Below are 72089 nucleotides of genomic sequence, written 5' to 3'. Positions count from 1 at the left end.
AAATGCTTATGTACTGCTGAGCGACACTGGAGGAAATCACGCTCTAAGGCAGACTTCCTCCATTTCAAACTTATGCTCTCATCCTTCAGTGCTGCCCTTTCTCTTGCTAAACAGTCATACTTCAAGAACCTCATCTCCTCCCAGTCTTCCAACCCCCGGCGCCTCTTTGCCACTCTCAACTCACTCCTCTGCCCACCTCCACCTCGTCTCCCTTCCTCACTCTCTGCTCTTGACTTTGCCACTTACTTCACATCCAAAATTGACTCCATACGTCAGGACATCACATCACACCAGACTATCAGTAACCAGCCTTCTCCCATCCCTTACCAACCCTCCCCATCCCTCGTACCAACTCTGTCATCTTTCTCCCATGCATCTGGAGAGGAAGTCATGGCCCTCATTCGTTCCTTTCCGCCCACAACCACCTCCCCACTTGACCCTATCCCCTCCCGCCTCCTTTGCCACCTCTCTTCTTCTGCTTGTTCCCATCTTTCCCACCTTCTCAATCTCTCCCTCTCATCAGGCACTGTCCCCTCTGCCTTCAAGCACGCTCTCATCTCTCCTATTCTTAAAAAACCTACCCTTGATCCAAACACTCTCTCCAACTACCGACCCATCTCTCTCCTCCCTTTTGCCTCCAAACTCCTTGAGCGTATTGTCTACAACCGCCTTACTTCCTTTCTTTCCTCACACTCACTGCTTGACCCATTCCAGTCTGGCTTCCGTCCTCTCCACTCCACTGAAACTGCCCTTACAAAAGTATGCAATGACCTCCATGCTGCTAAATCTAAGGGACATTACTCTCTACTTATTCTACTTGATCTCTCTGCTGCTTTTGACACTGTGGACCATCCTCTCCTACTGCAAATCCTTCACTCCATTGGTCTGCGTAACACTGCCCTCTCTTGGTTGTCGTCCTACCTTTCTGACCGTTCATTCTCTGTCTCCTCTCATGACTCCACCTCCCCCTCACTTCCACTAACTGTAGGGGTACCCCAAGGTTCTGTCCTTGGTCCTCTTCTCTTCTCTCTCTATACGTCCTCACTAGGTAAGCTCATTAGTTCTTTAGGTTTCCAATATCATCTCTATGCTGATGACACTCAAATCTATCTTTCCTCTCCAGACCTCTCCCCTACTCTCCTCACTCGTATCTCCAACTGTCTCTCTGCTATCTCTTCCTGGATGTCCCAGCGCTTTCTTAAACTTAACATGTCTAAGACCGAGCTGATCATCTTCCCTCCCTCCCGCATAATCTCACCTCCTACAATCTCATTATCTATTGATGGCACTACTATCTCCTCTACCCCCCAAGCGCGCTGTCTTGGAGTAATCCTTGACTCCTCCCTCTCCTTCAAACCACACATTCAGCACCTCTCACAAACCTGCCGTTTTCATCTAAAAAATATTTCCAGGATCAGACTTTTTCTGACCCAGGATGCTACTAAGACTCTTATCCACTCACTGGTCATCTCCAGACTGGACTGCTGTAATCTCTTCCTGACTGGCATTCCTGACAAATACCTCTCTCCACTCCAATCTATCCTCAATGCTGCTGCCCGGCTCATTTTCCTCACCAAACGCACTACGTCCACCTCTCCTCTCTTACTAGTCCTTCACTGGCTCCCCTTCCCTTTCAGAATCCATTTCAAGCTTCTCACACTTGCTTACAAAGCCCTCACCCACTCCTCTCCCATCTACATCTCTGATCTTATCTCGCTTTACACTCCCACCCGTCCTCTTCGCTCTGCTAATGCACACCGACTCTCCTGCCTACGGATTACTTCCTCCCACTCCTACCTCCAAGATTTTTCACGTGCTGCACCACTTCTCTGGAATTCCCTACCTCTCCCCCTCAGACTCTCCACCTCTCTACAAAACTTCAAACGGGCTCTCAAGACCCACTTCTTCACCAAACCCAGCCAAATCTCATCCTAAACCTCTGTTCCATGCTCTCTATGTACCCCATCTGTCTCACCCCTGTCTGTCTACCCCTCCCTTTTAGAATGTAAGCTCTCACGAGCAGGTCCCTCTTCCCTCATGTGCTTACTCTTTTCTTACTTTAATAATCTTCAGCTGCACCAAATCCAGCAGTCTTCTGCCACCTGATACTTATTCCAGTGTCATCTGCTGATGTAGCTATGTTTATTTACCCTGTACTTGTCCTATATTGTCGTCAACTGTAAGTTGCTGTTTTCCTGTTTGATTATTTGTTTATGTACTCTGTAATTGGGCACTGCGGAACCCTTGTGGCGCCATATAAAATAAGAATTTACTTACCGATAATTCTATTTCTCGTAGTCCGTAGTGGATGCTGGGGACTCCGTCAGGACCATGGGGATTAGCGGCTCCGCAGGAGACAGGGCATAAAAGTAAAAGCTTTAGGATCAGGTGGTGTGCACTGGCTCCTCCCCCTATGACCCTCCTCCAAGCCTCAGTTAGGATACTGTGCCCGGACGAGCGTACACAATAAGGAAGGATTTTGAATCCCGGGTAAGACTCATACCAGCCACACCAATCACACTGTACAACCTGTGATCTGAACCCAGTTAACAGCATGATAACAGCGGAGCCTCTGAAAAGATGGCTCACAACAATAATAACCCGATTTTTGTAACAATAACTATGTACAAGTATTGCAGACAATCCGCACTTGGGATGGGCGCCCAGCATCCACTACGGACTACGAGAAATAGAATTATCGGTAAGTAAATTCTTATTTTCTCTGACGTCCTAAGTGGATGCTGGGGACTCCGTCAGGACCATGGGGATTATACCAAAGCTCCCAAACGGGCGGGAGAGTGCGGATGACTCTGCAGCACCGAATGAGAGAACTCCAGGTCCTCCTCAGTCAGGGTGTGCCCCTGACCAAGTAGCAGCTCGGCAAAGTTGTAAAGCCAAGACCCCTCGGGCAGCCGCCCAAGATGAGCCCACCTTCCTTGTGGAATGGGCATTTACATATTTTGGCTGTGGCAGGCCTGCCACAGAATGTGCAAGCTGAATTGTACTACACATCCAACTAGCAATCGTTTGCTTAGAAGCAAGAGCACCCAGTTTGTTGGGTGCATACAGGATAACAGCAAGTCAGTTTTCCTGACTCCAGCCGTCCTGGAAACCTATATTTTCAGGGCCCTGACAACATCTAGCAACTTGGAGTCCTCCAAGTTCCTAGTAGCCGCAGGTACCACAATAAGCTGGTTCAGGTGAAACACTGACACCACCTTAGGGAGAAACTGGGAACGAGTCCGCAGCTCTGCCCTGTCCGAATGGACAATCAGATATGAGCTTTTGCGAGACAAAGCCGCCAATTCTGACACTCACCTGGCCGAGGCCAGGGCCAACAGCATGGTCACTTTCCATGTGAGATATTTCAAATCCACAGATTTGAGCGGTTTAAACCAATGTGATTTGAGGAATCCCAGAACTACGTTGAGATCCCACAGTGCCACTGGAGGCACAAAAGGGGGTTGTATATGCAGTACTCCCTTGACAAACTTCTGGACTTCAGGAACTGAAGCCAATTCTTTCTGGAAGAAAATCGACAGGGCCGAAATTTGAACCTTAATGGACCCCAATTTGAGGCCCATAGACACTCCTGTTTGCAGGAAATGCAGGAATCGACCGAGTTGAAATCTCTTCGTGGGGCCTTCCTGGCCTCACACCACGCAACATATTTTCGCCACATGTGGTGATAATGTTGTGCGGTCACCTCCTTCCTGGCTTTGACCAGGGTAGGAATGACCTCTTCCGGAATGCCTTTTTCCCTTAGGATCCGGCGTTCCCCCACCATGCCGTCAAACGCAGCCGCGGTAAGTCTTGGAACAGACATGGTACTTGTTGAAGCAAGTCCCTTCTTAGCGGCAGAGGCCATGAGTCCTCTGTGAGCATCTCTTGAAGTTCCGGGTACCAAGTCCTTCTTGGCCAATCCGGAGCCACGAGTATAGTTCTTACTCCTCTACGTCTTATAATTCTCAATACCTTGGGTATGAGAAGCAGAGGAGGGAACACATACACCGACTGGTACACCCACGGTGTTATCAGAACGTCCACAGTTATTGCCTGAGGGTCTCTTGACCTGGCGCAATACCTGTCCAGTTTTTTGTTCAGGCGGGACGCCATCATGTCCACCTTTGGTCTTTCCCAACGGTTCACAATCATGTGGAAGACTTCCCGATGAAGTCCCCACTCTCCCGGGTGGAGGCCGTGCCTGCTGAGGAAGTCTGCTTCCCAGTTGTCCACTCCCGGAATGAACACTGCTGACAGTGCTATCACATGATTTTCCGCCCAGCAAAGAATCCTTGCAGTTTCTGCCATTGCCCTCCTGCTTCTTGTGCCGCCCTGTCTGTTTACGTGGGCGACTGCCGTGATGTTGTCCGACTGGATCAATACCGGCTGACCTTGAAGCAGAGGTCTTGCTAAGCTTAGAGCATTGTAAATTGCCCTTAGCTCCAGTATATTTATGTGGAGAGAAGTCTCCAGACTTGATCACACTCCCTGGAAATTTTTTCCTTGTGTGACTGCTCCCCAGCCTTCCAGGCTGGCATCCGTGGTCACCAGCATCCAATCCTGAATGCCGAATCTGCGGCCCTCTAGAAGATGAGCACTCTGTAACCACCACAGGAGAGACACCCTTGTCCTTGGAGATAGGGTTATCCGCTGATGCATCTGAAGATGCGATCCGGACCATTTGTCCAGCAGATCCCACTGAAAAGTTCTTGCGTGGAATCTGCCGAATGGAATCGCTTCGTAAGAAGCCACCATTTTTCCCAGGACCCTTGTGCAATGATGCACTGACACTTTTCCTGGTTTTAGGAGGTTCCTGACTAGCTCGGATAACTCCCTGGCTTTCTCCTCCGGGAGAAAACCTTTTTCTGGACTGTGTCCAGAATCATCCCTAGGAACAGCAGACGTGTCGTCGGAAACGGCTGCGATTTTTAGAATCCACCCGTGCTGTCGTAGAACTACTTGAGATAGTGCTACTCCGACCTCCAACTGTTCTCTGGACCTTGCCCTTATCAGGAGATCGTCCAAGTAAGGGATAATTAAGACGCCTTTTCTTTGAAGAAGAATCATCATTTCGGCCATTACCTTGGTAGAGACCCGGGGTGCCGTGGACAATCCAAACAGCAGCGTCTGAAACTGATAGTGACAGTTCTGTACCACGAACCTGAGGTACCCTTGGTGAGAAGGGCAATTTGGGACATGGAGGTAAGCATCCTTGATGTCCAGGGACACCATATAGTCCCCTTCTTCCTGGTTCGCTATCACTGCTCTGAGTGACTCCATCTTGATTTGAACCTTTGTATGTAAGTGTTCAAAGATTACAGATTTAGAATAGGTCTCACCGAGCCGTCTGGCTTCAGTACCACAATATAGTGTGGAATAATACCCCTTTCCTTGTTGTAGGAGGGGTACTTTGATTATCACCTGCTGGGAATACAGCTTGTGAATTGTTTCCAATACTGCCTCCCTGTCGGAGGGAGACGTTGGTAAAGCAGACTTCAGGAGCCTGCGAGGGGGAGACGTCTCGAATTTCCAATCTGTACCCCTGGGATACTACTTGTAGGATCCAGGGGTCCACTTGCGAGTGAGCCCACTACGCGCTGAAACTCTTGAGACGACCCCCCACCGCACCTGAGTCCGCTTGTACGGCCCCAGCGTCATGCTGAGGACTTGGCAGAAGCGGTGGAGGGCTTCTGTTCCTGGGAATGGGCTGCCTGCTGCAGTCTTCTTCCCTTTCCTCTATCCCTGGGCAGATATGACTGGCCTTTTGCCCGCTTGCCCTTATGGGGACGAAAGGACTGAGGCTGAAAAGACGGTGTCTTTTTCTGCTGAGATGTGACTTGGGGTAAAAAAGGTGGATTTTCCAGCTGTTGCCGTGGCCACCAGGTCCGATGGACCGATCCCAAATAACTCCTCCCCTTTATACGGCAATACTTCCATGTGCCGTTTGGAATCTGCATCACCTGACCACTGTCGTGTCCATAAACATCTTCTGGCAGATATGGACATCGCACTTACTCTTGATGCCAGAGTGCAAATATCCCTCTGTGCATCTCGCATATATAGAAATGCATCCTTTAAATGCTCTATAGTCAATAAAATACTGTCCCTGTCAAGGGTATCAATATTTTCAGTCAGGGAATCCGACCAAGCCACCCCAGCGCTGCACATCCAGGCTGAGGCGATCGCTGGTCGCAGTATAACACCAGTATGTGTGTATATACTTTTTAGGATATTTTCCAGCCTCCTATCAGCTGGCTCCTTGAGGGCGGCCGTATCTGGAGACGGTACCGCCACTTGTTTTGATAAGCGTGTGAGCGCCTTATCCACCCTAAGGGGTGTTTCCCAACGCGCCCTAACTTCTGGCGGGAAAGGGTATACCGCCAATAATTTTCTATCGGGGGAAACCCACGCATCATCACACACTTCATTTAATTTATCTGATTCAGGAAAAACTACAGGTAGTTTTTTCACACTCCACATAATACCCTTTTTTGTGGTACTTGTAGTATCAGAAATATGTAACACCTCCTTCATTGCCCTTAACAAGTAACGTGTGGCCCTAAAGGAAAATACGTTTGTTTCTTCACCGTCGACACTGGAGTCAGTGTCCGTGTCTGTGTCGACCGACTGAGGTAAAAGGACGTTTTAACTCCCCTGACGGTGTTTGAGACGCCTGGACAGGTACTAATTGGTTTGCCGGCCGTCTCATGTCGTCAACCGACCTTGCAGCGTGTTGACATTATCACGTAATTCCTTAAATAAGCCATCCATTCCGGTGTCGACTCCCTAGAGAGTGACATCACCATTACAGGCAATTGCTCCGCCTCCTCACCAACATCGTCCTCATACATGTCGACACACACGTACCGACACACAGCACACACACAGGGAATGCTCTGATAGAGGACAGGACCCCACTAGCCCTTTGGAGAGACAGAGGGAGAGTTTGCCAGCACACACCAAAACGCTATAATTATACAGGGACAACCTTTATATAAGTGTTTTTCCCTTATAGCATCTTAATATATATAATCATATCGCCAAATAAGTGCCCCCCTCTCTGTTTTAACCCTGTTTCTGTAGTGCAGTGCAGGGGAGAGCCTGGGAGCCTTCCCACCAGCATTTCTGTGAGGGAAAATGGCGCTGTGTGCTGAGGAGAATAGGCCCCGCCCCCTTTTCGGCGGGCTTCTTCTCCCGTTTTTCTGAGACCTGGCAGGGGTTAAATACATCCATATAGCCCCAGGGGCTATATGTGATGTATCTTTTAGCCAGTATAGGTATTTCATTGCTGCCCAGGGCGCCCCCCCAGCGCCCTGCACCCTCAGTGACCGCTGGTGTGAAGTGTGCTGACAACAATGGCGCACAGCTGCAGTGCTGTGCGCTACCTCATGAAGACTGAAAAGTCTTCTGCCGCCGGTTTCTGGACCTCTTCACTCTTCGGCATCTGCAAGGGGGTCGGCGGCGCGGCTCTGGGACCGGACTCCATGGCTGGGCCTGTGTTCGATCCCTCTGGAGCTAATGGTGTCCAGTAGCCTAAGAAGCCAATCCATCCTGCACGCAGGTGAGTTCACTTCTTCTCCCCTAAGTCCCTCGTAGCAGTGAGCCTGTTGCCAGCAGGACTCACTGAAAATAAAAAACCTAACAAAACTTTTACTCTAAGCAGCTCTTTAGGAGAGCCACCTAGATTGCACCCTTCTCGGCCGGGCACAAAAATCTAACTGAGGCTTGGAGGAGGGTCATAGGGGGAGGAGCCAGTGCACACCACCTGATCCTAAAGCTTTTACTTTTGTGCCCTGTCTCCTGCGGAGCCGCTAATCCCCATGGTCCTGACGGAGTCCCCAGCATCCACTTAGGACGTCAGAGAAATAAAGGATAATAATAATAATAATAAATAATATAATATATAGCAGTACGGTACAGTAGGCCACTGCTCTACCTACCTCTGTGTCGTCAAGTATACTATCCATCCATACCTGTGGTGCATTTTAGAAAAAAACATGTCTCGGCAGAGCAATCTATAAATCCATCATTTTTCAGACAGCAACAGTGGGTATTGTAATAGTCACCCAATCCATCACTTTTATAGGGTTACATGCACCCACATGCTACAGCCTGTCTCAATAATTTTACTGTCACGCTGTGTGTGTTTGTGTTTTTATTTGGGTATTTTTTGTTGTTGTAGAACTACAGGTACCAGCAAGCCCGTTATTTCCCCGCCTGCTGGTACTTGAGGTTCTCCAAGTACCAGCAAGCGGGGGAGGCTTGCTGGGCCTTGTAGTTCCACAACGAAAAAACAATATTCTTTTTTTACACACATGGCTATCAGCCCGGCACCCACCACCCAGGGGTGCTGGGGACAGCCTCGGGCTTCACCCCTGGCCCTTGGGTGCCTCGAGGGGAGGAACCTCTTGATTTAAGGGGTCCCCACTCCTCCAGGGAACCCCGGCCAGGGGTGACTAGTTGGAGGGGTAATGCCAGGGCCGCAGGGACCTACATAAAAGTGTCCCCCGGCTGTGGCATTATCTCTCTGGCTAGTGGAGCCCGGTGCTGGTTTTAAAAATATGGGGGACCCCTACATCTATTGTCCCACGTATTTTTGGAACCTGGACCGGTCTAAGAGCCCGGTGCTAGTTGTCTAAATACGGGGAACCCCTGTCCAATTTTTCCCCCAGTATTTAAATAACCAGGACCGGCTCAAAGAGCCCGAGGCTGGTTATACTAAGGAGGGGGGACCTCACGCATTTTTTTTAACCCATTCAGACCCTTCTCCTTTAAGTTAATGGAAGCCCTGGACAACAAAATTGCATTCATGTCCTCCTCCCTCACCCTTCCCAGTCCCAAACACTCATTTTTTTTTCTTTAAAAATTTATAATATATAACGAGAACAATGAGCAGGCAGGCAGCGGGCATTGGCGGCATCGGACTGAGATAGAAATTAGTGGTGGAGGGCTGGGTCAGTTGATTGTGGGCGAGTTTGTAAGCCATTGGCGGTGGCAGCGGGTATCGGCTCAGAGGCAGTAGCGGGCATTGGCTAAGGGTCATCGGCAGGATTCGGCGGACATTATGGCTGTAGTGCCTCACTAGCCACTGACCTCACCGCACGCCACTGTGGGACAGATGTAACATGCAGAGAGAGGTAGATTTGGGAGGGGGAATGTCCTAGCATAACTGTTAATTGCAGTGTAATACTGTAATTCAGCTGTGCAGCATTTGTGGCTAAATGTCAAAGAAGCCAGTATTTACCCTGCATGCAAAACAATAAATGTATTTGAACATACCTCCCAACTATCCCAATTTTTGCAGGACAGTCACTTTTTTGGGGAATGTCCAGCTAACCCAAACAACCCCCCCCCCCTTCCCATGGGGAAGGGGGGGGGGGGTGGAAGGCTCCCTGTAGCTTGTTGCTCTGCAAATATGCACATTGTGGGTAATTCAGACCTGATCGCTAGGGTGTGTTTTTTGCATCCCTGTAATCAGGTAGTTGCCGCCTACAGCGGAAGGGAAAATTTGCTGTGCAGGTGTGTGATCACATGTGCACAAGAGCTGCACAGCTCAGCACTTACTCAGCCATTGAGGTGACGTCACAAATCCTCCCACAAAACGCCGGGTCCCTCCAGTGTTTTTCCGGACACTCCCTAGAAACATTCAGTTGCCACCCACACAAACACCCTCTTCTTGTCAATCTTCTTGTGATCTCCGGACCGTCGCACTTACGCATTGTGGCGCATACGCATGTGCAGTGCAGACCAGATTGCCCGCTGGGTGAAAATAAATTGAAGCGATCTGGTCTGAATAAGCCTCAATGTCTATTCACGGGAGACAGAGGGGCTGGGGCATGGCCAGCAGCTCACAGAGCACCTATAATGACAAAAATGGGAGACATGGCTCATGATCGCGATATACCTGCGAAGGTACGCCCTCTACTGATTGACAGGCAGAGGCATTCGCATTTTCTGCGGGGCACCCGGAGAAAATGTAGGCACACGCACAGGATGGACCCTGCGTATATGCCCCCATCCTCTTCATAGTTTTTGCGGTTGGAACGCGTATTACGATCCAAACTGAATTAGGCCCTATGTCTTATATACACGAGCAGTGTGAAAACATCAATCGATGGGGGTAATTCCAAGATGATTGCAGCAGGAATTTTGTTAGCAGTTGGGCAAAACCATGTGTACTGCAGGGGAGGCAGATATAACATGTGCAGAAAGAGTTAGATTTGGGTGAGTTATTTTGTTTCTGTGCAGGGTAAATACTGACTGCTTTATTTTTACACTGCAAATTAGATTGCAGATTGAACACACCACACCCAAATCTAACTCTCTCTGCACATGTTAAATCTGCCTTTCCTGCAGTGCACATAGGTGGTCATTCCGAGTTGTTCGCTCGGTAATTTTCTTCGCATCGCAGCAATTTTCCGCTTAATGCGCATGCGCAATGTTCACACTGCGACTGCGCCAAGTAAATTTGCTATGCAGTTAGGAATATTACTCACGTTTTTTTCATCGTTCTGGTGATCGTAATGTGATTGACAGGAAGTGGGTGTTTCTGGGCGGAAACAGGCCGCTTTAGGGGCGTGTGGGAAAAAATGCTACCGTTTCTGGGAAAAACGCGGGAGTGGCTGGAGAAACGGAGGAGTGTCTGGGCGAACGCTGGGTGTGTTTGTGACGTCAAACCAGGAACGACAAGCACTGAACTGATCGCACTGGCAGAGTAAGTCTCGAGCTACTCAGAAACTGCACAGAGATGTCTTATCGCAATATTGCAAATTTTTCGTTCGCAATTTTAAGATGCTAAGATTCACTCCCAGTAGGCGGCAGCTTAGCGTGTGCAATGGGGTAATTCTGAGTTGATCGCAGCAGGATTTTTGTTAGCAGTTGGGCAAAACCATGTGCACTGCATTTACGAACAGATGATTTTTTTATATAAATTTTAAAATGTTAGTAAATGTGTGTGTTTTTTTCAACCTGGAAGCCCAACATCGATTAAGATCGATCTTAAATAGACCCCTGGGTTTTAAGGATAACCATGGTTGAGTCCAATGGTTAATTCACATTGACCGAAGTTCTAATTAAGTCACCTGTGCTCAAGCATGATATCCTTAAAATCTGGATTGCAATGACAGCATTTTGGAACTATGCCTAAGGGTTTAATTTTTACATTTATCCACTGACAATAAATCTACCTACAATATCCCTGTAACTGTTATGATTACAGTATTTCACTAAATAATTTAATTTGCTGAACCTTCTGTAAAAAGAAATATTAAGCTGCTGTAATTCCCAGATGCAGCAAATTTGTTAGCTAGTGGGCAAAACCATGTGCACTGCAGGGATGGGGGGGGGCAGATATAACATTTGCAGAGAGATTTAGGTGGGTTATATTGTTTGTGTGCAGGGTAAATACTGGCTGTTTTGTTTTTACACTGCAATTTAGATTTCAGTTTGAACACACCGCACCAAAATCTAACTCTCTCTGCACATATTATACACCCCCCCCCCTGCAGTGTACATGGTTTTAGCTAATAAATTTGCTGCTGTGATCAGATCTGAGTTAAGCCCTATGTATTTGGCACTGGCAAAGGGTTAGAGGCCTTGCTGTAGAGCTCACACCTTTCTTATCATGCATTGTAATATTTCCTATGTCCTGATGTTGTGCTCTCTGCTCCATCCAAGTAAACAGCAATGTAGCATGGCTATCAAAGAGCGTGAAGATTGCAGATTTCCTGGGATTAATGCTAAGGAATGCTATTCCAGAGGCTGCTGCTTTAATTCAAGTGTCACTGGGGTTAAATGGTGTTTTTACCTTAAAAACACAGGTAGAGTATATAGTACAGTGGTAAAGTGGGAGCATGTAGTGCTATTGATTACAGATTTGATGGAGCTTAAACATGGATAAGGTCCATGGCTCTAAGAGTTTATCTTGTGTATCCTTTATTCTTAGTCATGGTCAGATAAGATTAGAAAATACCATTTAAGTGGAAATTTCCTGTTAGCTGTTTTTCAGTTTGCTCAACTGTCTGATTAACTGGTCCTAAAAAAGGACCAAAGGAGCTAAATTGCCCTGTGATCTAGCTAAATTGCCCCAGTTAAAAAAAAAACTAAGCTTCTGTAATTCCTGGATGTTTCCTTACTGCATCAACAGGAAGTGACAAGAAACAATGTAATGTGGAACCGTACAGCAGAAGGGATTGCGGCTACCCCACAATAAGTGCAGCGGAATGTAAGAAGAGGAATTGTTGCTTTGACTGCAGCATTCCCGGGGTTAACTGGTGTTTCTTCAAGTCACAAGGTATGGAGCTGCTGTATAGTTACTCGCAAGTCAGTAGTTGTATGATGCTCACACCTGTTAAGCTGGATACACACAGAATGCCCTACACAGAGGGTGAAATGAGCGCCCCCCCCCACCCCCCGTATGCTCAGCACACATCACGCTGTGCTGAGCGGGGGGAGAGATGTGTGCTGAGCAGTTCGCTCAGCACACATCTCTCCCCAAAATCGGGCCGTGAATACGGACCTTTAAACTGGATCCACACTTAGATTATCTGTCCAATTTTTTTTTCTAGTTGAAACAAAATTATGCTAATATGTGGCAGCAAATGACAATTGACCATTTGCTCACAAACACTGGAAAACATCCAAAAATGGTCATTTAGATAAATTGGTTAAATCCATTTCATTTAGCTAATTTATCCAAACTACCTTTATTGTATCTTTGTGGGTGAATGATGTGTGGGTCAGTGTTGAGGGTGGTGGAGGAGATGGGTAATAGGCACAGCAGGGTGTGGACAGTCAAATAGTGTGCTTAGAGGTTCAGAGTCATTGTATGAGACTCTGGCAACAGTGACTTGATGAGTCTGGTGTCCATAGGGTGGGACGCATTAACCTTTTTATGCTATTGAAATAGTTCTCCTCCTGACCGACGCAGTTCCTTGCTCCGAGGTTGGTGTATTGTCCTGTTGCAGCGTCTCTCCACTGTGGTCACAGTGAGCTGTGTGGTGTTGCTGGCGCATGCCAATCTCCCCCCAACCTCCCTCTTGCATTTCAGACCTACGTACGCATGATGGGATCTTGTATGATATGCGCGTGTGCTGTAGAGATGAAAGTGGGGGTGAGGAGGCAGATCGTGAGATGGGGAAACTTTGTGGACTGTTAGCGAAGGGGAGCACTGGGCAATCTGAGTTGCAAAGAGGGCAGCAGAAGAGGTTATTGCATGTGCACTGGTGACAGGTCCATCCTTGGTGGCCAGCCTCAGTGGTAAAGGTGTACATGAGCTAGTGTCCCTTGGCCAGCCATGTACCATGGCCACCTCCCTACCTCCTATATATTCTCCCTGATCTGTCACTTTGTTACGGTCTGCTGCTGGCACTGGTGTATCGTCCTGCAGTTGCCGTCTCCGCCCATTGCTGTGACTTCCCCCAGAGTTAGCCACACAGAGTGACAGATCTGGGAAAATATATAGGAGATCATTACTTTCACTTGCAGCCTACCTTATTTTTTGCAGCCTAGCATGCTCCTGACCCCTTCTCTCACTAATACTTATACAACATTCATGAACTCATCTTAAGGTTTCTTTATTATTCAGTCACACTGTCTTGGATCCAAACCATTTCCTGTGGCATTGCAGTCAAACAATTGAGCTATTTACCCTTGCATAGAAAGGTATAATCTAAGCTAGAGAATTCTATTTGGAGCTCACCTTGTACTTTGTGAAGAAATAATCAGCTTTGTGGCTGAGCAGATATATGGAGTGTGTGGCTGCACACTGCATTGATCTGCTGAGTTGCAATGCTAATAATTTTTTTTTTTGCAAAGTACCAATAGCTTCATTGTGAAGGTGGAAAGAAGGGTGTTACGGCATGGAATGTACAAAATGCGAGACCCTGCTGGTAGCGCCTTTGTCTATTTAGTAGGAAGGGCACGTAACAGCCGGGGGGCAATGGAGGAAGCCCCTTTAGGGCTGGAGCCCGGCGGCAACTGACTCCGTTGTCTCTGGCAGTTCCGCCCCTGGACTAGAGGAATGGTCAAGAACATGGCAACATTTAATGCCAAAAAATGCAAAATCATACACGTCTCAAAAATGCAAAGGCTAACTATAATATTAAGGGCATTATAATGGCAAGAGGAAAGCTATCTAAGTATTACTATTTCAGGTAAGCAATGTAACAAAGCAATAGGAAAGGCAAGTCAGATGCTTGTTTGCATAGGTTAAAGAACCAGTAGCAGAAAAAAGTAATACAGGTTGAGTTTCCCATATCCAAATATTCCGAAATACGGAATATTCCGAAATACGGACTTTTTTGAGTGAGACTGAGATAGTGAAACCTTTGTGTTTTGATGGCTCAGTGTACACAAACTTTGTTTAATACTCAAAGTTATTAAAAATATTGTATTAAATGAACTTCAGACTGTGTGTATAAGGTGTATATGAAACATAAATGAATTCTGTGAATGTACACACACTTTGTTTAATGCACAAAGTTATAAAAAATATTGGCTAAAATGACCTTCAGGCTGTGTGTATAAGGTGTATATGAAACATAAATGCCTTCTGCGCTTAGATTTAGGTCCCATCACCATAATATCTCGTTATGGTATGCAATTATTCCAAAATACAGAAAAATCCGATATCCAAAATTCCTCTGGTCCCAAGCATTTTGGATAAGGGATACTCAACCTGTAATGCCACTGTATAGGTCCTTGGTACAGCCACATTTAGAATCCTGTGTTCAGTTCCAGAAGCCATATCTCCAGAAGGCTGTAAATACATTAGGGCAACTAAAATTGTGCATGGCCTACATCACAAAACTTACCTGGAAATACTAAAAAATGTTGATGTGTATAGTTTGGAGAAGGGAAGAGGGAACATACAGTAATAGAAACATTTAAATATATAGGGAGGAATGTAATAGGGTGTGAGAATCAGAAAGTGAGAGATTTTGTGTTTTTTCCTGTTGTTTTTTTTGTTTTTGTTTGATTGTTTGTTTTTAAAGTGGCAATCCTTTACATGGCAAAACCAGGTTGATATTTGCCATGTAAAGGATTGCCACCGTGGGCATGTGTAGAAGGGGCACTGCTACTGTTGGCATTATGTGTGTAAGCTGCACTGATATGGTGGTTATGTGTATAAAGGGCACTGCGACTGTGGGTATTATTATTATTATTATTACATGCGGTGTAATGACAATAAGATAGTGCTACTGTGTGGCGTATTTTGATTTGGGGTGCTATTGTGTGGCCATGCCCCTTCCTTGTGATACCACACCTTCTTTTTTTAAGGAGCGCACTGTCCCTTTATTAAGTATTGGAGAGAGGGCCCAAATTAATAGTTTGCAGGGAGGCGCCAAACACCCTAGCACTGGCCCTTTGGTAGGGGACAGGATTTGCTTCTGCTTGTGCACATATGTTATGATTGCCAGCCAACAGCACTGGTTTTGCCTATAACACTAACTATAAATATTTTGAATTGGTCCTGGACCACCAATCCAAGGCACCCCTGCAGGTGTCCTGAGGCACCCCAGGGTGCAGTTTGAGAACCACTGGTCTAGTGAGTACCCAGGATAATTATTGTAGCTGGTCTGCGGGTAACAGCTCTCAGATCCACTTCTAGAAAAAATGCAGCAATGTAATTTGAGTGACAAACTGCAGAGATGAACCCTTTCTGTGACTGCTGCACAGGGATCACACAAACTCTATTCATAGGGCTGACTTCACTTAGGGGAGATGTTCTCACCCCGCAAAGAAGTGCGAGTATATACCGCACTTACGGTACCATTGGATTTACAGATATTTTCTTGCAATACACTATGGGGGTCATTCTGAGTTGATTGCTCGCTAGCAGTTTTTAGCAGCCATGCAAACGCATTGTCGCTGCCCACTGGAGAGTTTATATTCACTTTGGAGAAGTGCGAACACTTGAGCAGCAGAGCGCCTGCAAAATCGTTTCAAAATAAGACCAGCACTGTAGTTACACTTCGTGTGCGTTGATTCTAACAACCGAGGGACGGCTTTTGATGTCACACACCCATCCAGCGAATGCCCAGCCACGCCTGCATTTCTTCTGCCACGCCTGCATTTTTCCAAGCACTCCCTGAAAACGGTCAGTTGACACCCAGAAACGCCCTCTTTCTGTCAATCTCCTTGTGGCCTGTTCTGTGATTGGAATAATCGCTAGAACTAGTGCAAAACCACAATGGACTTTGTACCCGTACGATGCGCATGCACATTACGGAGCATGCGCATGCACAGATTAGCCATTTTTTTTCAACTGATTGCTACGCAGCGAACAACGGCAGCATGCGATCAACTCGGAATGACCCCCTATATACATAGAAACATGGATTTTTACTGCAGGAATTATGGTTAGTTTAGGGGTATCGGTTAGGGTCAACAGAGGTGTAGCTAGGGGTCCAAGCGCCCCTGGCAAAGTAAGGGACTGGCGCCCCCCCTTTCGATAAAGCATTGCAGTCCATTGGCGGTTACCATGTTGGAGCCACAGCAACTGACCCCCTCCCCCACACGCTGCCCTACATCATCGGCTGGGATTCACTGTTGGTGTGAAGCCACTGGGAACAGTCTGGTAGCATTAGCAGCAGTCTGTGTCATAGATAGGGAAGGCAGAAGGTTAACTAGCTAATAGCAGTCTGTTGGCAGCAGAGGCTGGGCGGGGGGCTGAGAATGAGCCAACGCTGATCAGTGTCCAGTCTGCTCAGACAAAAATATTTTGTGATCAGGGCTGGTTCTAGACCAAAGGAGCCACTGGCAAAAATTTCCTTTGGCACCCCCCCCCCCCACACACACACATACATACACACACACCAAAAAAGAACATATCCCAGTTTAACATAACGCTATGTGGTGCAAGGTGTGGAGCTGGTCACTTGTATCAGACCTCTGACATTTGCCTTTTCACCCATATTGCATACTTTTTCTTGCAGGTTGTGTCTTAATTCAAGAAGTGTTCTAAGTACTTCAGCTTAGTATCTTTACTGACCCCTCTTTACCCCACACTACATAACTGACCCCTCTATACCCTACACTACATCACTGACCTTTCTATAACCATCACTGCATTACTGACCCCTCTATACAGTACACTGACCTCTATATACCTGCTAGTACATCCCTGATGCCTATATTCCCTAAGCTAAATCCCTGACGCCTCTATTCCCTACGCTACATCCCTGACGCCTCTATTCCCTATGCTACATCCCTGACGCCTCTATACCCTACGCTACATTCCTGATGCCTCTATAACCTACGCTACATCCCTGACGCCTCTATACCCTACGCTACATCCCTGACGCCTCTATACAGTACAATGCATTACTGATCCCTCTAGACCATACATCCTCATTACATCAGAGAGATAGTGAAACACTGGAAAAAATAAGGATAAAGTGGACTACAGAAACTGATGCTCTAAACAAAGGAGAGAGAGAGAGAGAAAAGCACAAGGGAAAGTGGGCAATCGGAACACCATAGAGAGAGGAGAGATAGAAATGCCTGAAAAAGTAAAGGGGGTTGGGTATGGCATCCGGCGGTCGGGATTCCAGCAGTCACATGATACCTAATCCTAATCCTCTGGGGGGGTGGCGGATAGGGCTAACCCTCAGGGGGTGGCAGCTAGGACTAACCCCCCCCCCCTCCTAGTGCCTTCCCTAACACCCGCTCCCCCGGTCCTAACCCTCCCTCCAATACTCGCCTTCGGGATGTTGGCTGTCTGTGTGCCGGCACCAGTCTCCCAAGTGGTGTCAGGATTCCAACATCGGTCAAATGACCGCCGGTATACCGTCTGCCGGGATGGTAAATGTATCCTGAGGACAGGTAGTGAGTGTGGAGGGATAGGTGGTTCAGTAAAATGTAACAGCTCAAACTGCGATCATTCACTGATAAATTGATTTATAGCTCTCCCTTTTTAACCATTGCAGTCATAAAAGCAATGTTTTTTAAACTTTTAAATAAAGCTTGTTAGCATCCCCAGCACACTGTATATGCTGGGAGATGTAGTTCTCAATATGAAAACATTTAATTACTGTATGAACTCTAATTCCCCAACTGAAACCTCTCACAAACACACACTCCTAAATCTAGTACACACACACACACATTTCCCCAGTACTGACAACTCTCATCACTTCCACACACTGACAACTCCCTCCTGCTCCTCTCCCCACTGACACTGACAGCTCCCTCACAGTCACACACATCCTCCACCCCCCCACCCCCCCCACACACACACTGATAGCACACATGCACAAATCCCCCCCTCCTCGACACTAACTGTCACGGACTGCTTGGGCAGCAGGGGGCAGGCTCTGGCTTGAAGTGCTGAAATTCAACAGCTCTCTCGAACTTGCAAGGCATGGCTGTGCAGCTGTCTCCAGCCATCTCCTTGCCCACTGTGTAATTTGTGGCGTTCTCTGATGTTCCCCGCTCTGCCTCTACAACCGGCACATAATGTACAGCAGTGGTGACTCCTGAGTATGGGCCTGGAGAACTCCGCCTACCGGGGGGTAGGGATTAATAATTTCAAAGGGGCAGAGCTAGGAGTGAAGCAGTGGACAGCAGTTGAGGGGCGTTTCAAACTGTAACAGGGTTGGGACAATTTCAGTATCCTTCCCTCACCGTCTAATTGGTCAGTCCCACGCTGATTGCCATAGCGCCCTTTCGAGACTGCAGAACTCTATCCCTTAGCCACGGTTGGCACAGCTGGATGGTGCCCCTGGCAAGTGCCATCCTGGCCAAAGGGTAGATACGCCCCTGAGGGTCAGGGCCAGCAACAGAAATCTCGGGGCCCAGTACACTGATATCTCTGGGGCCCCCTCAACCCCCCCTTAACTTGGCAGAGGGATCTTTAAAAAAAATGGAGCCTTTGACTCGGACCGTCAGTGAGGCCGGCAGGTGGTTTTCATACTGGGCTATCCAGCTCTTCGGTGGCGGTGGCAGGGACATTCAGAAAAGGGCCAGCACAGCAACATGCATAATAATGGCAATACAGTATGGACCACAGGGACTGGACAAAGTGATGGGGTAAAAGGAGGGGGGAGGGTTTAGTTGGCCTGTTAATTGTTTTCCTGCTTAAATTGAGCAGTTGGTGGATACACTTTAAAAAGCAATATTGGCACTGTGGCCCCATTATTTCTGTTCTTAATACTTGGAGCCCTGAACAAGTGTCCCCTTTGTCCCCCCTGTCACCGGGCCTGTTCAGGCGTTACCTATGGAGAAGCTGCGACATGACATCCTAGGACACGATACTGCACCATGCATCACCATTATATTTCAGTGTGCCTTGTCAATATTTAAATCTTGTTCTGTGTGACGTGAGTTGTAAATGGTTGAAAATCTCTGTGCTACAGTATCGTCACCATGTAGTTATAACAACACCGCAAAACCACCAAAAGACGTGTTTTGGTAGAGGGACTGCTGGAGGGGCCCATTGGGGCCCCCAGTTTGCTACCCCACCCCAGTATACCTGTGCTGTAGCCAGTGGAAGGGGCACTATCTTCCCGGTGATCTCTTCGGGAAGATGGTGCCGCACATAGAAAGCAAAGACTCTGGCTGCACTCTCCTGCCCTCGCTCTAAGCAAGGTGATCGGGCCACAAAAGGACCCCTGTCGGACCCCGGCCTGTGGGCCACAAAAGGATGCATTGGGGGCGGCATGCGGCCCATGGGTTTGACACCCCTGCCCTAGAGTATCAAAATTTGTTTCACGGCACCCCTAGGCCAAAGTTTTTTTTATTGAGAAATTCAGAAAAAAATATAAAATTAAGTAAATTGTGTTTATAGCATGTCATCCTCAGGTTCAGTTATGTTGTGAGGGAATGGTTTTGCCAATTTAATAAAGTATAAATAATTTTAATTGGTCCTGGACCACCAAACTATGCTACCAGTGCAAGAACCCCAGTTTGGAAACTACTGCCATAAAATAAACCTTTTTTGTTTTTTTTAAACTACATGTAATACACCTTAGATCTCAGTTCCTAAAAGGTTTTAAACCTTTGCATACAGTAAACTACACATATTTAAAAATCCTACACCGGGCACAAGTGCTCACGGGCCAATTTCATGGCAGTCTCGGATAGGAGGGCATTGTGGATTCACCAAGGGAATGCTGATGCTGACTCCAAGAAGAAAGGGAGTCTCTTCCCTATGAAGGTGAAGCCTTGTTTGGCGACGGCCTAGTTAATTTGATCTCGGCAGCTCCCGCAGGTAAGTCATCCTTCTTGCCCTATGTTCCCTCTCAACGGATGAAGACGCATCATTATCTGACGCAGTCATTTCGGCCCAATAGATATGCAAGAAGTTAAGATTCCCCTTTCTTTGCAGGTAGAGGAAGGAAAAGAGGGAAGAGGTCTGTAGCCTCTTCAAGATCGCAGGAGCAGAGATCGTCCTCTGCTTTTGCCAAATCCACTGCATGACGCTGGGGCTCTCTTGCAGGAGCCCGCACCAGTGGGGGGCACGTCTAAAACTCTTCAGTCAGTTCTGGATTCATTCGGACCTGGACTCGTGGGCTTTACAAATTGTGTCCCAAAGGTACAAACTGGGGTTTCAAGACGTTCCCCCTCACCGATTGTTCAAATCAGCCTTAGTCAGCAGGGAGAAGGTTTTTATTCAAGCCTCTTCGTGGTCCCGAAGCCGGACGGCTCAGTCAGACCAATCTTAAATCTGAAATCCCTTAATTTCTACCTAAAGAAATTCAATTTCAAGATGGAATCTCTCAGGGTAGTGATCTCCAGTCTGGGGGATAAAGGAGATTTCATGGTTTTGGTAGACATAAAGGATGCCTACTTATATGTTCCCATTTAGCCACTGCATCAAGCTACCTGAGGTTTGCAATTCAGGATTGTCATTACCAATTTCAGACGTTGCCGTTTGGTCTGTCCACGGCTCCGAGGATTTTCACCAGGGTGATGGCGGAAATGATGGTTCTCCTTCGCAAGCAAGGAGTCACAATTATCCCGTACTTGGATGATCTCCTGATAAAGGCGAGATCCAGGGACCAGTTGGTGCAAAACATCTACTCTCCCTGACAGTTCTTCAACAACATGGTTGGCTCCTAAACTTGCCAAAATCGCAGTTGGTCCCAATGACGCGGTTGTTGTTTTTGGGAGTGATACTGGACACAGAAGAGGTTTTCTTCTAGTGGAAAGGCTCTGGAGATCCAGAGTCTGGTCAAACAAATTCTGAAACCAGCAAGAGTGTTAATCCATCAATGCATTCAGTTGCTGGGGAAGATGGTTGCGGCCTACGAGGCCATTCAGTTTGGCAGGTTCCATGCCAGAGTGTTCCAGTGGGACCTGTTGGACAAGTGGTCCGGATCCCACCTACACATGCACCGGAGGATAATCCTGTCTTCCAAGACCAGAATCTCACTCCATTGGTGGCTGCACAGTTCTCACCACCTAGAGGGGCGATGGTTCGGGATCCAGGACGGGATCCTAGGGACCACGGATGCAACCCTCTGAGGCTGGAGAGCAGTCACACAGGGGGAAAACATCCAAGGAAGATGGTCAAGTCTTCCTTGGATGTTTTCATCTCCACATAAATGTTCTGGAGTTAAGGGCCATTTAATAACTGCAGACACAGTACGCACTGGGACGGGTGCCCAGCATCCTCTACGGACTAAGAGAAAAGGATTTACCGGTAGGTATTAAAATCCTATTTTCTCTAACGTCCTAGAGGATGCTGGGGACTCCGTAAGGACCATGGGGATAGACGGGCTCCGCAGGAGACATGGGCACTTTAAGAAAGACTTTAGTTCTGGGTGTGCACTGGCTCCTCCCTCTATGCCCCTCCTCCAGACCTCAGTTTGATACTGTACCCAGTGGAGACTGGGTGCTTTTCAGGAGCTCTCCTGAGCTTTCTGACAGAAAGTATTTTGTTAGGTTTTTCATTTTCAGGGAGCACTGCTGGCAACAGACTCCCTCATCGAGGGACTGAGGGGAGAGAAGCAGCCCTACTCTCTGAGTTGCAAGGTCCTGCTTCTTAGGCTACTGGACACAATTAGCTCCAGTGGGATTGGTACGCAGGATCTCACCCTCGCCGTCCGTCCCAGAGCCGCGCCGCCGTCCCCCTCGCAGAGCCGGAAGATAGAAGCCGGGTGAGTATGAGAAGAAAAGAAGACTTCAGAGGCGGCAGAAGACTTCATGATCTTCACTGAGGTAACGCACAGCACTGCAGCTGTGCGCCTTTGCTCCCATACACCTCACATACTCCGGTCACTGTAAGGGTGCAGGGCGCAGGGGGGGCGCCCTGGGCAGCAATATAAACCTCTTTCGCAAAAATATAACATATATACAGCTGGGCACTTTATATATGTATAAGCCCCCACCAATTTTACAGTTTAAGCGGGACAGAAGCCCGCCTCCGAGGGGGCGGGGCTTCTCCCTCAGCACTCACCAGCGCCATTTTTTCTCCACAGCACCGCTGAGAGGAAGCTCCCCGGACTCTACCCTGCTTATACCACGTTAGACAAGAGGGTTGAAAAGAGGGGGGGGGGGGGGGCACATAATTCGCAAATTACATACAGCAGCACTACTGGGCAAACATTAAGTTACTGTTTTATTCCTGGGTTATATAGCGCTGGGGGGTGTGCTGGCATACTCTCTCTCTGTCTCTCCAAAGGGCCTTGTGGGGAAACTGTCTTCAGAAAAAGCATTCCCTGTGTGTGAAGTGTGTCGGTACACGTGTGTCGACATGTCTGAGGAAGAAGGCTATATTAGAGAGGAGCGGGAGCAAATGAATGTGGTGTCTCCGCCGACAGCTGATTGGATGGATATGTGGAATGTTTTAAATGCTAGTGTAAACTCATTGCACAAAAGATTAGACAAGGCAGAAGCTTTGGGACAGTCAGGGTTTCAACCCATGCCTGATCCTATGTTGCAGGGACTGTCAGGGTCTCATAAGCGCCCACTATCCCAGATTGTTGACACAGATACCGACACGGATTCTGACCCCAGTGTCGATTACGATGATGCAAAGTTACAACCAAAATTGGCAAAATCCATTCGATTTATGATTATGGCAATAAAAGATGTTTTGCACATCACAGAGGAACCCCCTGTCGCTGACAAGAGGGTACATATGTACAAGGGAAAGAAGCCTGAGGTAACCTTTCCCCCCTCACACGAGCTGAACGAGTTATGTGAAAAAGCTTGGGAATCTCCAGATAAAAGACTGCAGATTTCCAAAAGGATTCTTATGGCGTATCCTTTCCCATCAACGGATAGGTTACGATGGGAATCCTCCCCTAGGGTGGACAAAGCATTAACACGCTTATCCAAGAAGGTAGCCCTCCCGTCCCAGGATACGGCTACCCTCAAAGAGTGTGCTGACCGCAAACAGGAGATTACCCTGAAGTCCATTTATACACATTCAGGTACCTTACTCAGACCGGCAATTGCGTCGGCCTGGGTGTGTAGTGCTGTAGCGGCATGGACAAATACCTTATCTGAGGGGATGGATAGCCTAGACAAGGATACTATTTTATTGACCCTGGGGCATATAAGAGATGCTGTCCTATATATGTGTGTATGCAAACTACAGGTGGTGCTGCAGGGCCCACACCCTTTTACTTGTCTTGTAGAGCAGCTCTGAAGCTGTTACAGTGCCCAGCTGCTGCAAGAAATCAGCTTGAATGCTTCAGGGGCTTGGGCATGGCCAACATGAGCCCCACACCGAAGGAGGGTGGGGGTGTTTAATGCAAACTTGGGGTTATCCAAGCGCCGCAAAAGGCCGCCATGCCCTGCATGCCCCTTTTCTCTTTTCATATACAGATGAGGGTTCCAGCCAACTTTGGCCCACTGCTTGGATGACATCACCGTATGCAAATCCGTCTGCTGCAGACCTTCCCCCAGGAATGCTTGCAATAGTTGTTGCATATGGTTTAATGTCTGAGGGTGCTTCAGTATTAGGCAGCCTTCCGCCCTCCCATGTTCATCTGAAAAGATGTGGTCTCCCTGCAGTTGTTGTCCCCAGACGAGAGTTCCCTTGTGCTTCCTCAGTTAAATCTCCTTAACTTGACGGGGGTGTGCCCGAGCAGCCACCCTCCCCAGCCCTATCCCAACACATACTTATCTTGCATATGAGATCTCTTAATCATGAAGATAGTTCTCACAGGTTGAGGTTCATCCTGGCCCCGCTCCCCGCTGGAGAGCGCTGATGGGGACAGCAGCGGGGCTTCAGCAGAAGGGTGAGTACGTGTGGCCAGAGACCTCCCTTCCCATGTGCAGGCCTGCAGAGTCTGCCGCGCAGGATGGGGCATGTGGCACTCTCCCTCCCAGGGGCTCTTCCAGATGTAGCTCCTCAGCAGTATTTTTCCCGGGCTGCGCGGCGCTCTCCCCGACTGGCATCTGCCCTGGAACACTGCCTTCCTCAACGCAACATCAGCAGGGGGCCCTGGCCTCATCACCATCCCAGGTCTTTCTCATGTATGTATCATGTATGTGTGTGTGATATATGTATGAATCATATATGTTTGTGATATATATATATATATATATATGTATCTATCTATCTATCTATCTATCTATCTATCTATCTATCTATCGTATGTGTGTGTATATATATGTATCTATCATGTATGTATGTATCTATCTTGTATGTATCTATCTATCTATCTATCTATCTATCTATCTATCTATCTATCGTGTGTGTGATATATGTATGTATCTATCATGTATGTGTTATATGTATGTATCACACCTTCCTCTATACATATACATACATACATACATACACACACACACACACACACACACCTATATCTGTACGTACACTGACATACACACCAACATCTATACATTAACACGCTGACCCCTAAACGTACACCAACGTACCCACACCTGCATCTATACCTACACATGCTGACACGTGGACGTACACCGGCTTACCCACATGTGAATCTATACATACATGTGCTGACACCTGGATATACACTGATGTACCCACACCTAACATCTATACATACACATGCTAACACCTGGACGTATACAGACGTACCCACATTTGCATCCATGCATATATAGATTTAGGTGTGTGTACGTCAGTGTACGTCCAGGTGTCAACGCGTGTATGTATAGATGCAGGTGTGGGTACGTCTGTGTATGTCCAGGTGTCAGAATGTGTATGTATAGATGCAGGTGTGGGAAGGTCAGTGTAGGTTCAGGTGTCAGCGCGTGTATGTATAGATGCAGGTGCTTGTATGTCCAGATGTCAGTGCATGTATGTATAGATGCAAGTGTGGGTACGTCGGTGTATGTCCATTTGTCAGCGCGTGTATATATAGATGCAGGTGCTTGTATGTTGGTGTATGTCCAGGTGTCAGCATGTGTATGTATAGATGCAGGTGTGGGAATGTTGGTGTATGTCCAGGTGTCAGGGCGTGTATGTATGGATATTAGGTGTGGGTACATCAGTGTATGTCCAGGTGTTAGCGCATGTATGTATAGATGTATATATACACACACATACGATAGATAGATAGATAGATAGATAGATAGATAGATAGATAGATAGATAGATAGATATTATAAGGGCACGGTCGTGCCCTTATATTAAGGCTGAATCGAACAAACGGAATTCTCCCATAGGGAACTTCTGAGATGGGGGCATGGTGTTTGAGGGGCTACACCTCAAAACTGATTGGACGTACTGAGCTGAAATTTGGCATGGGCGTGTAGAATCGTCACCCGGTGCTGCATGCCAAATTTCAGGGCAAAATAATAAAAAATGAGGAATTGGGAGTAACCTAAAGTTCCAACTGTCAGTTTTTTTCTGTGGCTTCCTTTGTGGCTTTTTGACACCGTTTTCCTATAGAGTGAATTAGATATTTTTTGGGAAGGCATAACTCCGGATAGAGGACGAATTAAGACTTGGGGTTTGTTTTACTAGATAGAGTATGCCCCAGTGTAGTGCCTTTTGGGGTTGTGGTTTTTCAGAAAGTTATAGGGTTTTTTTAATTAAGAGAAATATGCCCCATTATAGAGATAGGGCTTTTCAATTTGTTGCGGCTGCGCAGTGGCCGCCAGGAGAGCGAGAGTGAGTGAGGGAAGGGGTCTCGTGCAGGCTGAGGTTATAAAAGTAGCTGCTGGCGGCGGGAGGAGAGCCAGCGGTTCCTGGGTGTGTGCACCTGCGGTCCCTTACAGACTGCAGCGACCCATTAGGACTGTGGAGGAGAGGGGTAGCGGCATAGCAGCCGCAGGCTTACCGAAAGTGCTCACTACTGAGCAATATGGTCCCCTTACCCGAAGTGGGAGCCGCAGCGGGAGGAATAGCTGGAGTTGCGCCGCAGGAGAAAGTCAGAGGACATCCAGAAGAGACATCCGGTGCAGCGCTGACTCCTGACTGACAGCGCTTGCCTACTGAGCGGTGTGGTACCCCCACACCTGAAGCGGGTGCGGGAGCGGCAGCGGCAGCCGGAGAAGACAGCTGTGCTGCACGGAAGAAGTCAGGCAGCAGCACCAGCGGGCTGAGGTGGGGAGGATCAGTATGGTCCCTTACGTGCGGCTCACATTCAGATCCATCCGGCTCCCTTCCCCTCCTCCCCTGCACCCTTAGCAGCCTGCCCCCACATCTCATTCACCCACCGCCGCAGACTCCTCCCCCACACGGTTATTATAATAAGGCCACCCCCCTACCCCCTTCCCTCCCTGCTGTGTGTCCAGCCACCCCCCCCCTCACCTGCTGTGTGTCCGGCCTACCCCCCCCTCACCTGCTGTGTGTCCAGCCCCCCCCCCTCACCTGCTGTGTGTCCAGCCCCCCCCCCCTCACCTGCTGTGTGTCCGGCCTACCCCCCCCCCCCTCCCTGCTGTGTGTCTAGCCACCCCCCCCCCCCCCCTCACCTGCTGTGTGTCTGGCCTACCCCCCCCCCTGCTGTGTCCAGCCCCCCCCCCCTCCCTGCTGTGTGTCCGGCCTACCCCCCCCCCTCCCTGCTGTTTGTCCGGCCTACCCCCCCCCCCCCCTGCTCTGTGTCCAGACCCCCCCCCTCACCTTCTGTGTGTCCAGCCACCCCCCCCCCCCCTCACCTGCTGTGTGTCCGGCCTACCCCCCCCTCCCTGCTGTTTGTCCGGCCACCCTCCCCTCCCCTGCTGTGTGTCCGGCGGCCTACCCCCCCCCTCCCTGCTGTGTGTCCGGCCTACCCCCCCCTCACCTGCTGTGTGTCCAGCCCCCCCCCTCACCTGCTGTGTGTCCAGCCCCCCCTCCTCCCCTGCTGTGTGTCCGGCCTACCCCCCCCCCCTCCCTGCTGTTTGTCCGGCCACCCTCCCCTCCCCTGCTGTTTGTCCGGCCACCCTCCCCTCCCCTGCTGTGTGTCCGGCCACCCTCCCCTCCCCTGCTGTGTGTCCGGCCACCCTCCCCTCCCCTGCTGTGTGTCCGGCCTACCCCCCCCTCACCTGCTGCGTGTCCAGCCCCCCCCCTCACCTGCTGCGTGTCCAGCCCCCCCCCCCCCACCTGCTGTGTGTCCAGCCCCCCCCCCTCACCTGCTGTGTGTCCAGCCCCCCCCCTCACCTGCTGTGTGTCCAGGCCCCCCCGCTCACCTGCTGTGTGTCCAGCCCCCCCCCCTCACCTGCTGTGTGTCCAGCCCCCCCTCACCTGCTGTGTGTCCAGCCACCCCCCCTCCCCTGCTGTGTGTCCGGCCTACCCCCCCCCCCTCTCTCCCTGCTGTTTGTCCGGCCACCCTCCCCTCCCCTGCTGTGTGTCCTGCCTACTCCCCCTCCCTGCTGTGTGTCCGGCGGCCTACCCCCCCCCTCCCTGCTGTGTGTCCGGCCTACCCCCCCCCTCACCTGCTGTGTGTCCAGCCCCCCCCCCTCACCTGCTGTGTGTCCAGCCCCCCCTCCTCCCCTGCTGTGTGTCCGGCCTACCCCCCCCCCTCCCTGCTGTTTGTCCGGCCACCCTCCCCTCCCCTGCTGTTTGTCCGGCCACCCTCCCCTCCCCTGCTGTGTGTCCGGCCACCCTCCCCTCCCCTGCTGTGTGTCCGGCCACCCTCCCCTCCCCTGCTGTGTGTCCGGCCTACCCCCCCTCACCTGCTGCGTGTCCAGCCCCCCCCCTCACCTGCTGCGTGTCCAGCCCCCCCCCCACCTGCTGTGTGTCCAGCCCCCCCCCTCACCTGCTGTGTGTCCAGCCCCCCCCCTCACCTGCTGTGTGTCCAGCCCCCCCCCTCACCTGCTGTGTGTCCAGGCCCCCCCCTCACCTGCTGTGTGTCCAGCCCCCCCCCCTCACCTGCTGTGTGTCCAGCCACCCCCCCTCCCCTGCTGTGTGTCCGGCCTACCCCCCCCCCTCTCTCCCTGCTGTTTGTCCGGCCACCCTCCCCTCCCCTGCTGTGTGTCCTGCCTACCCCCCCCTCCCTGCTGTGTGTCCAGCCACCCCCCCCCCCTCACCTGCTGTGTGTCCGGCCTCCCCTCCCCCCCTCCCCTCCCCTGCTGTTTGTCTGGCCACCATCCCCTCCCCTCCCCTGCTGTGTGTTCGGCAACTCCCCCCTCTTCCTGCTGTGTTCGGCCACCCCCTCCCCTCCCTGCCGTGTGTCCGGTCACCCTCCCCTCACACACGCAGACACGCAGCGCCTGACACACACGCAGACACGCAGCGCCTGACACACACGCAGACACGCAGCGCCTGACACACACGCAGCGCCTGACACACGCAGAGCCTGACACACACGCAGCGCCTGACACACACGCAGACACGCAGCGCCTGACACACACGCAGACACGCAGCGCCTGACACACACGCAGACACGCAGCGCCTGACACACACGCAGCGCCTGACACACGCAGAGCCTGACACACACGCAGCGCCTGACACACACGCAGACACGCAGCGCCTGACACACACGCAGACACGCAGCGCCTGACACACACGCAGCGCCTGACACACACGCAGCACCTGACACACACGCAGCGCCTGACACACACGCAGACACGCAGCGCCTGACACACGCAGACACGCAGCGCCTGACACACACGCAGACACGCAGCGCCTGACACACACGCAGACACGCAGCACCTGACAGACACGCACACACACACACAGCACCTGACACAGATATGCAGCGCCTGACACACACACGCAGACATACAGCGCCTGACACACACACACGCAGACATGCAGCACCTGACACACACATGCAGCACCTGACAGACACACACACCCACACACACACACACAGACATGCAGCACCTGACACACCCACACACACACACACATGCATCACCTGACACACCCACACACAGACATGCATCACCTGACACACCCACACACATATACAGACATGCAGCACCTGACACACACACACACACACACACACACACACACAGACATGCAGCGCCTGACACACACACACATACAGACATGCAGCACCTGACACACACACACACATACAAACATGCAGCACCTGACACACACACACACACACACACACACGCAGCACCTGACACACATATATACATGTGGCATTTAACGCACACATGCACAGCACCTGACACACAATCATATACACTCAGTGCACCTAACACACACATACACTCGCAGCACCTCACACACACTCGTATACACACGCAGCACCTGCCACTCACACATATATACACATGCAGCACCTGCCACTCCCACATACATGAACAGCACCTGAAACACACATACACGCGCAGCACCTGACAGTCACACACATACAGATGCGACAGCTGACACAAACACATACACGCTCAACACCTGACACCCACGTGGCAGCTGACGCATACAAATGCAGCACCTGAAATACACACATATACACGTGCAGCACCTGAGACACACACATACACGTACAGCACCTGAGACACACACACACACATGTATGTACACGCGCGGCTCCAGGCACACACATACGTACGTACACACGCGGCACTTGACACACACACGTACACGCGCGGCACCTGACACAAACACACACACACACACGTACGTACATGTGTGGCACCTGACACACACACGTATGCACACGTGTGGCTCCTGACACACACGCGCGTTGCTCCTGACACACACACATGTACGTACGCGCTCGGCTCCTGACACACACACGTATGTATACGCGCGGCACCTGAAACCTACACGTATGTACGTATACGTGCGGCTCCTAACACCCTCACGCATGTACACGCGTGGCTCCTGGCACACTGGCACACACACACACACACACGCGGCACCTGACACATACACGCGTGTACGTACACACATGCACAGCACCTGACATACACACATGTAGGTACGCGCCACCTGACACACACACACACACACACGTACACGCACGACACCTGACACACACGTACGTACGCGCACGGCACCTGACACACACGTACATACTAGTGATGAGTGGGTTCGGTTCGTCGGAATCCGGACCCCCCGAACTTCACCCATTTTACATGGGTCCGAGGCAGGTTCGAACCTTCCCGCCTTGCTCGGCTAACCCGAGCGCGCCCGAACGTCATCATCCCGCTGTCGGATTCCCGCGAGATTCGGATGTCTGCATTCGTGGAAAGGGGTCCCATGTGTAAACATGGGACCCCTTTCAGTCCGTCTGGTCCGGGTGTTCGGTTTGTTGTTTTGCCAAGTACGTGGAGTTAATCTGGAACCTGGATCAGGTGAGTATAATTATCTTTTATTTTCAGGTACCCGTGGATTCTACTTGGAGAAGAGGACCGACTGCTTCGTGTCAACATAGGTAAGTATGTGTGTGTCGGCAGGTGTGAAATAAAGTTATACTTTCACGGTGTCTGTGTCCTGTTTTTATTTGGGTATTTTTCCCCCAGTAGAACTACAGGTACCAGCGGGCACGTTTTTCTCCCGCATGCTGGTACTTGTGGTTCTCAAAGTACCAGATTGCGGGGGAGGCTTGCTGGGACTTGTAGTACTACTGGAAAAAACAATATTCTTTCAATTTTCTCAAGGCTATCACCCTCCCATCCGCAGCCCTTGGATGGGGGGACAGCCTTGGGCTTCACCCCTGGCCCTTGGGTGGCTGGGGGGGGACCCCTTGATTGAAGGGGTCCCCACTCCCCCAGGGTACCCCGGCCAGGGGTGACTAGTTGGATATTTAATGCCACGGCCGCAGGGCACTGTATAAAAGTGACCCCCGGCTGTGGCACTATCTGTCCAGCTAGTGGAGCCCGATGCTGGTGTAAAAATAATGGGGGACCCTACTCTTTTTGTCCCCCGTATTTTTTGCACCAGCACCAGGCGCAGAGCCCGGAGCTGGTTTTAAAAATATGGGGGATCCCCTGTCCGTTTTTCCCCCGGATTTTTAGAACCAGGACCGGATCGAAGAGCCCGAGGCTGGTTATGCTTTGGAGGGGGGACCCCACGCAATTTTTCTTTTCCGGGTTTTTCACATTCCATTTAAAAAAAAAAAAATAATAATAATAATCTTTTAAAAAATATATAAATAATACTTGTGCCTCCAAAAAAGACAAACCAAGTACCTAATCCCTTCTAATATAAATAGATATGCTATTACCCCAAAAAAATATTATTTTTTATTAGATTCCGCCTGCAAAGTGTGGCGGATTGAAAATGACGAATTTACTGTTTAAAAGCACTGTTGTCGAATTTACAAACTTCAATTGAATATACTTTTGTTGAATTGCCGCATTTGTACCATTGCAGAAAATCGAATTTGTCAAATGTCGAATTTTAAAAAGTCGAATTTTGAAAGGATGCAAGAATAGGCCCCGCCCCCTTCTTCACATCAGCCGTCCCCTTCTACCCCTGTACCTTGCTCTCTCCTGTCTGTGCTCTCTCCCGTCTGTAGGACTAGGCCCCGTCCCCTTCTTACCCTCCAGTGACTGCTCTCTCCTGACAAGTGGACCAGGCCTGCCCCCTACACGCTGCTGGTGTCTTCATTGTTACTTGGTCTGGAGCTCCGTTGGGGAGAGAACTCACGTGAGCTCATTAAGAATGAGGAACTGGGATGTTTTAATTTTATTGTGAGTAGTGTACTGTGGTGATGTAGTATGTTGTATGGGGGGTATAGTGTAACTATGAAGTGCAGCATATGGGAGGGCTATAGCATAGTGATGTAGTGTGGCATATGGGGGGTGGTAGCGCATAGGCGTGCGTACAGGGGGTGCCTGGTGCGCACAGGCACTCCCTAATGTCCAGCACCGCTGCACGATACGCTTGCTGTGGCACAGTGATCGCTGAGTGTGTGATCGGTGGAGCCTAGCCTGTAGCTCATTTCCGTACCTCCCACCACCGCTGCGCCCGCCCCCCCTCTGCCTGCTGCTAATACTATGCTGAGTGCATTCGTCGGCGGCCTCACTGGGGGGACTGGTGTCACCTTGCAATGTGATGTGGTGATGTCCGCCTATGCTCTCCTCCCGCCCACCCGTGCTTTCCTCCCGCTGCGGTCTCTCAGTCCTAGTGTGCCGCGGCTGCCACACCACTGGCAGTGTTCCTCTAGGGGGGACTGGGAGCCGCCGGCAGACACATTCTGCTGAGACTTACTTGTCAGTGCGGGTTCCGGATGGCAGGCGGCGGGTGGGAGGGCAGACGGGGAGCAGGTGTCACAAGGAGTGTGTGGGTAACTAAATCACAATACTTCCGCTCAACGTGGCACTGCTGGTCCTTCATCTCCCATGTCTCTTCACCAGGTGGCGGGCGGCCCGGAAATTAAGTGATGTGTTGTGCAGCAGTCAGTGTGAAGTGACTGTGAGTAACACTGATGGTGCTGATGATGCTGCTGCAGAATCGGGAAGCAATTAATTCATAAATATAATGTACTCAGTGTATTATACATACATAAACATGTACATACGTGTATTTGTGTATACATGTATATACATGAGTGTGTGTGCATATATATATATATATACAGCCAGTTCCCAGGAACAAAAGTCCTCCCCCGCTTCCGCTAAGTCCACAGCATGACGCTGGGGCTCCACTGGTGGAGCCAGGTGCGGTGGGGGCCCGTCTCAAGTGCTTCAGCAATCAGTGGGCTTGCTCACAGGTGGATCCCTGGATTCTACAAGTAGTGTCTCAGGGATTCAAGCTGGAATTCGAGACGTCTCCCCCTCGCCGTTTCCTAAAATCTGCCTTGCCAACATCTCCCTTGGACAGGGAGGCTGTGATAGAGGCAAATTCACAAGCTGTATTTGCAGCAGGTGATAGTCAAGGTACCCCTCCTTCAACAAGGAAGGGGTTACTATTCCACAATGTTTGTGGTACCGAAACCGGACGGTTCGGTGAGACCCATTTTAAATCTTTGAACACGTATATAAAACGGTTCAAGTTCAAGATGACCCTTAGTTCGCATTAAACACCCCCACCCTCCTTCGGTGTGGGGCTCATGTTGGCAATGCCCCAGCCCCTGAAGCATTCAAGCTGATTTCTTGCAGCAGCTGGGTACTGTAACAGCTCCAGAGCTGCTCTGTGAGGCAAGTAAAAGGGTGTGGGCCCTGCAGCACTACCTGTAGTTTGCATTGTGTGTTGGAAGGAACAAAGTAAGCAGACGGGAGAAGTCAGGATAGTGCGCAAGGGCATAGAAGGGAGCGGCTCAAGAAAAGAGAAGTGGAAACAGACAGCAAACTAGGCTGGAGAGAGACCTGAGACAAAGAGATCTGAATTATACGAGAGACGGCCAGGGGAAACACAAATTATGCAGTCAAGTTTCCCACATTTGGGGAAATCACAGGGGCAGCACACCCAGAGTGCAATGGGTGAGCCTTGCCCTGGGAGAAGCACCTACATGATCATAGTATCTCACCTGGCAGGTAAGTAGGAGTTGGGCTAGAGCTGGGGAGGGTCGCTGCTCGGGTACCCCCCTGTCAAGTGAAGGAGATCCAACTGAGGCAGCACAAGGGAACTCTCGAAAGAGGAACAAGGCTAGAGGAAGATCTGAGACAAAGAAATCTGATTTTTACCAGAGTTGACCAGAAGAAAGCACAAACACAGTCCCCCACTACCACAAATAATGCAGTCAAGTTTCCCACATTTGGGGAAATCACAGGGGCAGCACACCCAGAGTGCAATGGGTGAGCCTTGCCCTGGGAGAAGCACCTTCCTGATCATAGTTTCTCACCTGGCAGGTAAGTAGGAGTTGAGCTAGAGCTGGGGAGGGTCGCTGCTCGGGCACCCCCCTGTCAAGTGAAGGAGATCCAACTGAGGCAGCACAAGGGAACTCTCGAAAGAAGAACAAGGCTAGAGGAAGATCTGAGACAAAGAAATCTGACTTTTACCAGAGCTGACCAGAGGAAAGCACAAACACAGTCCCCCTCTACCACAAATAATGCAGTCGAGTTTCCCACATTTGGGGAAATCACAGGGGTCATCATACCCAGAATGCAATGAATGAACCTCACCCTGGGAGAACAATCTTCATGACCATGATATCTCCTATGCAAAATAAGTATGATTTGGGATAGGGCTGGGGAGGGCCGCTGCTCAGGCACATCTCTGTCAAGTAAAGGCGATTCAACTGAGGCAGCACAAGGGAACTCTCATCTGGGGACAACAACTGCTGGGAGAACACATATTTTCAGATGAACATGGGAGGGCAGAAGGCTGCCTAATACTGAAGCACCCCCAAACAACAAACCAAATGCAACAACTAGTACAAGCATTCCTGGGGGAAGGCCTGCAGCAGATGGATTTGCATATGGTGATGTCATCCAAGCAGTGGGTCAAAGTTGGCTTCAACCCTCGTCTGCATATGAAAAGAAAAAAGGGATGTGCAGGACATGGCGTCCTTTTGTGGCGCTTGGATGACCCTTAATTCACATTAAACATCTCCACCCTCCTTCGGTGTGGGGCTCATGTTGGCTATTCCCCAGCCCCTGAAGCATTCAAGATGATTTCTTGCAGCAGCTGGGCACTGTAACAGCTCCAGAGCTGTTCTGTAAAGCATGTAAAAGGGTGTGGGCCCTGCAGCACTACCTGTAGTATGCATTGTGCATTGGAAGGCACAAAGTAAGCAGACGGGAGAGGTCAGGATAGTGCGCAAGGGCATAGAAGGGAGCGGCTCAAGAAAAGAGAAGTGGAAACAGACAGCAAACTAGGCTGGAGAAAGACCTGGGACAAAGAGATCTGAATTATACGAGAGCCGACCAGAGGAAACACAAATTATGCAGTCAAGTTTCCCACATTTGGGGAAATCGCAGGAGCAGCACACCCAGAGTGCAATGGGTGAGCCTTGCCCTGGGAGAAGCACCTTCCTGATCATAGTATCTCACCTGGCAGGTAAGTAGGAGTTGGGCTAGAGCTGGGGAGGGTCGCTGCTCGGGCACCCCCCTGTCAAGTGAAGGAGATCCAACTGAGGCAGCACAAGGGAACTCTCGAAAGAAGAACAAGGCTAGAGGAAGATCTGAGACAAAGAAATCTGACTTTTACCAGAGCTGAGCAGAGGAAAGCACAAACACAGTCCCCCACTACCACAAATAATGCAGTCGAGTTTCCCACATTTGGGGAAATCACAGGGGTCAGCATACCCAGAATGCAATGAATGAACCTCACCCTGGGAGAACAATCTTCATGACCATGGTATCTCCTATGCAAAATAAGTATGATTTGGGATAGGGCTGGGGAGGGCCGCTGCTCAGGCACATCTCTGTCAAGTAAAGGAGATTCAACTGAGGCAGCACAAGGGAACTCTCATCTGGGGACAACAACTGCAGGGAGAACACATATTTTCAGATGAACATGGGAGGGCAGAAGGCTGCCTAATACTGAAGCACCCCCAAACAACAAACCAAATGCAACAACTAGTGCAAGCATTCCTGGGGGAAGGCCTGCAGCAGATTGATTTGCATATGGTAATGCCATCCAAGCAGTGGGTCAAAGTTGGCTTCAACCCTCGTCTGCATATGAAAAGAGAAAAGGGGCGTGCAGGGCATGGCGGCCTTTTGTGGCGCTTGGGTGACCCTTAGTTCGCATTAAACATCTCCACCCTCCTTCGGTGTGGGGCTCATGTTGGCAATGCCCCAGCCCCTGAAGCATTCAAGCTGATTTCTTGCAGCAGCTGGGTACTGTAACAGCTCCAGAGCTGCTCTGTGAGGCAAGTAAAAGGGTGTGGGCCCTGCAGCACTACCTGTAGTTTGCATTGTGTGTTGGAAGGCACAAAGTAAGCAGACGGGAGAAGTCAGGATAGTGCGCAAGGGCATAGAAGGGAGCGGCTCAAGAAAAGAGAAGTGGAAACAGACAGCAAACTAGGCTGGAGAGAGACCTGAGACAAAGAGATCTGAATTATACGAGAGACGACCAGGGGAAACACAAATTATGCAGTCAAGTTTCCCACATTTGGGGAAATCACAGGGGCAGCACACCCAGAGTGCAATGGGTGAGCCTTGCCCTGGGAGAAGCACCTACATGATCATAGTATCTCACCTGGCAGGTAAGTAGGAGTTGGGCTAGAGCTGGGGAGGGTCGCTGCTCGGGTACCCCCCTGTCAAGTGAAGGAGATCCAACTGAGGCAGCACAAGGGAACTCTCGAAAGAGGAACAAGGCTAGAGGAAGATCTGAGACAAAGAAATCTGATTTTTACCAGAGTTGACCAGAAGAAAGCACAAACACAGTCCCCCACTACCACAAATAATGCAGTCGAGTTTCCCACATTTGGGGAAATCACAGGGGTCAGCATACCCAGAATGCAATGAATGAACCTCACCCTGGGAGAACAATCTTCATGACCATGGTATCTCCTATGCAAAATAAGTATGATTTGGGATAGGGCTGGGGAGGGCCGCTGCTCAGGCACATCTCTGTCAAGTAAAGGAGATTCAACTGAGGCAGCACAAGGGAACTCTCATCTGGGGACAACAACTGCAGGGAGAACACATATTTTCAGATGAACATGGGAGGGCAGAAGGCTGCATAATACTGAAGCACCCCCAAACAACAAACCAAATGCAACAACTAGTGCAAGCATTCCTGGGGGAAGGCCTGCAGCAGATTGATTTGCATATGGTAATGCCATCCAAGCAGTGGGTCAAAGTTGGCTTCAACCCTCGTCTGCATATGAAAAGAGAAAAGGGGCGTGCAGGGCATGGCGGCCTTTTGCGGCGCTTGGGTGACCCTTAGTTCACATTAAACATCTCCACCCTCCTTCGGTGTGGGGCTCATGTTGGCAATGCCCCAGCCCCTGAAGCATTCAAGCTGATTTCTTGCAGCAGCTGGGTACTGTAACAGCTCCAGAGCTGCTCTGTGAGGCAAGTAAAAGGGTGTGGGCCCTGCAGCACTACCTGTAGTTTGCATTGTGTGTTGGAAGGCACAAAGTAAGCAGACGGGAGAAGTCAGGATAGTGCGCAAGGGCATAGAAGGGAGCGGCTCAAGAAAAGAGAAGTGGAAACAGACAGCAAACTAGGCTGGAGAGAGACCTGAGACAAAGAGATCTGAATTATACGAGAGCCGACCAGGGGAAACACAAATTATGCAGTCAAGTTTCCCACATTTGGGGAAATCACAGGGGCAGCACACCCAGAGTGCAATGGGTGAGCCTTGCCCTGGGAGAAGCACCTACATGATCATAGTTTCTCACCTGGCAGGTAATGTAACCTTTTTAAACCTATTAGCATAGACCGAATCTCATCGTGTGTATAGGCCTTTAGTTCAACAACAGCATGGGACCAGTTAGTGTGTTTTGACCACTGCACAGCACCTGGTGTTATATAGTAAGCACCACTATGGCATAGTATACAGCATTATGGGCCTGATATGAGTGTGACCAGCGGTGATGTGGAATGCAGTAGGAGGTGCTGTTTAGCAAGCACCACTTCTATATTCACCATGCAGTATATTGTGTGAATATAGAAGTGTTGGCTGTGTTATGTATTAGAGTAATTATTGCAGCTCCCAGCTAAAATTGCAACAATGTAATTTAGTGACAAGCTGCAGAGATTAACCCTTTCTGTGGCTGCTGCACAACCTCTATTCATATCGCTGAATTCAATTAGGGAGATGTTCTCACCCCGCGAGCAAGCGCAGGTATATGCCACACTTAAATGTATGGGTATGGTCTCCATAAAATGAGCGTAGCCTTGCAGGCAAAGACTACCTTACACCCTAGTTCTTGACCCTGCACCAACAGACCTCGGCCACCACAGGGAAAAAAGTACAGTAATTTCCACCATGTTAAGCCCCACACATTAATGCCCTTTGGAACATATTATGTCACACACCACAATATCTGTGATACACTATGCCCTACAGTAAAGCTTCTAATTACTTTTACAAAAACTGCTCAACGCCAAGAGTTTCACGTGCTGGGTGTCATGCTCATTGCCAGGGGTTTCACTCTCTGGGTGTCATGCTCATTGCCAGGGGGAACGCAGTAGGAGGTGTTATATAGCAAGCACCACTATGGCATAGTATATAGCATTATATATATTGTGAGCACTGGTGATGTTGAGTGCAGTAGAGCTGCTGCTGGGTAATTACAATTTACTACAACCACCAATATATTCTGCTGCACTATATATATGCAAAGCTAATTCTGCTGGGTAATTACAATTGACTACAACCACCAATATATTCTGCTGCACTATATCTATATTTGCAAAGCTAATTCTGCTGGGTAATTACAATTGACTACAACTACCAATATATTCTGCTGCACTATATCTATATATGCAAAGCTAATTCTGCTGAGTAATTACAATTGACTACAACCACCAATATATTCTGCTGCACTATATCTATATATGCAAAGCTAATTCTGCTGGGTAATGCAAATTGAAACATTATTGCATAGTATGTGATTTTTAAGTACTTTTTTAAAGTTTTGAATGATAAAGACCCAGTTTAATCTTTGTGGAATGCCTGGTTGTTGTTTTTAAGGTAATTTATTGCCTGGCATTTGAGGTGGGGGGGGGTTTGGTTACAGATTTCAATTATTGGTTTTACTTGTAATAGTCTTCTACTTAAGTCCAATGGTGTAGGCTGTGCAAAGCCGTTTGGCTGTGCATTTATTGATCTAAGCGTGCATTTTTATCAAAGCGTGATAAAATTGACACATAACAGCAGCGTTCAATCAGCGTTAATTTATCTTCAGCTGATATCGATTGTGAATTGACGTTTCTTCTCTTCTTGTCACCTACAGTTAATTACAATTGACTACAACCACCAATATATTCTGCTGCACTATATCTATATATGCAAAGCTAATTTTGCTGGGTTATGCAAATTGAAACATTATTGCATAGTATGTGATTTTGAAGTACTTTTTTAAAGTTTTGAATGATATAGACCCAGTTTAATCTTTGTGGAATGCCTGGTTGTTGTTTTTAAGGTAATTTATTGCCTGGCATTTGAGGGGGTGGGGTGTGGTTACAGATTTCAATTATTGGTTTCACTTGTAATATCTTCTACTTAAGTCCAATGGTGTAGGCTGTGCAAAGCCGTTTGGCTGTGCATTTATTGATCTAAGCGTGCATTTTTAACAAAGCGTGATAAAATTGACACATAACAGCAGTGTTCAATCAGCATTAATTTATCTTCAACTGATATCAATTGTGAATTGACGTTTCTTCTCTTCTTGTCACCTACAGGTAATTACAATTGACTACAACCACCAATATATTCTGCTGCACTATATCTATATATGCAAAGCTAATTCTGCTGGGTAATGCAAATTGAAACATTATTGCATAGTATGTGATTTTGAAGTACTTTTTTAAAGTTTTGAATGATATAGACCCAGTTTAATCTTTGTGGAATGCCTGGTTGTTGTTTTTAAGGTAATTTATTGCCTGGCATTTGAGGGGGTGGGGTGTGGTTACAGATTTCAATTATTGGTTTCACTTGTAATAGTATTCTACTTAAGTCCAATGGTGTAGGCTGTGCATTTATTGATCTAAGCATGCATTTTTATCAAAGCGTGATAAAATTGACACATAACAGCAGTGTTCAATCAGCATTAATTTATCTTCAGCTGATATCGATTGTGAATTGACGTTTCTTCTCTTCTTGTCACCTCCAGGTAATTACAATTGACTACAACCACCAATATATTCTGCTGCACTATATCTATATATGCAAAGCTAATTCTGCTGGGTAATGCAAATTGAAACATTATTGCATAGTATGTGATTTTGAAGTACTTTTTTAAAGTTTTGAATGATATAGACCCAGTTTAATCTTTGTGGAATGCCTGGTTGTTGTTTTTAAGGTAATTTATTGCCTCGCATTTGAGGGGGTGGGGTGTGGTTACAGATTTCAATTATTGGTTTCACTTGTAATAGTCTTCTACTTAAGTCCAATGGTGTAGGCTGTGCAAAGCCATTTGGCTGTGCATTTATTGATCTAAGTGTGCATTTTTATCAAAGCGTGATAAAATTGACACATAACAGCAGTGTTCAATCAGCGTTCAATCGAAGTGAAAAAGAAGGAAAACAGAAGCACACCAATCTAACAAAACAAAGAAAACTGAAGAACTAATAACAAATGTGAGTCACTTACTCCTCAGATCACTCACCTCCTGATTGTTGCATCTGATTACATAGCACAGAACTACCTTACTTGGACATTTCATAAACCATCCATTTCACCTACAAATGCCTGTATCTGTATTATTGTAATTTTGTTTTTTAAGCACAGCTGCACCAATGCAATTTTACCTGCAAACACTTAAAACATCTAACATAATTACCATTGCTTCTTAAACCTCTCACAATCCTTTCATTTCTTACACTCCAAATACATTTCTGCACCCACTTTATCTACGCTTTTGACTCATTTCATACTAAATCTACACCCCTTGAGCCTACACTGCTTTTCTCACCTGCATTTCTGCAATTCTTCTGCTCGGATTGCCTTACAGTCTCCTCTCCTACTTCCACTACTTCAACCTATTTACCTACTTAACACTATGTCAAGGTTTTCTTATACTCCCCACATCACTCAGTGTCTACCTAATAATGTATCTTTATCCTTCCCCACTAGTCTCCTCCACCTCCTCCTCTCTCCCCTCCTCTGTCTCCCCTCCATCCCTCTGTTTCCTTCCCCCACCTTTCCTGTTACCCCACTTTCATTCACCTCTGCCCCATGGTCCTGCTACCCCACAACTCAGCCCTGCTCCCTCTCTCCCTTCCCTGTCACCTCCCCACACCCCCATCCACATCACACTGACCTCCCTCCCTGCCCACCTCCTGCAGTTTCCCCTCCTAGCTCAGGCACCCGTACCATCACTACTCTCTCATCATCCCTGCCCTCAAAGTTAATCCCACCTCATCGCTACAGCAACCCTGAAAATCTAATTCACATCTCTCCCACAAACTCATACCCCCTATCCTGTGCCCTCTGGAATGCCAGATCTGTTTGTAACAAACTGGTCCCCACTCATGACCTTTTCATTTCCAACTCCCTACACCTACTAGCCATTACTGAAACTTGGATTACGCCCTCTGACACTACTTCTGCTGCTGCTCTCTCTGCTGGGGGCCTTACATTCACACGCACACCCCGACCTGGGGGTCGCCATGGGGGTGGTGTTGGGGTCCTTTTACCTTCTAGTTACTCCTACCAACTCATACCACCAGAACCATCCCTTATATTCTCTACATTTGAGGTCCACGCCATATGCCTCTTCCAACCAGTCCATCTTAGAGTAGCTGTCATTTACCGCCCCCCTGGCACTGCTTCCAAATTCATCGACAACTTTGCTTCCTGGCTTCCTCACTTCCTCTCTTCTGACATTCCCACCATTATCCTAGGCGATTTCAACATCCCTATTGACATCCCCACACAATCCCCTGCCTCTAAACTCCTTAACCTCACCTCTTCACTTGGTCTCTCCCAGTGGACCTCCTCACCCTCCCATGTGAATGGGAGCTCACTGGATCTGGTCTTCACTCACCGCTGTGATATTTCTGATTTTTCCAACTCCCCATTTCCCCTCTCTGACCACCACCTGCTCTCCTTCAACCTATCTCTCTCGACTTCCCCATCTCTACCTCCTAAGGCTACCATCACTAAGCGTAACATTGAAGCTATTGACACCACATTCCTTTCCTCCCTGTTTGACTCACTTCTCTCTCCTATTCTCTCTCTCTCATGCCCTGAACAAGCCACTTCCACATACAATGCTTCCCTTACTTCTGCTCTTGACTCTGTTGCTCCACCAACCACTATTCACCCTTGCAAATTAACACCTCAACCCTGGCACACCAAATGCACCAGATATCTGCAAAAATGCTCATGTACTGCTGAGCGACACTGGAGGAAATCACGCTCTAAGGCAGACTTCCTCCATTTCAAACTTATGCTCTCATCCTTCAGTGCTGCCCTTTCTCTTGCTAAACAGTCATACTTCAAGAACCTCATTTCCTCCCAGTCTTCCAACCCCCGGCGCCTCTTTGCCACTCTCAACTCACTCCTCTGCCCACCTCCACCTCGTCTCCCTTCCTCACTCTCTGCTCTTGACTTTGCCACTTACTTCACATCCAAAATTGACTCCATACGTCAGGACATCACATCACACCAGACTATCAGTAACCAGCCTTCTCCCATCCCTTACCAACCCTCCCCATCCCTCGTACCAACTCTGTCATCTTTCTCCCATGCATCTGGAGAGGAAGTCATGGCCCTCATTCGTTCCTTTCCGCCCACAACCACCTCCCCACTTGACCCTATCCCCTCCCGCCTCCTTTGCCACCTCTCTTCTTCTGCTTGTTCCCATCTTTCCCACCTTCTCAATCTCTCCCTCTCATCAGGCACTGTCCCCTCTGCCTTCAAGCACGCTCTCATCTCTCCTATTCTTAAAAAACCTACCCTTGATCCAAACACTCTCTCCAACTACCGACCCATCTCTCTCCTCCCTTTTGCCTCCAAACTCCTTGAGCGTATTGTCTACAACCGCCTTACTTCCTTTCTTTCCTCACACTCACTGCTTGACCCATTCCAGTCTGGCTTCCGTCCTCTCCACTCCACTGAAACTGCCCTTACAAAAGTATGCAATGACCTCCATGCTGCTAAATCTAAGGGACACTACTCTCTACTTATTCTACTTGATCTCTCTGCTGCTTTTGACACTGTGGACCATCCTCTCCTACTGCAAATCCTTCACTCCATTGGTCTGCGTAACACTGCCCTCTCTTGGTTGTCGTCCTACCTTTCTGACCGTTCATTCTCTGTCTCCTCTCATGACTCCACCTCCCCCTCACTTCCACTAACTGTAGGGGTACCCCAAGGTTCTGTCCTTGGTCCTCTTCTCTTCTCTCTCTATACGTCCTCACTAGGTAAGCTCTTTAGTTCTTTTGGTTTCCAATATCATCTCTATGCTGATGACACTCAAATCTATCTTTCCTCTCCAGACCTCTCCCCTACTCTCCTCACTCGTATCTCCAACTGTCTCTCTGCTATCTCTTCCTGGATGTCCCAGCGCTTTCTTAAACTTAACATGTCTAAGACCGAGCTGATCATCTTCCCTCCCTCCCGCATAATCTCACCTCCTACAATCGCACTACTATCTCCTCTACCCCCCAAGCGCGCTGTCTTGGAGTAATCCTTGACTCCTCCCTCTCCTTCAAACCACACATTCAGCACCTCTCACAAACCTGCCGTTTTCATCTAAAAAATATTTCCAGGATCAGACCCTTTCTGACCCAGGATGCTACTAAGACTCTTATCCACTCACTGGTCATCTCCAGACTGGACTGCTGTAATCTCTTCCTGACTGGCATTTCTGACAAATACCTCTCTCCACTCCAATCTATCCTCAATGCTGCTGCCCGGCTCATTTTCCTCACCAAACGCACTACGTCCACCTCTCCTCTCTTACTAGTCCTTCACTGGCTCCCCTTCCCTTTCAGAATCCATTTCAAGCTTCTCACACTTGCTTACAAAGCCCTCACCCACTCCTCTCCCATCTACATCTCTGATCTTATCTCGCTTTACACTCCCACCCGTCCTCTTCGCTCTGCTAATGCACACCGACTCTCCTGCCTACGGATTACTTCCTCCCACTCCTACCTCCAAGATTTTTCACGTGCTGCACCACTTCTCTGGAATTCCCTACCTCTCCCCCTCAGAATCTCCACCTCTCTACAAAACTTCAAACGGGCTCTCAAGACCCACTTCTTCACCAGACCCAGCCAAATCTCATCCTAAACCTCTGTTCCATGCTCTCTATGTACCCCATCTGTCTTACCCCTGTCTGTCTACCCCTCCCTTTTAGAATGTAAGCTCTCACGAGCAGGGCCCTCTTCCCTCATGTGCTTACTCTTTTCTTACTTTAATAATCTTCAGCTGCACCAAATCCATCAGTCTTCTGCCACCTGATACTTATTCCAGTGTCATCTGCTGATGTAGCTATGTTTATTTACCCTGTACTTGTCCTATATTGTCGTCAACTGTAAGTTGCTGTTTTCCTGTTTGATTATTTGTTTATGTACTCTGTAATTGGGCACTGCGGAACCCTTGTGGCGCCATATAAAATAAGAATTTACTTACCGATAATTCTATTTCTCGTAGTCCGTAGTGGATGCTGGGGACTCCGTCAGGACCATGGGGATTAGCGGCTCCGCAGGAGACAGGGCACAAAAGTAAAAGCTTTAGGATCAGGTGGTGTGCACTGGCTCCTCCCCCTATGACCCTCCTCCAAGCCTCAGTTAGGATACTGTGCCCGGACGAGCGTACACAATAAGGAAGGATTTTGAATCCCGGGTAAGACCCATACCAGCCACACCAATCACACTGTACAACCTGTGATCTGAACCCAGTTAACAGCATGATAACAGCGGAGCCTCTGAAAAGATGGCTCACAACAATAATAACCCGATTTTTGTAACAATAACTATGTACAAGTATTGCAGACAATCCGCACTTGGGATGGGCGCCCAGCATCCACTACGGACTACGAGAAATAGAATTATCGGTAAGTAAATTCTTATTTTCTCTGACGTCCTAAGTGGATGCTGGGGACTCCGTCAGGACCATGGGGATTATACCAAAGCTCCCAAACGGGCGGGAGAGTGCGGATTACTCTGCAGCACCGAATGAGAGAACTCCAGGTCCTCCTCAGTCAGGGTGTGCCCCTGACCAAGTAGCAGCTCGGCAAAGTTGTAAAGCCAAGACCCCTCGGGCAGCCGCCCAAGATGAGCCCACCTTCCTTGTGGAATGGGCATTTACATATTTTGGCTGTGGCAGGCCTGCCACAGAATGTGCAAGCTGAATTGTACTACACATCCAACTAGCAATCGTTTGCTTAGAAGCAAGAGCACCCAGTTTGTTGGGTGCATACAGGATAACAGCAAGTCAGTTTTCCTGACTCCAGCCGTCCTGGAAACCTATATTTTCAGGGCCCTGACAACATCTAGCAACTTGGAGTCCTCCAAGTTCCTAGTAGCCGCAGGTACCACAATAAGCTGGTTCAGGTGAAACACTGACACCACCTTAGGGAGAAACTGGGAACGAGTCCGCAGCTCTGCCCTGTCCGAATGGACAATCAGATATGAGCTTTTGCGAGACAAAGCCGCCAATTCTGACACTCGCCTGGCCGAGGCCAGGGCCAACAGCATGGTCACTTTCCATGTGAGATATTTCAAATCCACAGATTTGAGCGGTTTAAACCAATGTGATTTGAGGAATCCCAGAACTACGTTGAGATCCCACAGTGCCACTGGAGGCACAAAAGGGGGTTGTATATGCAGTACTCCCTTGACAAACTTCTGGACTTCAGGAACTGAAGCCAATTCTTTCTGGAAGAAAATCGACAGGGCCGAAATTTGAACCTTAATGGACCCCAATTTGAGGCCCATAGACACTCCTGTTTGCAGGAAATGCAGGAATCGACCGAGTTGAAATCTCTTCGTGGGGCCTTCCTGGCCTCACACCATGCAACATATTTTCGCCACATGTGGTGATAATGTTGTGCGGTCACCTCCTTCCTGGCTTTGACCAGGGTAGGAATGACCTCTTCCGGAATGCCTTTTTCCCTTAGGATCCGGCGTTCCCCCGCCAAGGCAGTCAAACGCAGCCGCGGTAAGTCTTGGAACAGACATGGTACTTGTTGAAGCAAGTCCCTTCTTAGCGGCAGAGGCCATGAGTCCTCTGTGAGCATCTCTTGAAGTTCCGGGTACCAAGTCCTTCTTGGCCAATCCGGAGCCACGAGTATAGTTCTTACTCCTCTACGTCTTATAATTCTCAATACCTTGGGTATGAGAAGCAGAGGAGGGAACACATACACCGACTGGTACACCCACGGTGTTATCAGAACGTCCACAGTTATTGCCTGAGGGTCTCTTGACCTGGCGCAATACCTGTCCAGTTTTTTGTTCAGGCGGAACGCCATCATGTCCACCTTTGGTCTTTCCCAACGGTTCACAATCATGTGGAAGACTTCCCGATGAAGTCCCCACTCTCCCGGGTGGAGGCCGTGCCTGCTGAGGAAGTCTGCTTCCCAGTTGTCCACTCCCGGAATGAACACTGCTGACAGTGCTATCACATGATTTTCCGCCCAGCGAAGAATCCTTGCAGTTTCTGCCATTGCCCTCCTGCTTCTTGTGCCGCCCTGTCTGTTTACGTGGGCGACTGCCGTGATGTTGTCCCACTGGATCAATACCGGCTGACCTTGAAGCAGAGGTCTTGCTAAGCTTAGAGCATTGTAAATTGCCCTTAGCTCCAGTATATTTATGTGGAGAGAAGTCTCCAGACTTGATCACACTCCCTGGAAATTTTTTCCGTGTGTGACTGCTCCCCAGCCTTCCAGGCTGGCATCCGTGGTCACCAGCATCCAATCCTGAATGCCGAATCTGCGGCCCTCTAGAAGATGAGCACTCTGTAACCACCACAGGAGAGACACCCTTGTCCTTGGAGATAGGGTTATCCGCTGATGCATCTGAAGATGCGATCCGGACCATTTGTCCAGCAGATCCCACTGAAAAGTTCTTGCGTGGAATCTGCCGAATTGAATCGCTTCGTAAGAAGCCACCATTTTTCCCAGGACCCTTGTGCAATGATGCACTGACACTTTTCCTGGTTTTAGGAGGTTCCTGACTAGCTCGGATAACTCCCTGGCTTTCTCCTCCGGGAGAAAACCTTTTTCTGGACTGTGTCCAGAATCATCCCTAGGAACAGCAGACGTGTCGTCGGAAACGGCTGCGATTTTTAGAATCCACCCGTGCTGTCGTAGAACTACTTGAGATAGTGCTACTCCGACCTCCAACTGTTCTCTGGACCTTGCCCTTATCAGGAGATCGTCCAAGTAAGGGATAATTAAGACGCCTTTTCTTTGAAGAAGAATCATCATTTCGGCCATTACCTTGGTAGAGACCCGGGGTGCCGTGGACAATCCAAACAGCAGCGTCTGAAACTGATAGTGACAGTTCTGTACCACGAACCTGAGGTACCCTTGGTGAGAAGGGCAATTTGGGACATGGAGGTAAGCATCCTTGATGTCCAGGGACACCATATAGTCCCCTTCTTCCTGGTTCGCTATCACTGCTCTGAGTGACTCCATCTTGATTTGAACCTTTGTATGTAAGTGTTCAAAGATTACAGATTTAGAATAGGTCTCACCGAGCCGTCTGGCTTCAGTACCACAATATAGTGTGGAATAATACCCCTTTCCTTGTTGTAGGAGGGGTACTTTGATTATCACCTGCTGGGAATACAGCTTGTGAATTGTTTCCAATACTGCCTCCCTGTCGGAGGGAGACGTTGGTAAAGCAGACTTCAGGAGCCTGCGAGGGGGAGACGTCTCGAATTTCCAATCTGTACCCCTGGGATACTACTTGTAGGATCCAGGGGTCCACTTGCGAGTGAGCCCACTACGCGCTGAAACTCTTGAGACGACCCCCCACCGCACCTGAGTCCGCTTGTACGGCCCCAGCGTCATGCTGAGGACTTGGCAGAAGCGGTGGAGGGCTTCTGTTCCTGGGAATGGGCTGCCTGCTGCAGTCTTCTTCCCTTTCCTCTATCCCTGGGCAGATATGACTGGCCTTTTGCCCGCTTGCCCTTATGGGGACGAAAGGACTGAGGCTGAAAAGACGGTGTCTTTTTCTGCTGAGATGTGACTTGGGGTAAAAAAGGTGGATTTTCCAGCTGTTGCCGTGGCCACCAGGTCCGATGGACCGACCCCAAATAACTCCTCCCCTTTATACGGCAATACTTCCATGTGCCGTTTGGAATCTGCATCACCTGACCACTGTCGTGTCCATAAACATCTTCTGGCAGATATGGACATCGCACTTACTCTTGATGCCAGAGTGCAAATATCCCTCTGTGCATCTCGCATATATAGAAATGCATCCTTTAAATGCTCTATAGTCAATAAAATACTGTCCCTGTCAAGGGTATCAATATTTTCAGTCAGGGAATCCGACCAAGCCACCCCAGCGCTGCACATCCAGGCTGAGGCGATCGCTGGTCGCAGTATAACACCAGTATGTGTGTATATACTTTTTAGGATATTTTCCAGCCTCCTATCAGCTGGCTCCTTGAGGGCGGCCGTATCTGGAGACGGTACCGCCACTTGTTTTGATAAGCGTGTGAGCGCCTTATCCACCCTAAGGGGTGTTTCCCAACGCGCCCTAACTTCTGGCGGGAAAGGGTATACCGCCAATAATTTTCTATCGGTGGAAACCCACGCATCATCACACACTTCATTTAATTTATCTGATTCAGGAAAAACTACAGGTAGTTTTTTCACACTCCACATAATACCCTTTTTTGTGGTACTTGTAGTATCAGAAATATGTAACACCTCCTTCATTGCCCTTAACAAGTAACGTGTGGCCCTAAAGGAAAATACGTTTGTTTCTTCACCGTCGACACTGGAGTCAGTGTCCGTGTCTGTGTCGACCGACTGAGGTAAAAGGACGTTTTAACTCCCCTGACGGTGTTTGAGACGCCTGGACAGGTACTAATTGGTTTGCCGGCCGTCTCATGTCGTCAACCGACCTTGCAGCGTGTTGACATTATCACGTAATTCCTTAAATAAGCCATCCATTCCGGTGTCGACTCCCTAGAGAGTGACATCACCATTACAGGCAATTGCTCCGCCTCCTCACCAACATCGTCCTCATACATGTCGACACACACGTACCGACACACAGCACACACACAGGGAATGCTCTGATAGAGGACAGGACCCCACTAGCCCTTTGGAGAGACAGAGGGAGAGTTTGCCAGCACACACCAAAACGCTATAATTATACAGGGACAACCTTTATATAAGTGTTTTTCCCTTATAGCATCTTAATATATATAATCATATCGCCAAATAAGTGCCCCCCCTCTCTGTTTTAACCCTGTTTCTGTAGTGCAGTGCAGGGGAGAGCCTGGGAGCCTTCCCACCAGCATTTCTGTGAGGGAAAATGGCGCTGTGTGCTGAGGAGAATAGGCCCCGCCCCCTTTTCGGCGGGCTTCTTCTCCCGTTTTTCTGAGACCTGGCAGGGGTTAAATACATCCATATAGCCCCAGGGGCTATATGTGATGTATCTTTTAGCCAGTTTAGGTATTTCATTGCTGCCCAGGGCGCCCCCCCCAGCGCCCTGCACCCTCAGTGACCGCTGGTGTGAAGTGTGCTGACAACAATGGCGCACAGCTGCAGTGCTGTGCGCTACCTCATGAAGACTGAAAAGTCTTCTGCCGCCGGTTTCTGGACCTCTTCACTCTTCGGCATCTGCAAGGGGGTCGGCGGCGCGGCTCTGGGACCGGACTCCATGGCTGGGCCTGTGTTCGATCCCTCTGGAGCTAATGGTGTCCAGTAGCCTAAGAAGCCAATCCATCCTGCACGCAGGTGAGTTCACTTCTTCTCCCCTAAGTCCCTCGTAGCAGTGAGCCTGTTGCCAGCAGGACTCACTGAAAATAAAAAACCTAACAAAACTTTTACTCTAAGCAGCTCTTTAGGAGAGCCACCTAGATTGCACCCTTCTCGGCCGGGCACAAAAATCTAACTGAGGCTTGGAGGAGGGTCATAGGGGGAGGAGCCAGTGCACACCACCTGATCCTAAAGCTTTTACTTTTGTGCCCTGTCTCCTGCGGAGCCGCTAATCCCCATGGTCCTGACGGAGTCCCCAGCATCCACTTAGGACGTCAGAGAAATAAAGGATAATAATAATAATAATAAATAATATAATATATAGCAGTACGGTACAGTAGGCCACTGCTCTACCTACCTCTGTGTCGTCAAGTATACTATCCATCCATACCTGTGGTGCATTTTAGAAAAAAACATGTCTCGGCAGAGCAATCTATAAATCCATCAGTACACATGGTTTTGCCCAACTGCTAACAAAATTCCTGCTGCGATCATCTTGGAATTACCCCCATCGATTGATGTTTTCACACTGCTCGTGTATATAAGACATAGGGCCTAATTCAGTTTGGATCGTAATACGCGTTCCAACCGCAAAAACTATGAAGAGGATGGGGGCATATACGCAGGGTCCATCCTGTGCGTGTGCCTACATTTTCTCCGGGTGCCCCGCAGAAAATGCGAATGCCTCTGCCTGTCAATCAGTAGAGGGCGTACCTTCGCAGGTATATCGCGATCATGAGCCATGTCTCCCATTTTTGTCATTATAGGTGCTCTGTGAGCTGCTGGCCATGCCCCAGCCCCTCTGTCTCCCGTGAATAGACATTGAGGCTTATTCAGACCAGATCGCTTCAATTTATTTTCACCCAGCGGGCAATCTGGTCTGCACTGCACATGCGTATGCGCCACAATGCGTAAGTGCGACGGTCCGGAGATCACAAGAAGATTGACAAGAAGAGGGTGTTTGTGTGGGTGGCAACTGAATGTTTCTAGGGAGTGTCCGGAAAAACACTGGAGGGACCCGGCGTTTTGTGGGAGGATTTGTGACGTCACCTCAATGGCTGAGTAAGTGCTGAGCTGTGCAGCTCTTGTGCACATGTGATCACACACCTGCACAGCAAATTTTCCCTTCCGCTGTAGGCGGCAACTACCTGATTACAGGGATGCAAAAAACACACCCTAGCGATCAGGTCTGAATTACCCACAATGTGCATATTTGCAGAGCAACAAGCTACAGGGAGCCTTCCACCCCCCCCCCCCTTCCCCATGGGAAGGGGGGGGGGGGGTTGTTTGGGTTAGCTGGACATTCCCCAAAAAAGTGACTGTCCTGCAAAAATTGGGATAGTTGGGAGGTATGTTCAAATACATTTATTGTTTTGCATGCAGGGTAAATACTGGCTTCTTTGACATTTAGCCACAATTGCTGCACAGCTGAATTACAGTATTACACTGCAATTAACAGTTATGCTAGGACATTCCCCCTCCCAAATCTACCTCTCTCTGCATGTTACATCTGTCCCACAGTGGCGTGCAGTGAGGTCAGTGGCTAGTGAGGCACTACAGCCATAATGTCCGCCGAATCCTGCCGATGACCCTTAGCCAATGCCCGCTACTGCCTCTGAGCCGATACCCGCTGCCACCGCCAATGGCTTACAAACTCGCCCACAATCAACTGACCCAGCCCTCCACCACTAATTTCTATCTCAGTCCGATGCCGCCAATGCCCGCTGCCTGCCTGCTCATTGTTCTCGTTATATATTATAAATTTTTAAAGAAAAAAAAAATGAGTGTTTGGGACTGGGAAGGGTGAGGGAGGAGGACATGAATGCAATTTTGTTGTCCAGGGCTTCCATTAACTTAAAGGAGAAGGGTCTGAATGGGTTAAAAAAAATGCGTGTGGTCCCCCCTCCTTAGTATAACCAGCCTCGGGCTCTTTGAGCCGGTCCTGGTTATTTAAATACTGGGGGAAAAATTGGACAGGGGTTCCCCGTATTTAGACAACTAGCACCGGGCTCTTAGACCGGTCCAGGTTCCAAAAATACGTGGGACAATAGATGTAGGGGTCCCCCATATTTTTAAAACCAGCACCGGGCTCCTCTAGCCAGAGAGATAATGCCACAGCCGGGGGACACTTTTATGTAGGCCCTTAAATCAAGAGGTTCCTCCCCTCGAGGCACCCAAGGGCCAGGGGTGAAGCCCGAGGCTGTCCCCAGCACCCCTGGGTGGTGGGTGCCGGGCTGATAGCCATGTGTGTAAAAAAAGAATATTGTTTTTTCGTTGTGGAACTACAAGGCCCAGCAAGCCTCCCCCGCTTGCTGGTACTTGTAGAACCTCAAGTACCAGCAGGCGGGGAAATAACGGGCTTGCTGGTACCTGTAGTTCTACAACAACAAAAAATACCCAAATAAAAACACAAACACACACAGCGTGACAGTAAAATTATTGAGACAGGCTGTAGCATGTGGGTGCATGTAACCCTATAAAAGTGATGGATTGGGTGACTATTACAATACCCACTGTTGCTGTCTGAAAAATGATGGATTTATAGATTGCTCTGCCGAGACATGTTTTTTTCTAAAATGCACCACAGGTATGGATGGATAGTATACTTGACGACACAGAGGTAGGTAGAGCAGTGGCCTACTGTACCGTACTGCTAAATATTATATTATTTATTATTATTATTATCCTTTATTTATATGGCGCCACAAGGGTTCCGCAGTGCCCAATTACAGAGTACATAAACAAATAATCAAACAGGAAAACAGCAACTTACAGTTGACGACAATATAGGACAAGTACAGGGTAAATAAACATAGCTACATCAGCAGATGACACTGGAATAAGTATCAGGTGGCAGAAGACTGATGGATTTGGTGCAGCTGAAGATTATTAAAGTAAGAAAAGAGTAAGCACATGAGGGAAGAGGGCCCTGCTCGTGAGAGCTTACATTCTTAAAGGGAGGGGTAGACAGACAGGGGTGAGACAGATGGGGTACATAGAGAGCATGGAACAGAGGTTTAGGATGAGATTTGGCTGGGTTTGGTGAAGAAGTGGGTCTTGAGAGCCCGTTTGAAGTTTTGTAGAGAGGTGGAGAGTCTGAGGGGGAGAGGTAGGGAATTCCAGAGAAGTGGTGCAGCACGTGAAAAATCTTGGAGGTAGGAGTGGGAGGAAGTAATCCGTAGGCAGGAGAGTCGGTGTGCATTAGCAGAGCGAAGAGGACGGGTGGGAGTGTAAAGCGAGATAAGATCAGAGATGTAGATGGGAGAGGAGTGGGTGAGGGCTTTGTAAGCAAGTGTGAGAAGCTTGAAATGGATTCTGAAAGGGAAGGGGAGCCAGTGAAGGACTAGTAAGAGAGGAGAGGTGGACGTAGTGCGTTTGGTGAGGAAAATGAGCCGGGCAGCAGCATTGAGGATAGATTGGAGTGGAGAGAGGTATTTGTCAGGAATGCCAGTCAGGAAGAGATTACAGCAGTCCAGTCTGGAGATGACCAGTGAGTGGATAAGAGTCTTAGTAGCATCCTGGGTCAGAAAAAGTCTGATCCTGGAAATATTTTTTAGATGAAAACGGCAGGTTTGTGAGAGGTGCTGAATGTGTGGTTTGAAGGAGAGGGAGGAGTCAAGGATTACTCCAAGACAGCGCGCTTGGGGGGTAGAGGAGATAGTAGTGCCATCAATAGATAATGAGATTGTAGGAGGTGAGATTATGCGGGAGGGAGGGAAGATGATCAGCTCGGTCTTAGACATGTTAAGTTTAAGAAAGCGCTGGGACATCCAGGAAGAGATAGCAGAGAGACAGTTGGAGATACGAGTGAGGAGAGTAGGGGAGAGGTCTGGAGAGGAAAGATAGATTTGAGTGTCATCAGCATAGAGATGATATTGGAAACCAAAAGAACTAATGAGCTTACCTAGTGAGGACGTATAGAGAGAGTAGAGAAGAGGACCAAGGACAGAACCTTGGGGTACCCCTACAGTTAGTGGAAGTGAGGGGGAGGTGGAGTCATGAGAGGAGACAGAGAATGAACGGTCAGAAAGGTAGGACGACAACCAAGAGAGGGCAGTGTTACGCAGACCAATGGAGTGAAGGATTTGCAGTAGGAGAGGATGGTCTACAGTGTCAAAAGCAGCAGAGAGATCAAGTAGAATAAGTAGAGAGTAGTGTCCCTTAGATTTAGCAGCATGGAGGTCATTGCATACTTTTGTAAGGGCAGTTTCAGTGGAGTGGAGAGGACGGAAGCCAGACTGGAATGGGTCAAGCAGTGAGTGTGAGGAAAGAAAGGAAGTAAGGCGGTTGTAGACAATACGCTCAAGGAGTTTGGAGGCAAAAGGGAGGAGAGAGATGGGTCGGTAGTTGGAGAGAGTGTTTGGATCAAGGGTAGGTTTTTTAAGAATAGGAGAGATGAGAGCGTGCTTGAAGGCAGAGGGGACAGTGCCTGATGAGAGGGAGAGATTGAGAAGGTGGGAAAGATGGGAACAAGCAGAAGAAGAGAGGTGGCAAAGGAGGCGGGAGGGGATAGGGTCAAGTGGTGAGGGGACAGGAACGAATGAGGGCCATGACTTCCTCTCCAGATGCATGGGAGAAAGATGACAGAGTTGGTGCGAGGGATGGGGAGGGTTGGTAAGGGATGGGAGAAGGCTGGTTACTGATAGTCTGGTGTGATGTGATGTCCTGACGTATGGAGTCAATTTTGGATGTGAAGTAAGTGGCAAAGTCAAGAGCAGAGAGTGAGGAAGGGAGATGAGGTGGAGGTGGGCAGAGGAGTGAGTTGAGAGTGGCAAAGAGGCGCCGGGGGTTGGAAGACTGGGAGGAGATTAGGTTCTTGAAGTATGACTGTTTAGCAAGAGAAAGGGCAGCACTGAAGGATGAGAGCATAAGTTTGAAATGGAGGAAGTCTGCCTTAGAGCGTGATTTCCTCCAGTGTCGCTCAGCAGTACATGAGCATTTTTGCAGATATCTGGTGCATTTGGTGTGCCAGGGTTGAGGTGTTAATTTGCAAGGGTGAATAGTCGTTGGTGGAGCAACAGAGTCAAGAGCAGAAGTAAGGGAAGCATTGTATGTGGAAGTGGCTTGTTCAGGGCATGAGAGAGAGAGAATAGGAGAGAGAAGTGAGTCAAACAGGGAGGAAAGGAATGTGGTGTCAATAGCTTCAATGTTACGCTTAGTGATGGTAGCCTTAGGAGGTAGAGATGGGGAAGTCGAGAGAGATAGGTTGAAGGAGAGCAGGTGGTGGTCAGAGAGGGGAAATGGGGAGTTGGAAAAATCAGAAATATCACAGCGGTGAGTGAAGACCAGATCCAGTGTGCTCCCATTCACATGGGAGGGTGAGGAGGTCCACTGGGAGAGACCAAGTGAAGAGGTGAGGTTAAGGAGTTTAGAGGCAGGGGATTGTGTGGGGATGTCAATAGGGATGTTGAAATCGCCTAGGATAATGGTGGGAATGTCAGAAGAGAGGAAGTGAGGAAGCCAGGAAGCAAAGTTGTCGATGAATTTGGAAGCAGTGCCAGGGGGGCGGTAAATGACAGCTACTCTAAGATGGACTGGTTGGAAGAGGCATATGGCGTGGACCTCAAATGTAGAGAATATAAGGGATGGTTCTGGTGGTATGAGTTGGTAGGAGTAACTAGAAGGTAAAAGGACCCCAACACCACCCCCATGGCGACCCCCAGGTCGGGGTGTGTGTGTGAATGTAAGGCCCCCAGCAGAGAGAGCAGCAGCAGAAGTAGTGTCAGAGGGCGTAATCCAAGTTTCAGTAATGGCTAGTAGGTGTAGGGAGTTGGAAATGAAAAGGTCATGAGTTGGGACCAGTTTGTTACAAACAGATCTGGCATTCCAGAGGGCACAGGATAGGGGGTATGAGTTTGTGGGAGAGATGTGAATTAGATTTTCAGGGTTGCTGTAGCGATGAGGTGGGATTAACTTTGAGGGCAGGGATGATGAGAGAGTAGTGATGGTACGGGTGCCTGAGCTAGGAGGGGAAACTGCAGGAGGTGGGCAGGGAGGGAGGTCAGTGTGATGTGGATGGGGGTGTGGGGAGGTGACAGGGAAGGGAGAGAGGGAGCAGGGCTGAGTTGTGGGGTAGCAGGACCATGGGGCAGAGGTGAATGAAAGTGGGGTAACAGGAAAGGTGGGGGAAGGAAACAGAGGGATGGAGGGGAGACAGAGGAGGGGAGAGAGGAGGAGGTGGAGGAGACTAGTGGGGGAAGGATAAAGATACATTATTAGGTAGACACTGAGTGATGTGGGGAGTATAAGAAAACCTTGACATAGTGTTAAGTAGGTAAATAGGTTGAAGTAGTGGAAGTAGGAGAGGAGACGGTAAGGCAATCCGAGCAGAAGAATTGCAGAAATGCAGGTGAGAAAAGCAGTGTAGGCTCAAGGGGTGTAGATTTAGTATGAAATGAGTCAAAAGCGTAGATAAAGTGGGTGCAGAAATGTATTTGGAGTGTAAGAAATGAAAGGATTGTGAGAGGTTTAAGAAGCAATGGTAATTATGTTAGATGTTTTAAGTGTTTGCAGGTAAAATTGCATTGGTGCAGCTGTGCTTAAAAAACAAAATTACAATAATACAGATACAGGCATTTGTAGGTGAAATGGATGGTTTATGAAATGTCCAAGTAAGGTAGTTCTGTGCTATGTAATCAGATGCAACAATCAGGAGGTGAGTGATCTGAGGAGTAAGTGACTCACATTTGTTATTAGTTCTTCAGTTTTCTTTGTTTTGTTAGATTGGTGTGCTTCTGTTTTCCTTCTTTTTCACTTCGATTGAACGCTGATTGAACACTGCTGTTATGTGTCAATTTTATCACGCTTTGATAAAAATGCACGCTTAGATCAATAAATGCACAGCCAAATGGCTTTGCACAGCCTACACCATTGGACTTAAGTAGAAGACTATTACAAGTGAAACCAATAATTGAAATCTGTAACCACACCCCACCCCCTCAAATGCGAGGCAATAAATTACCTTAAAAACAACAACCAGGCATTCCACAAAGATTAAACTGGGTCTATATCATTCAAAACTTTAAAAAAGTACTTCAAAATCACATACTATGCAATAATGTTTCAATTTGCATTACCCAGCAGAATTAGCTTTGCATATATAGATATAGTGCAGCAGAATATATTGGTGGTTGTAGTCAATTGTAATTACCTGGAGGTGACAAGAAGAGAAGAAACGTCAATTCACAATCGATATCAGCTGAAGATAAATTAATGCTGATTGAACACTGCTGTTATGTGTCAATTTTATCACGCTTTGATAAAAATGCATGGTTAGATCAATAAATGCACAGCCAAACGGCTTTGCACAGCCTACACCATTGGACTTAAGTAGAAGACTATTACAAGTGAAACCAATAATTGAAATCTGTAACCACACCCCACCCCCTCAAATGCCAGGCAATAAATTACCTTAAAAACAACAACCAGGCATTCCACAAAGATTAAACTGGGTCTATATCATTCAAAACTTTAAAAAAGTACTTCAAAATCACATACTATGCAATAATGTTTCAATTTGCATTACCCAGCAGAAATAGCTTTGCATATATAGATATAGTGCAGCAGAATATATTGGTGGTTGTAGTCAATTGTAATTACCTGTAGGTGACAAGAAGAGAAGAAACGTCAATTCACAATTGATATCAGTTGAAGATAAATTAATGCTGATTGAACACTGCTGTTATGTGTCAATTTTATCACGCTTTGATAAAAATGCACGCTTAGATCAATAAATGCACAGCCAAACGGCTTTGCACAGCCTACACCATTGGACTTAAGTAGAAGACTATTACAAGTGAAACCAATAATTGAAATCTGTAACCACACCCCACCCCCTCAAATGCCAGGCAATAAATTACCTTAAAAACAACAACCAGGCATTCCACAAAGATTAAACTGGGTCTATATCATTCAAAACTTTAAAAAAGTACTTCAAAATCACATACTATGCAATAATGTTTCAATTTGCATAACCCAGCAGAATTAGCTTTGCATATATAGATATAGTGCAGCAGAATATATTGGTGGTTGTAGTCAATTGTAATTACCTGTAGGTGACAAGAAGAGAAGAAACGTCAATTCACAATCGATATCAGCTGAAGATAAATTAACGCTGATTGAACGCTGCTGTTATGTGTCAATTTTATCACGCTTTGATAAAAATGCACGCTTAGATCAATAAATGCACAGCCAAACGGCTTTGCACAGCCTACACCATTGGACTTAAGTAGAAGACTATTACAAGTGAAACCAATAATTGAAATCTGTAACCACACCCCACCCCCTCAAATGCCAGGCAATAAATTACCTTAAAAACAACAACCAGGCATTCCACAAAGATTAAACTGGGTCTATATCATTCAAAACTTTAAAAAAGTACTTCAAAATCACATACTATGCAATAATGTTTCAATTTGCATTACCCAGCAGAATTAGCTTTGCATATATAGATATAGTGCAGCAGAATATATTGGTGGTTGTAGTCAATTGTAATTAACTGTAGGTGACAAGAAGAGAAGAAACGTCAATTCACAATCGATATCAGCTGAAGATAAATTAACGCTGATTGAACGCTGCTGTTATGTGTCAATTTTATCACGCTTTGATAAAAATGCACGCTTGGATCAATAAATGCACAGCCAAACGGCTTTGCACAGCCTACACCATTGGACTTAAGTAGAAGACTATTACAAGTAAAACCAATAATTGAAATCTGTAACCAAACCCCCCCCACCTCAAATGCCAGGCAATAAATTACCTTAAAAACAACAACCAGGCATTCCACAAAGATTAAACTGGTTCTATATCATTCAAAACTTTAAAAAAGTACTTCAAAATCACATACTATGCAATAATGTTTCAATTTGCATTACCCAGCAGAATTAGCTTTGCAAATATAGATATAGTGCAGCAGAATATATTGGTGGTTGTAGTCAATTGTAATTACCCAGCAGAATTAGCTTTGCATATATATAGTGCAGCAGAATATATTGGTGGTTGTAGTAAATTGTAATTACCCAGCAGCAGCTCTACTGCACTCAACATCACCAGTGCTCACAATATATATAATGCTATATACTATGCCATAGTGGTGCTTACTATATAACACCTCCTACTGCGTTCCCCCTGGCAATGAGCATGACACCCAGAGAGTGAAACCCCTGGCAATGAGCATGACACCCAGCACGTGAAACTCTTGGCGTTGAGCAGTTTTTGTAAAAGTAATTAGAAGCTTTACTGTAGGGCATAGTGTATCACAGATATTGTGGTGAGTGACATAATATGTTCCAAAGGGCATTAATGTGTGGGGCTTAACATGGTGGAAATTACTGTACTTTTTTCCTTGTGGTGGCCGAGGTCTGTTGGTGCAGGGTCAAGAACTGGGGTGTAAGGTAGTCTTTGCCTGCAAGGCTACGCTCATTTTATGGAGACCATACCCATACATTTAAGTGTGGCATTTACCTGCGCTTGCTCGCGGGGTGAGAACATCTCCCTAATTGAATTCAGCGATATGAATAGAGGTTGTGCAGCAGCCACAGAAAGGGTTAATCTCTGCAGCTTGTCACTAAATTACATTGTTGCAATTTTAGCTGGGAGCTGCAATAATTACTCTAATACATAACACAGCCAACACTTCTATATTCACACAATATACTGCATGGTGAATATAGAAGTGGTGCTTGCTAAACAGCACCTCCTACTGCATTCCACATCACCGCTGGTCACACTCATATCAGGCCCATAATGCTTTATACTATGCCATAGTGGTGCTTACTATATAACACCAGGTGCTGTGCAGTGGTCAAAACACACTAACTGGTCCATGCTGTTGTTGAACTAAAGGCCTATACACACGATGAGATTCGGTCTATGCTAATAGGTTTAAAAAGGTTACATAAAAGCTACTTTATGTATTTATTCATTAAAGTTTTTAAGTTGTATTTTACAACCATACAATGATATGATATATAATGTATCGTATAATCATTACATAATGTTGATGGCATTGAATTGTCTCTGCCTTGACTAGTGGCAGCAGCTTCAGCACTAGGTGGAAGTGGATCTTGATCTTTCCCTATTTTACCCTCCATCTTTTTGTTCTCCATTTTTTAATGTGTGGAATTATATGCCAGTAATATATCTGGAATTAGACGGTGGTAATGTCTGGAATTAGATACCACTAGATAGATACCAGATATCACTGTGACTGGAATGATGACATATGCACAGTGACAGGACACTACCACAGCACCCTACAGCAGCCATATGCGGCACAAGACACTGGAGTATTAGTAATGTACTGTAGTATACTGAGCACCACAAGACAATGAGCAGTGATACGGAGCACTGATGAGGATACTAGAACTGACACTGAGCAGCAAGATGCAGCACTGGACTATTAGTAATGTACTCTAGTATACTGAGCACCACATTGCAGCACAAGACAATGAGCAGTGATACTGAGCACTGATGAGGATACTACTGAGAACTGACACTGAGCAGGAGAGACACACTACAATTTCATCTTGCGCCTCTTTTTTTATTTATCTTTGCATCATGTGCTGTTTGGGGCTATTTTTTTAAGTGCCATCCTGTCTGACACTGCAGTGCCACTCCTAGATGGGCCAGGTGTTTGTGCTGCCCACTTGGGTCGCTTAGCTTAGTCATCCAGGGACCTTGGTGCAAATTTTAGGACTAAAAATAATATTGGGAGGTGTGAGGTGTTCAGAATAGACTGGAAAGGAGTAGAAATTATGGTTATTGAGCTTAATACTATAGGATCAAAATTACCCCCAAATTCTATGATTTTAGCTGTTTGAGGTTTTAAAAAAAAATCACCCGAATACAAAACCCGAAAGGGTGGTTTTGCCAAAACGCGTCCATATCCAAAACACAACTGCGGATCCGAAACCAAAACCAAAACATGAAACACGAAAAATGCCCGCTGCACATCTCTAGTTAGGGGAGAAGCATGTAGCCTTGTAGACTATGCACAGCTATATCTAGAAAAATATACGATCTAATCTTTAACCAACCAATGCAAGAAAGTATTTAATGTGAAAATACGAAACACTAGACTAATTGGAGGTGCGCCCTAAAGCAAATTACAATGTTAGGATTAGGGGGTTCGGAAAGACCTCTAGTGTAAACACTACTATATACATTTTAAGATAGGAAGGTACAAATTACATATTCACATTGCATCTATGGGCTGGATTCAAGTGTCCCTTTCCTCCCTCAATCGTGCCCGTCAGCAGCTATTCTAATGTTGCTGCCAACGGGTGCGACATGTTTATTTCAGCTCGCTACCCCCAGGGAAAACAAGCTGAAATGTGTGCAAAGAGACCCATTTGGGCAACCAAACGGTGTCTTTTCATGATCGCGCCCATTACTTTATTCAGGTTTAGGTGCTTTGTGCACCTAAACCAGAGTGTAATGGGCGCAATAATTGAGGGCATTTGAATTTCCCTTATATGTGTGTGTGTGTGATATACACACAGACACACATACTGTATTTCTTTATATAATGGACACCTCAGTTTCTATTCATTCATGTCCTGCCCCCTACTCTGTCAGACCCCTTCCCCTCTACTTTTCTGACCCCAAACGCCACTCATTCTTGTTGAGTGCTGGTGGGCCCATTCAGAATTTTGCTATGGGGCCCACAAAGGTCTAGTTACGCCACTGGGCAGGGTTATAGAGGAGGCGGTGCAAGGCATCCTGGAAACAGTCAAAGCTTTAGCCTGTTGGTGCCTTGGATCAAGATCCAACTCTACACCCCGATGTTAGTGTAGTGCCTTTTGGGGTTAAGGTTTTACAGAAAGTTACAGGTTTTTTTAATTTAGTAAAATATGCCCCATTTTAAAGATAGGGCATTTACATTTGTTGCACCTGTGCAGTACATAGCAGCCTGCAGGGCATGTACAGTGGCTTCATTTGGGTGCACATACATTGCCGGCTCCTGGTCGCAAACTGAAATTATTGTGTGTAAGTGGAATTAGCGGTGTTTATGTCATACAGGGGGGTGGGGGAGGTTTGTGGTTGGTGGGGGGCACGCTGTGTGATTATTATCCTGCATCTATACATACATGCGCTAACACCTGGACATACACTGATGTACCCACACCTAATATCCATACATACACGCCCTGACACCTGGACATACACCAACATTCCCACACCTGCATCTATACATACACATGCTGACACCTGGACATACACCAACATACAAGCACCTGCATCTATATATACACGCGCTGACAAATGGACATACACCGACGTACCCACACTTGCATCTATACATACATGCACTGACATCTGGACATACAAGCACCTGCATCTATACATACACGCGCTGACACCTGAACCTACACTGACGTTCCCACACCTGCATCTATACATACACATTCTGACACCTGGACATACACAGACGTACCCACACCTGCATCTATACATACACGCGTTGACACCTGGACGTACACTGACGTACACACACCTACATCTATATATGCATGGATGCAAATGTGGGTACGTCTGTATACGTCCAGGTGTTAGCATGTGTATGTATAGATGTTAGGTGTGGGTACATCAGTGTATGTCCAGGTGTCAGCACATGTATGTATAGATTCACATGTGGGTAAGCCGGTGTACGTCCACGTGTCAGCATGTGTAGGTATAGATGCCGGTGTGGGTACGTTGGTGTACGTTTAGGGGTCAGCGTGTTTATGTATAGATGTTGGTGTGTGTATGTCAGTGTACGTACAGATATAGGTGTGTGACTGTGTATGTATGTATGTATGTATGTATGTATGTATATGTATAGAGGAAGGTGTGATACATACATATAACACATACATGATAGATACATACATATATCACACACACGATAGATAGATAGATAGATAGATAGATAGATAGACAGATAGATAGATAGATAGATAGATAGATAGAACACATACATACAAGATAGATACATACATACATACATGATAGATACATATATATACACACACATACGAACGATAGATAGATAGATAGATAGATAGATAGATAGATAGATAGATAGATAGATAGATAGATATATATATCACAAACATATATGATTCATACATATATCACACACACATACATGATACACACATGAGAAAGACCTGGGATGGTGATGAGGCCAGGGCCCCCTGCTGATGTTGCGTTGAGGAAGGCAGTGTTCCAGGGCGGATGCCAGTCGGGGAGAGCGCCGCGCAGCCCGGGAAAAATACTGCTGAGGAGCTACATCTGGAAGAGCCCCTGGGAGGGAGAGTGCCACATGCCCCATCCTGCGTGGCAGACTCTGCAGGCCTGCACATGGGAAGGGAGGTCTCTGGCCACACATACTCACCCTTCAGCTGAAGCCCCGCTGCTGTCCCCATCAGCGCTCTCCAGCGGGGAGCGGGGCCAGGATGAACCTCAACCTGTGAGAACTATCTTCATGATCAAGAGATCTCATATGCAAGATAAGTATGTGTTGGGATAGGGCTGGGGAGGGCGGCTGCTCGGGCACACCCCCGTCAAGTTAAGGAGATTTAACTGAGGAAGCACAAGGGAACTCTCGTCTGGGGACAACAACTGCAGGGAGACCACATCTTTTCAGATGAACATGGGAGGGCGGAAGGCTGCCTAATACTGAACTACCCTCAGACATTAAACCATATGCAACAACTATTGCAAGCATTCCTGGGGGAAGGTCTGCAGCAGACGGATTTGCATACGGTGATGTCATCCAAGCAGTGGGCCAAAGTTGGCTGGAACCCTCATCTGTATATGAAAAGAGAAAAGGGGCATGCAGGGCATGGCGGCCTTTTGCGGCGCTTGGATAACCCCAAGTTTGCATTAAACACCCCCACCCTCCTTCGGTGTGGGGCTCATGTTGGCCATGCCCAAGCCCCTGAAGCATTCAAGCTGATTTCTTGCAGCAGCTGGGCACTGTAACAGCTCCAGAGCTGCTCTACAAGACAAGTAAAAGGGTGTGGGCCCTGCAGCACCACCTGTAGTTTGCATACACACATATATAGGACAGCATCTCTTATATGCCCCAGGGTCAATAAAATAGTATCCTTGTCTAGGCTATCCATCCCCTCAGATAAGGTATTTGTCCATGCCGCTACAGCACTACACACCCAGGCCGACGCAATTGCCGGTCTGAGTAAGGTACCTGAATGTGTATAAATGGACTTCAGGGTAATCTCCTGTTTGCGGTCAGCACACTCTTTGAGGGTAGCCGTATCCTGGGACGGGAGGGCTACCTTCTTGGATAAGCGTGTTAATGCTTTGTCCACCCTAGGGGAGGATTCCCATCGTAACCTATCCGTTGATGGGAAAGGATACGCCATAAGAATCCTTTTGGAAATCTGCAGTCTTTTATCTGGAGATTCCCAAGCTTTTTCACATAACTCGTTCAGCTCGTGTGAGGGGGGAAAGGTTACCTCAGGCTTCTTTCCCTTGTACATATGTACCCTCTTGTCAGCGACAGGGGGTTCCTCTGTGATGTGCAAAACATCTTTTATTGCCATAATCATAAATCGAATGGATTTTGCCAATTTTGGCTGTAACTTTGCATCATCGTAATCGACACTGGGGTCAGAATCCGTGTCGGTATCTGTGTCAACAATCTGGGATAGTGGGCGCTTATGAGACCCTGACAGTCCCTGCAACATAGGATCAGGCATGGGTTGAAACCCTGACTGTCCCAAAGCTTCTGCCTTGTCTAATCTTTTGTGCAATGAGTTTACACTAGCATTTAAAACATTCCACATATCCATCCAATCAGCTGTCGGCGGAGACACCACATTCATTTGCTCCCGCTCCTCTCTAATATAGCCTTCTTCCTCAGACATGTCGACACACGTGTACCGACACACTACACACACAGGGAATGCTTTTTCTGAAGACAGTTTCCCCACAAGGCCCTTTGGAGAGACAGAGAGAGAGTATGCCAGCACACCCCCCAGCGCTATATAACCCAGGAATAAAACAGTAACTTAATGTTTGCCCAGTAGTGCTGCTGTATGTAATTTGCGAATTATGTGCCCCCCCCACCCCTCTTTTCAACCCTCTTGTCTAACGTGGTATAAGCAGGGTAGAGTCCGGGGAGCTTCCTCTCAGCGGTGCTGTGGAGAAAAAATGGCGCTGGTGAGTGCTGAGGGAGAAGCCCCGCCCCCTCGGAGGCGGGCGTCTGTCCCGCTTAAACTGTAAAATTGGTGGGGGCTTATACATATATAAAGTGCCCAGCTGTATATATGTTATATTTTTGCGAAAGAGGTTTATATTGCTGCCCAGGGCGCCCCCCCTGCGCCCTGCACCCTTACAGTGACCGGAGTATGTGAGGTGTATGGGAGCAAAGGCGCACAGCTGCAGTGCTGTGCGTTACCTAAGTGAAGATCATGAAGTCTTCTGCCGCCTCTGAAGTCTTCTTTTCTTCTCATACTCACCCGGCTTCTATCTTTCGGCTCTGCGAGGGGGACGGCGGCGCGGCTCTGGGACGGACGGCGAGGGTGAGATCCTGCGTACCAATCCCACTGGAGCTAATGGTGTCCAGTAGCCTAAGAAGCAGGACCTTGCAACTCAGAGAGTAGGGCTGCTTCTCTCCCCTCAGTCCCTCGATGAGGGAGTCTGTTGCCAGCAGTGCTCCCTGAAAATTAAAAACCTAACAAAATACTTTCTGTCAGAAAGCTCAGGAGAGCTCCTGAAAAGCACCCAGTCTCCACTGGGTACAGTATCAAACTGAGGTCTGGAGGAGGGGCATAGAGGGAGGAGCCAGTGCACACCCAGAACTAAAGTCTTTCTTAAAGTGCCCATGTCTCCTGCGGAGCCCGTCTATCCCCATGGTCCTTACGGAGTCCACAGCATCCTCTAGGACGTTAGAGAAAATAGGATTTTAATACCTACCGGTAAATCCTTTTCTCTTAGTCCGTAGAGGATGCTGGGCACCCGTCCCAGTGCGTACTGTGTCTGCAGTTATTAAATGGCCCTTAACTCCAGAACATTTATGTGGAGATGAAAACATCCAAGGAAGACTTGACCATCTTCCTTGGATGTTTTCCCCCTGTGTGACTGCTCTCCAGCCTCGGAGGGTTGCATCCGTGGTCCCTAGGATCCCGTCCTGGATCCCGAACCATCGCCCCTCTAGGTGGTGAGAACTGTGCAGCCACCAATGGAGTGAGATTCTGGTCTTGGAAGACAGGATTATCCTCCGGTGCATGTGTAGGTGGGATCCGGACCACTTGTCCAACAGGTCCCACTGGAACACTCTGGCATGGAACCTGCCAAACTGAATGGCCTCGTAGGCCGCAACCATCTTCCCCAGCAACTGAATGCATTGATGGATTAACACTCTTGCTGGTTTCAGAATTTGTTTGACCAGACTCTGGATCTCCAGAGCCTTTCCACTAGAAGAAAACCTCTTCTGTGTCCAGTATCACTCCCAAAAACAACAACCGCGTCATTGGGACCAACTGCGATTTTGGCAAGTTTAGGAGCCAACCATGTTGTTGAAGAACTGTCAGGGAGAGTAGATGTTTTGCACCAACTGGTCCCAGGATCTTGCCTTTATCAGGAGATCATCCAAGTACGGGATAATTGTGACTCCTTGCTTGCGAAGGAGAACCATCATTTCCGCCATCACCCTGGTGAAAATCCTCGGAGCCGTGGACAGACCAAACGGCAACGTCTGAAATTGGTAATGACAATCCTGAATTGCAAACCTCAGGTAGCTTGATGCAGTGGCTAAATGGGAACATATAAGTAGGCATCCTTTATGTCTACCAAAACCATGAAATCTACTTTATCCCCCGGACTGGAGATCACTACCCTGAGAGATTCCATCTTGAAATTGAATTTCTTTAGGTAGAAATTAAGGGATTTCAGATTTAAGATTGGTCTGACTGAGCCGTCCGGCTTCGGGACCACGAAGAGGCTTGAATAAAAACCTTCTCCCTGCTGACTAAGGCTGATTTGAACAATCGGTGAGGGGGAACGTCTTGAAACCCCAGTTTGTACCCTTGGGACACTATTTGTAAAACCCACGAGTCCAGGTCCGAATGAATCCAGAACTGACTGAAGAGTTTTAGACGTGCCCCCCACTGGTGCGGGCTCCTGCAAGAGAGCCCCAGCGTCATGCAGTGGATTTGGCAGGAGCAGAGGACGATCTCTGCTCCTGCGATCTTGAAGAGGCTACAGACCTCTTCCCTCTTTTCCTTCCTCTACCTGCAAAGAAAGGGGAATCTTAACTTCTTGCATATCTATTGGGCCGAAATGACTGCTTCAGATAATGATGCGTCTTCATCCGTTGAGAGGGAACATAGGGCAAGAAGGATGACTTACCTGCGGGAGCTGCCGAGATCAAATTAACTAGGCCGTCGCCAAACAAGGCTTCACCTTCATAGGGAAGAGACTCCCTTTCTTCTTGGAGTCAGCATCAGCATTCCCTTGGTGAATCCACAATGCCCTCCTATCTGAGACTGCCATGAAATTGGCCCGTGAGCACTTGTGCCCGGTGTAGGATTTTTAAATATGTGTAGTTTACTGTATGCAAGGGTTTAAAACCTTTTAGGAACTGAGCTCTAAGGTGTATTACATGTAGTTTAAAAAAAACAAAAAAGGTTTATTTTATGGCAGTAGTTTCCAAACTGGGGTTCTTGCACTGGTAGCATAGTTTGGTGGTCCAGGACCAATTAAAATTATTTATACTTTATTAAATTGGCAAAACCATTCCCTCACAACATAACTGAACCTGAGGATGACATGCTATAAACACAATTTACTTAATTTTATATTTTTTTCTGAATTTCTCAATAAAAAAAACTTTGGCCTAGGGGTGCCGTGAAACAAATTTTGATACTCTAGGGCAGGGGTGTCAAACCCATGGGCCGCATGCCGCCCCCAATGCATCCTTTTGTGGCCCACAGGCCGGGGTCCGGCAGGGGTCCGACAGGGGTCCTTTTGTGGCCCGATCACCTTGCTTAGAGCGAGGGCAGGAGAGTGCAGCCAGAGTCTTTGCTTTCTATGTGCGGCACCATCTTCCCGAAGAAATCACCGGGAAGATAGTGCCCCTTCCACTGGCTACAGCACAGGTATACTGGGGTGGGGTAGCAAACTGGGGGCCCCAATGGGCCCCTCCAGCAGTCCCTCTACCAAAACACGTCTTTTGGTGGTTTTGCGGTGTTGTTATAACTACATGGTGACGATACTGTAGCACAGAGATTTTCAACCATTTACAACTCACGTCACACAGAACAAGATTTAAATATTGACAAGGCACACTGAAATATAATGGTGATGCATGGTGCAGTATCGTGTCCTAGGATGTCATGTCGCAGCTTCTCCATAGGTAACGCCTGAACAGGCCCGGTGACAGGGGGGACAAAGGGGACACTTGTTCAGGGCTCCAAGTATTAAGAACAGAAATAATGGGGCCACAGTGCCAATATTGCTTTTTAAAGTGTATCCACCAACTGCTCAATTTAAGCAGGAAAACAATTAACAGGCCAACTAAACCCTCCCCCCTCCTTTTACCCCATCACTTTGTCCAGTCCCTGTGGTCCATACTGTATTGCCATTATTATGCATGTTGCTGTGCTGGCCCTTTTCTGAATGTCCCTGCCACCGCCACCGAAGAGCTGGATAGCCCAGTATGAAAACCACCTGCCGGCCTCACTGACGGTCCGAGTCAAAGGCTCCATTTTTTTTTAAAGATCCCTCTGCCAAGTTAAGGGGGGGTTGAGGGGGCCCCAGAGATATCAGTGTACTGGGCCCCGAGATTTCTGTTTCTGGCCCTGACCCTCAGGGGCGTATCTACCCCTTGGCCAGGATGGCACTTGCCAGGGGCACCATCCAGCTGTGCCAACCGTGGCTAAGGGATAGAGTTCTGCAGTCTCGAAAGGGCGCTATGGCAATCAGCATGGGACTGACCAATTAGACGGTGAGGGAAGGATACTGAAATTGTCCCAACCCTGTTACAGTTTGAAACGCCCCTCAACTGCTGTCCACTGCTTCACTCCTAGCTCTGCCCCTTTGCACAGTGGGCAAGGAGATGGCTGGAGACAGCTGCACAGCCATGCCTTGCAAGTTCGAGAGAGCTGTTGAATTTCAGCACTTCAAGTCAGAGCCTGCCCCCTGCTGCCCAAGCAGTCCGTGACAGTTAGTGTCGAGGAGGGGGGGATTTGTGCATGTGTGCTATCAGTGTGTGTGTGTGTGGGGGGGGGGGGTGGAGGATGTGTGTGACTGTGAGGGAGCTGTCAGTGTCAGTGGGGAGAGGAGCAGGAGGGAGTTGTCAGTGTGTGGAAGTGATGAGAGTTGTCAGTACTGGGGAAATGTGTGTGTGTGTGTGTGTGTACTAGATTTAGGAGTGTGTGTTTGTGAGAGGTTTCAGTTGGGGAATTAGAGTTCATACAGTAATTAAATGTTTTCATATTGAGAACTACATCTCCCAGCATATACAGTGTGCTGGGGATGCTAACAAGCTTTATTTAAAAGTTTAAAAAACATTGCTTTTATGACTGCAATGGTTAAAAAGGGAGAGCTATAAATCAATTTATCAGTGAATGATCGCAGTTTGAGCTGTTACATTTTACTGAACCACCTATCCCTCCACACTCACTACCTGTCCTCAGGATACATTTACCATCCCGGCAGACGGTATACCGGCGGTCATTTGACCGATGTTGGAATCCTGACACCACTTGGGAGACTGGTGCCGGCACACAGACAGCCAACATCCCGAAGGCGAGTATTGGAGGGAGGGTTAGGACCGGGGGAGGGGGTGTTAGGGAAGGCACTAGGAGGGGGGGGGGGTTAGTCCTAGCTGCCACCCCCTGAGGGTTAGCCCTATCCGCCACCCCCCCAGAGGGTTAGGATTAGGATTAGGTATCATGTGACTGCTGGAATCCCGAGCGCCGGATGCCATACCCAACCCCCTTTACTTTTTCAGGCATTTCTATCTCTCCTCTCTCTATGGTGTTCCGATTGCCCACTTTCCCTTGTGCTTTTCTCTCTCTCTCCTTTGTTTAGAGCATCAGTTTCTGTAGTCCACTTTATCCTTATTTTTTCCAGTGTTTCACTATCTCTCTGATGTAATGAGGATGTATGGTCTAGAGGGATCAGTAATGCATTGTACTGTATAGAGGCGTCAGGGATGTAGCGTAGGGTATAGAGGCGTCAGGGATGTAGCGTAGGTTATAGAGGCATCAGGAATGTAGCGTAGGGAATAGAGGCATCAGGGATGTAGCGTAGGGTATAGAGGCGTCAGGGATGTAGCATAGGGAATAGAGGCGTCAGGGATGTAGCGTAGGGAATAGAGGCGTCAGGGATTTAGCTTAGGGAATATAGGCATCAGGGATGTACTAGCAGGTATATAGAGGTCAGTGTACTGTATAGAGGGGTCAGTAATGCAGTGATGGTTATAGAAAGGTCAGTGATGTAGTGTAGGGTATAGAGGGGTCAGTTATGTAGTGTGGGGTAAAGAGGGGTCAGTAAAGATACTAAGCTGAAGTACTTAGAACACTTCTTGAATTAAGACACAACCTGCAAGAAAAAGTATGCAATATGGGTGAAAAGGCAAATGTCAGAGGTCTGATACAAGTGACCAGCTCCACACCTTGCACCACATAGCGTTATGTTAAACTGGGATATGTTCTTTTTTGGTGTGTGTGTGTGTGTGTGTGTGTGTATGTGTGTGTGTGTGGGGGGGGGGGGGTGTGCCAAAGGAAATTTTTGCCATTGGCTCCTTTGGTCTAGAAACCAGCCCTGATCACAAAATATTTTTGTCTGAGCAGACTGGACACTGATCAGCGTTGGCTCATTCTCAGCCCCCCGCCCAGCCTCTGCTGCCAACAGACTGCTATTAGCTAGTTATCCTTCTGCCTTCCCTATCTATGACACAGACTGCTGCTAATGCTACCAGAATGTTCCCAGTGGCTTCACACCAACAGTGAATCCCAGCCGATGATGTAGGGCAGCGTGTGGGGGAGGGGGTCAGTTGCTGTGGCTCCAACATGGTAACCGCCAATGGACTGCAATGCTTTATCGAAAGGGGGGGCGCCAGTCCCTTACTTTGCCAGGGGCGCTTGGACCCCTAGCTACACCTCTGTTGACCCTAACCGATACCCCTAAACTAACCATAATTCCTGCAGTAAAAATCCATGTTTCTATGTATATAGGGGGTCATTCCGAGTTGATCGCTTGCTGCCGTTGTTCGCTGCGTAGCAATCAGTTGAAAAAAAATGGCTAATCTGTGCATGCGCATGCTCCGTAATGTGCATGCGCATCGTACGGGTACAAAGTCCATTGTGGTTTTGCACTAGTTCTAGCGATTATTCCAATCACAGAACAGGCCACAAGGAGATTGACAGAAAGAGGGCGTTTCTGGGTGTCAACTGACCGTTTTCAGGGAGTGCTTGGAAAAATGCAGGCGTGGCAGAAGAAATGCAGACGTGGCTGGGCATTCGCTGGATGGGTGTGTGACATCAAAAGCCGTCCCTCGGTTGTTAGAATCAACGCACACGAAGTGTAACTACAGTGCTGGTCTTATTTTGAAACGATTTTGCAGGCGCTCGGCTGCTCAAGTGTTCGCACTTCTCCAAAGTGAATATACACTCTCCAGTGGGCAGCGACAATGCGTTTGCATGGCTGCTAAAAACTGCTAGCGAGCAATCAACTCAGAATGACCCCCATAGTGTATTGCAAGAAAATATCTGTAAATCCAATGGTACCGTAAGTGCGGTATATACTCGCACTTCTTTGCGGGGTGAGAACATCTCCCCTAAGTGAAGTCAGCCCTATGAATAGAGTTTGTGTGATCCCTGTGCAGCAGTCACAGAAAGGGTTCATCTCTGCAGTTTGTCACTCAAATTACATTGCTGCATTTTTTCTAGAAGTGGATCTGAGAGCTGTTACCCGCAGACCAGCTACAATAATTATCCTGGGTACTCACTAGACCAGTGGTTCTCAAACTGCACCCTGGGGTGCCTCAGGACACTTGCAGGGGTGCCTTGGATTGATGGTCCAGGACCAATTCAAAATATTTATAGTTAGTGTTATAGGCAAAACCAGTGCTGTTGGCTGGCAATCATAACATATGTGCACAAGCAGAAGCAAATCCTGTCCCCTACCAAAGGGCCAGTGCTAGGGTGTTTGGCGCCTCCCTGCAAACTATTAATTTGGGCCCTCTCTCCAATACTTAATAAAGGGACAGTGCGCTCCTTAAAAAAAGAAGGTGTGGTATCACAAGGAAGGGGCATGGCCACACAATAGCACCCCAAATCAAAATACGCCACACAGTAGCACTATCTTATTGTCATTACACCGCATGTAATAATAATAATAATAATAATAATAATACCC

General features: G+C 48.2%; 7 non-coding genes and 1 pseudogene across 7 annotated transcripts; all 8 read right to left on the bottom strand.

Annotated features, from left to right (window-relative positions):
* Window positions 1-33604: 33604 nt before the first annotated feature.
* LOC135025153 (U1 spliceosomal RNA) lies at window positions 33605-33746 on the bottom strand (annotated as a pseudogene).
* Window positions 33747-33898: 152 nt separating this feature from the next.
* Window positions 33899-34061, bottom strand: LOC135025141 (U1 spliceosomal RNA). The gene has a single exon (XR_010221937.1). It is a non-coding gene; the product is annotated as a U1 spliceosomal RNA (small nuclear RNA).
* Window positions 34062-34213: 152 nt separating this feature from the next.
* Window positions 34214-34377, bottom strand: LOC135025144 (U1 spliceosomal RNA). The gene has a single exon (XR_010221939.1). It is a non-coding gene; the product is annotated as a U1 spliceosomal RNA (small nuclear RNA).
* A 671-nt stretch (window positions 34378-35048) lies between these two features.
* Window positions 35049-35211, bottom strand: LOC135025146 (U1 spliceosomal RNA). Its single transcript, XR_010221941.1, has one exon. It is a non-coding gene; the product is annotated as a U1 spliceosomal RNA (small nuclear RNA).
* A 152-nt stretch (window positions 35212-35363) lies between these two features.
* Window positions 35364-35527, bottom strand: LOC135025134 (U1 spliceosomal RNA). Its single transcript, XR_010221930.1, has one exon. It is a non-coding gene; the product is annotated as a U1 spliceosomal RNA (small nuclear RNA).
* Window positions 35528-36198: 671 nt separating this feature from the next.
* LOC135025151 (U1 spliceosomal RNA) lies at window positions 36199-36361 on the bottom strand. The gene has a single exon (XR_010221946.1). It is a non-coding gene; the product is annotated as a U1 spliceosomal RNA (small nuclear RNA).
* A 152-nt stretch (window positions 36362-36513) lies between these two features.
* On the bottom strand, window positions 36514-36677 carry LOC135025138 (U1 spliceosomal RNA). Its single transcript, XR_010221934.1, has one exon. It is a non-coding gene; the product is annotated as a U1 spliceosomal RNA (small nuclear RNA).
* A 671-nt stretch (window positions 36678-37348) lies between these two features.
* Window positions 37349-37512, bottom strand: LOC135025155 (U1 spliceosomal RNA). Its single transcript, XR_010221948.1, has one exon. It is a non-coding gene; the product is annotated as a U1 spliceosomal RNA (small nuclear RNA).
* Between the last annotated feature and the right edge of the window lie 34577 nt (window positions 37513-72089).

This window comes from Pseudophryne corroboree, unplaced genomic scaffold (assembly GCF_028390025.1).
Source record: "Pseudophryne corroboree isolate aPseCor3 unplaced genomic scaffold, aPseCor3.hap2 scaffold_413, whole genome shotgun sequence".
NCBI lineage: Eukaryota > Metazoa > Chordata > Amphibia > Anura > Myobatrachidae > Pseudophryne > Pseudophryne corroboree.
This window is presented reverse-complemented; position numbering and strand designations above follow the sequence as displayed.